Below are 59,776 nucleotides of genomic sequence, written 5' to 3' on the forward strand. Positions count from 1 at the left end.
CCTGAGACCCGCCCCGCCCACCGCCCCCACCTCTCTGCCCCTCCCCTGAGACCCGCCCCGCCCACCGCCCCCACCTCTCTGCCCCTCCCCTGAGACCCGCCCCGCCCACCGCCCCCACCTCTCTGCCCCTCCCCTGAGACCCGCCCCGCCCACCGCCCCCCACCTCTCTGCCCCTCCCCTGAGACCCGCCCCGCCCACGCCCCCCACCTCTCTGCCCCTCCCCTGAGACCGTCCACGCCGACGCCCCCCACCTCTCTGCCCCTCCCCTGAGACCCGCCCCGCCCACCGCCCCCACCTCTCTGCCCCTCCCCTGAGACCCGCCCCGCCCACCGCCCCCACCTCTCTGCCCCTCCCCTGAGACCCGCCCCGCCCACCGCCCCCACCTCTCTGCCCCTCCCCTGAGACCCGCCCCGCCCATTGCCCCCACCTCTCTGCCCCTCCCCTGAGACCCGCCCCGCCCACCGCCCCCACCTCTCTGACCCACCCTGCCCACCGCCCCCACCTCTCTGCCCCTCCCCTGAGACCCGCCCTGCCCACCGCCCCCACCTCTCTGCCCCTCCCCTGAGTCCCGCCATGCCACCGCCCCCACCTCTCTGCCCCTCCCCTGAGACCCGCCCTGCCACCACCCCCACCTCTCTGCCCCTCCCCTGAGACCCGCCCTGCCACCACCCCCACCTCTCTGCCCCCTCCCCTGAGACCCACCCCGCCCACCGCCCCACCTCTCTGCCCCTCCCCTGAGACCCGCCCCGCCCACCGCCCCCACCTCTCTGCCCCTCCCCTGAGACCCGCCCCGCCCACCGCCCCCACCTCTCTGCCCCTCCCCTGAGACCAGCCCCGCCCACCGCCCCACCTCTCTGCCCCTCCCCTGAGACCCGCCCTGCCCCCGCCCCCACCTCTCTGCCCCTCCCCTGAGACCCGCCCTGCCCACCGCCCCCACCTCTCTGCCCCTCCCCTGTGTCCCGCCCTGCCCACCGCCCCCACCTCACTGCCCCTCCCCTGAGACCCGCCCTGCCCACCCCCCCCACCTCTCTGCCCCTCCCCTGAGACCGGCCCTGCCCACCGCCCCCACCTCTCTGCTCCTCCCCTGAGACCCGCCCTGCCCACCGCCCCCACCTCTCTGCCCCTCCCCTGAGACCCGCCCTGCCCACCGCCCCCACCTCTCTGCCCCTCCCCTGAGACCCGCCCCGCCCACCGCCCCCACCTCTCTGCCCCTCCCCTGAGACCCGCCCCGCCCACCGCCCCCACCTCTCTGCCCCTCCCCTGAGACCCGCCCTGCCCATTGCCCCCACCTCTCTGCCCCTCCCCTGAGACCCGCCCTGCCCATTGCCCTCACCTCTCTGCCCCTCCCCTGAGACCCGCCCTGCCCATTGCCCTCACCTCTCTGCCCCTCCCCTGAGACCCACCCTGCCCACCACTTGCACCTCTCTGCCTCTCCCGAGACCCACCCTGCCCAGCGCTCACACCTGTCTACCTCCTCCCCTGACCTGCCCTGTCCACCACCCCCACCTCTTTGCCCCTCCCCTGAGACCCACTTGTCCACCCCTTTCCTCTGTCGTCTGTTGTTATTCCTTGAAACATCAAGGATGGAATTAAAAGCTGAGTTTACTCCAGGGTGAGGAAAGAAAGGAGCCACCAACCCCCTGACAAATCTCAGTGCCCCAGAGAAAACCTGCCCCCTGCTATTGCAATCACTGCTGTGCTGGGGATATGGCAGGAAAGGGACTGTCTGAATGATCAAGGCAGGAAATGGACAACAATCTACAGCAACGTCATTGACCACAAACATACTCTCCTCATGCTCCAGCCAGAAGGGAAATGAGCAGGAATTCTTGCAGTTCAGCCATGGACACACTTACACAATGGCACAGCAGTGTGTGTGCTGGGGGAGCTGGTCTGAGGAAACAACTGGAATTGATCACTCAGTGAGAACAGAACTAGAGTGCAGTGAGAGACACATCTTAACTGAGTAATTGTGGCTGAGTGGTTAAGGGGGTGGACTAGAAATCCATTGGGGTCTCCCTGCGCAGGTTTGAATCCTGCCAACTATGGAGAAAATTGTGGTTCTTTAGTTTCAAGGGAGCTGGGTCTTGTCTCACTCTCAAGCTGTGTCTACACTATTGGGTAATGCGGCTTTAAAATGTTTTAATTAAACAGCTGTTGCATGTCCAGAGCACATCCACGCTAGAATCTTGGATGGCCACAGAGAGCAGTGCACTGTGGGTAGCTGTGCAACTGGCTGCAGGGTGTTTTGGGAAGGGTTTGCAGTGCCTCATGGGCCGGTACAGCATCACATGATGCAGGTTTCTCTATCCCACCGTTCCATGGGCATCCTACTAGATTGCCAGCTGCTTTTCAACTGCGGTGTGCGTGGCGGGGTAGAGACTGAGTGTGTGTGTGTGGGGAGAGGGAGTGTGTCGGCACACTGTCTCTATGTTCAGACAGCTGCTGCAAGCAACCAGTCCTGAGGCAGGGGGAGGGGGCAGCCCCCACATCAGCCCCCGCTTCCCTCACTGGCTCAGCTCAGCACAGCAGCCTCTGTCACACGCACACACACACACACTGCTGCTGCTGAGCTCTGTGTCAGGGGTGCTGGAACAGGGGGTTTAGAGGGCCGTGGCCTCACCACTCTTAACTGGCTGTTAGGACAAATGATGGAGTGGGAGGAAGAGTGGAGTCTTGGGGGGGGAGAGGCATTCTGTGGGTGTGGCCTCGGGGGGAGAGGTGGTGTGAGTGTGGGTCCTTGGGGAAGGGTTTTCATGGGAGTGCCACAGTTCAGACAATAGTGACCCCCCCACTGTAAGGAAGCTCCCGCCGCCCCTGCTCTGTGTTCGTAGCGCGGGAGAGAGCAGCGTTCCAGGGCAGTGATTTGCTCCCCGGGGCTCCGCCAGGGGGGCTTGGGAGGCTGCAGGGAGCCCTGGGCCCTTTAAATCACCACCCTGGGGAAGCCGGGCCGGGCTGGCACAGCGTACCCGCTCTTGCCAGTACCTCATACCGGAATGTACCAGCTTACGTTCACTTCTGGAAGGTCCTCACGTGGATCAATAACTGGTTAAAAGCCAGGAAACAAAGGGTAGGAATAAATGGACAGTTTTCAGGATGCAAATAGGTAACTAGTGGTGCCTGTACTGGGACTAGTCAACATCTTCATAAACGATCTGCTAAACAGCGAGGTGACAAAATGTGCGGATGATCCAAAACTACAGAAGATAGTTAAGTCCAAAGCAGCCTGGGAGGATCTAAAAAGAGATTTCACAAAACTGGGTGAAAGGGCAACAAAACGGCGGATGAAATTCAATGCTGATCAATGCAAAGTGATGCACATTGGCAAACATAATCCCAGCTCTACATATAAAACGATGGGATGTAAAATAGCTGTTCCAACTCAAGTGAGAGATCTTGGAGTCACTGTGGATAGTTCTCTGCAAACATCCACTCAATGGGCAGTGGCAGGCAAAAAGCGAACAGAATGTTGGGAATCATGAAGAAAGGGATAGAGAATAAGAGAGAAAATCTTATTGCCACTGTATAAATCCATGGTACGCCCATATCTTGAATACTGCGTGCAGATATGGTCGCTCCATCTTAAAAAAGATGTATTGGAATTGGAAAAGGTTCAGAAACGGGTATGGAGTGTCTGCCATATGAGGAGAGAATAATAAGACTGGGACTTTTCAGCTTGGAGAAAAGCTGACTAAGGGGAAATATGCTAGAGGTCTATAAAATCATGACTGGTGTGGGGAAAGTAAATAAGGAGTGTTACTTATTCCTTCTCATAACACAAGAACTAGGGGTCACCAAATGAAATGAATAGGCAGCCCGTTTAAAACAAACACAAGGAAGTATTTTTTCACACAACGCACAGTCAACCTGCGGAACTCCTTGCCAGAGGAGGTTGTGAAGGCCAAGACTATAACAGGGTTCCAAAAAAGAGCTAAATCGATTCATGGAGGACATGCTCTGAGCCAGGATGGGCAGGGATGGTGTCCCTAGTCTCTGTTTGCCAGGAGCTGGGAATAGGTGACAGGGGATGGGTCACTTGGTGATTCCCTGTTCTGTTCATTCCCTCTGGGGCACCTGGCTTTGGCCGCTATGGGAAGACAGGATACTGGGCTAGATGGACCCAGTCTGACCCAGTCTGGCTGTTCGTACGTCCTTATGTCCTTATGCTCCTTTCATACAGATGCCTGGGATTCTGCCTCACAATGTGTCCCTGAGGTCTCAGCCAAAATGCCCAGACAGGCAAACACTCTGGGCTCCTGAACCCTCTGCCCCCCACCTAGTGCCCTATGGCTCATCCCTGACCCTTGATGCTGCTCCTTGCTATAGACTGTGAAAGGAGCAGAGGCAGCGCAGGAGCCTTCTGGGGACGCAGATCTGAGGCTTTGGGGAGACACATTGTCTGAGACATCAGAGCGCTGCAAACCCTGCAGCCACCCCAATCTGGGGCCTGTTCCATCCCTGAGTCTGGGCTACTGCGATCCCTCCCCCAGAGCAGGGCGCCCACAGATTACAGCCTGGAAATAGGCGTGTGACACTAACTCCTGTTCTCCCTGACAAGGCCTCCCCTGCACCAAGTGCCTCTCCCAGGCAAGACGTGTCTTCGGTGCCCCCCCCCCATATGTTAAAAATTTGAATATCTTATTTTTCATTGCATTTGTAGCTCAGCTCATGATTTTGACGCACAATTTCGATGCATGATTTTCTCTGTCATATAAGATGATAAATTTGCAGGCTAGGTTCTGTAAACCTGTATTTATTCATGCCATATATAAGCAAATAAAACAAATGCATTTTCTTTAAGCATATAGAAACTTTTAAATTTTGACAGTAACTGAAATGTACTAACATCTAGCAATGGAACTGTCACTAGCACAGGGTGGGCCAGTATTAAATAGAGTTACAGCGCAGACAGCGTTAGGATGTTAACCCCAGGCCTTTAGTTGAAAGGTCGCTTCTCTCGCCTTTCCCCCATGAACTGAAGCGCAGCATTAAAGAGATCCAAAGATTAGCCAATGGTATTTTAAAGTGCTAAAATAGCAAGCGATGTCAGTCTCTCATTGGCCATCAGCGACTGAAGATGTGGTTTAATGAGCCGGAGCCTCAAGGCGAGGGTGGCTCTGTCCACTGCCTTCCATTGCGCTGCTGGGCACCAAGTCCCTGGTGGCCAATATGTGACGCTGGGAGAAGAGAGTGGGGTGGCAAGTGGCGGCAGGACTTTTGCCACCAGGGTCTAGCTGCCCAACTTGCTCCTGGTACTGCTGGCCCCCCGTCGCCTGCAGGTAACACAGGAACTAAGGCAGGAATAGGGTGAGGAAGCGAGTAAAGCCGAGCAAGGAAAGCAAAAGTGAATCTTGTCTTCATGGGCCGCTCGCAATGACGTCCTTTTTCTGTGCCACTGCTGACAACAACATCCCAGACAGAAAAGCAGGAGGCCAAAAAGAAACCGAGCAGCTGCTGAAGTAGTTCAGTTGGGAGCGTGCTAGACTGCAGCAGAAAAAGACAGCATGGGATTCTGAAACGAGTTGGCCCACCTGACCTTTCATTCTTCTCTTGCTCTTTGTCAGCAAGGGGAAGAAAAAGAAGCTCTCCCTCAAGCTGGAGTCACAAGGGCGACGTAAGGACGACTTCCTGAGCCCTGGCTCCAGTCCTCTGCTCTGCCAGCTGACCCATCGAAGGGCTGCCACCACTTTCTCCAGGTTTGTCCATCGGTCTGTGCCAGGGTGAGCAAGAGCCAAGCAGCTGGAGGTTCTGTAGTATAGTGGTTATCACATTTGCCTACCACGCAAAAGGTCCCTGGTTCAAAACCAGGCAGAAATATGCTGGCTTCCTTTTGCCAGATTCCCCTTGCTGTTCAGGAAGGCCTCCTCCTTCTCCTATTGGCCTGTCCCTGGGATAACTCCAACCCCTGCATGACAGAGGGTGCTGACAGCAGTGGAGAAAGCACCTTGGCGTCAGGCTGGAGAACCTAGAGGAGTGCGGCGTGTTACCTTTTGGAGGCTTGTGGCTTGGCCTCCTCTGCTGTTGGAGGTTGGCCGGTGGAGGCCGGCTCTTCCTGCTGGCCTCCTCTGCGTGACTTGCCAAAGGAGGAAGTGAGGCAGGAATGGGCAAAAGAGGAAAGTCGAGCTGAGGAAGGCAGGGCAGAAGCTAAGCGCCTCAGTGCGGCTAATGCTAAGTGGGGTTAGCAGAGCGTCACCATTCGTTCTGCAAAGCCGGGGGAGGTGCAGTTGGCTGCTGGGAGGCAGAATCCTGTGCCTGCATCTTGGCTTCCCAGGGATGGCTCCTTGCAGCCCAGGAGAAGCGGGGTTCTGGGGGGACAGAAAAGCAGCAATGGCGAGGCTGAGTGGGCTCCTTTCTGGCCGAGATGGTGGGTCTGGGAGTTGCCTGTAAGCCATAAGTGGACTTGGTGGAGTGAAAACCACTGCTCCATTCTGGCTGACCTGGGGGAGCCATTGATGACATGGGAGTGGGGACTGTGAGCAAATGGGATCCAGGAAGCCCCAGCCTGCCCCTCCAGGGGCCGAGTCTTCTTCTTCTCTCCTGCCATGGGGAGCCCGGCCTTAAGCCTGCCCAGCATGCATTGCAGCTCGAGCATTAAGCCTTCCTGTGGTATAACCGAACTACAGCCTAGTGTAATAAGGTGTAAAGTTTAGATTGTGAATTTATCTTTAATTTCCATGGTAACTTACTTTGATCTTTTATGCCTACCACTTATAATCCTTAAAACTCCATCTTTCTGTAGTTAATAAATCTGTTTTATGAAACTGGTGTATTTTGCTTGAAGTTCTTGGGAAATCTCAGCTCCATTACAAGGCTGGTTCATGTACTATTCACAGTGAGGGAGGGGTGGACCCTGCGTAATAAACTCACTATTGTGTCATACAGGAGGCCTGTGATACGAAGGGGGTCAGATTAGATGCTCTAATGGTCTCTTCTGGCCATCAAGTCGACTAATTTCTGAAAAACTGAGTGTAGCATTGGGAGCAGTGTCTGATGTTTCCCTGTCTAGCCGGCTTGCTGCCTAGAACGAACGCTCCTTGAGTGGTGTGATCCACAGGGAGTAGCTCAAACCTGCAAAGTGCCTGGCCAGGGGCAGGACATTAGCCCAGCAAGGGAGGGGTGTGACAGTGATATCACAAAGGCCTTTGGCAGGACCTCAGACTATTGGTCCAAGGTGGTGGGGAGGGGGTGACCTCACAGAGAGATGCTGACATCAGCCAGGCAGGACAGGGGCGAGGGGCCAGGGAAACCTCAGAGACCCCTGTGGCTTTGCTTCAGCAAGTCTCCTTCTCCAGGTCTCTCTCTGAGGACTGAGAGAGTATTCGGGTTCACGGACGTGAGCGCCAGGAGGAACCTCTTTTGAGTCTTCTCCTTCCCTTTTAGTGATTTTACTAGAAAACAGCCGTCCCTGTTTAGAAGGTAAGAGCCTCCTGGAGGTGTGAAACCTGTTCAGTCTGATCCATGGGGGTGACAGTTGAATTCTAGGCATGGAAGACATGAGCTTAAGGAGGCAGAACTTTATTCTGCACCTGGGATTTTGTCCCTTAGAATCACTGGGGACATTAGGGTTTGTTCTTTTTGCTTCCCCTCTTCCTCCCTCCTCTTTTTCTCTTGCTTCCTTTGTCCTTTTATCTGTTCTCCTCCCAACACCAGAAAGGTGTGTGTGTGTGTGTGTGTGCGCGTTGCGGGGGTGTGCTCTGCAGCTCCCACTGGGGGAGGTCCACCCAAAAATATGGGGCTGAAATAGTGCTTGGGCAGTGATCCCCACCAGTGACCTGGGCCATCCTTTGGGCTCTCTGGTGAGAACCCTCAGCCTCCCATCCTCAGTCTCTATCCCTGATTGGCTGAGCAGGGGGTTATTGACAGGGAGGAGACTCAGGTCCTTGTTGGTCTCTTTTAAGACCAAGTAAATAAGTCAGAACCAGTTCTGTGTTTGATGGATTTTGCTGCTTCTCTGCATTAATGGTCTCTGAGCAGTTCACGATTCTCTCTAACCTTGCAGTTCTCCTCAAATACTTGCTGAATAATTACTGTCACTGTTGTTGGTCTGGAGCTCATCAGAGCACTTTATTCTGGTCATTCAATGTCTGAAATTCAAGATCTGATGGTTAGTTTGAAAATCAGGGCTCTTGGGTCCTATTCCCAACTCTGCCACTGGCTGGGTGTGTGACCCAAGACAAGTCAATTCTCCTTTCTCAGCCTTAGCTTCTCCCTCTTTCAAGTAGGGATAATAATGATCCGCTCCTACCTACCTCACAGTGCGTGGAGGCAGGGTCGGCTCTAGGTTTTTTGCCGCCCCAAGGAAAAAAAAATTTTGGCTGCCCCCACCTCAGCCCTGGGGTCCCCCGCCATATGCTCCTGCTGCCTGAGCCCTGGGCTTCCCCCTACCCGCAGCCCCTTGCCACCCCAGCCCTGGGCTCTCCCCCACCCACCCACCCCATGCCAACAACATAGGTTTGTTCTCCCCAGTCCACCCAGGCTGAGCTGCTCCCGTTTATACTCCATCTCCAGTCGGAGCATGCCCAGAGAGGGTGAGGGGGTGTGGCCTCTTCAGCCCACATGGCGCAGTTAACCCTAGCAGTGCCAGTGCAGGGTGGATGCACCTCATCACAGACAGCATTTCCCAAGTGTTGGGATTAGCTAGGAGATTTCTTCAGGAGTAACCTCCTGTAGGGACGGGGTCACAAATACCTTGGGAACCAAATACCTGGGCGTTTTCCTAGTTCGGAATGACTTGCTGTGGAATTCTATCCCTGGATCATCTGAGACAATATTGACTTAAACAACTGAACTACCCTGTGACCATGTGCACTTACTTCCGTCAGTTGCACCCATTTGGGGTCTGCTGCTGTTCACCTTTTCAGAGTGGAGATTTAAACATACGACTGTTTCTTTGATAATATGTTCAACAGCTTGGAGTATTCTCTCCTGTTGACTGAACTTTTTGAATTTTCTCCATGTCATCATGCAGAGATAGGGGGAAAAACAAACCTGAAGTTAAAAAATGGTAATTTGTCTGAAATTTCCCAAAACATCTGAGCTACATTCTGTCAAACAAAACTAACATGCAGTTATATGACCAAGGAGCCTGCATGAAAGATAGAAAACCCATATCACAGAGAGGTAGAAGACACTTTCATTTTAATTTAAAGTGAAATTCCAGACTAGGCTACATCTGATGTCTCAGAATCAGGATAAGAAATTCTCCCATGATCCACTGAAACCTGCTTCTCCCAGCGCTTTCTCATGCATCTGACGAAGTGGGTATTCACCCACGAAAGCTCATGCTCCAAAAGTCTGATAGTCTATCAGGTGCCACAGGATTTTTTGCTGCTTTTACAGATCCAGACTAACATGGCTACCCCTCTGATACCTCTCTCATTAGTGTTATTTACAGGAGTTTTAGCACCTTCATAGCGGGAGAAAAAACAGCCGACCTTCCCAGAAGCAGCTTTGCCATTGAGGGAAAAGGGGATTTGAACGGTGCTTGGGATCCATTTGAAATCCCCTTCCAAGTCTGACACTTTCATCGCCTGCCAGACTGACTCTGATTTAGGATCAAAGACGTGTACAAGCACCATTCCCAAGCATGGACAGCCAAGAACATGACCCCACCAGACACGTTGGGAAGCGAAGGAATACAAAGGGGTGAACTGTGCATGGCTCAGGCACAAGGTAACAGTTCTGGGGTGATGGGGAAGGATGGAATGTCTGAGTCGCCCCATCTCCTTCCAGTGTCACAGAGCCTAAAATGACCCTTATTTCCCTGACACTGCTCCAGCTCTTCATCATATTTAAATATATTTTAAATGAGAAAAAAGTCAACAAAATAACTGCTGTTCTGCACAATCCAGGGTAATGTGAGAACAACTGGGAATGAGACAATCTGTCCTCAAAGAGGAACTTGACGTCTCTAACAATAACTTTGCACTGGGAGGAGAAGTATAAATGTGAATCTCCAGGTTTGTTTAGACAAGGAAATGTGACGGTGATTAGGTCATATCAGGAGGAAATGGGCTATGGATAGTCAGTGGGGTTATCTAGCACATGTCTTTACTGCAAGAATAGCTGTCTTATTACATCAGGAAAGTGAACTCAAGCTAGCTAACTCCATGACAACCACAGTGATGAGACCCAGGTAGATTTTATCTCAATGTAGCTGGTTGAAGACACCCCCCATCACCCCCACCTGGGGTGATGACATTCCTGGTAGAAAGGACACCCACTCCCATGACTCGCAGGACAATGGAGTTGATACAAAGGACCACAGGATCCACCCCAAAGACGGGCGAGCTTCAAAAGTGGGCAACTCATGTGTGGGAGCTGAGGGACTACAGTGTGCAAAAGATGCAAACAGCCTTAACACTCACTGCCTGGGAACTGTCAAAAGAATTAAAGAAAAGATCTCCTGACAGCTCTAGAGAAGGTTTTTATGAAGTTTGTCTCCTTTATGGATTCTCTGATGTTTAGAAAGGCCTGAACTATGAGTGAAGCTTTTCCCACACTCGCAGCATTCATAGGGTTTCTCTCCGGTGTGGACTCTGTAATGTGTAACAAGGGTTGAGCTCCGAGAGAAGCTTTTCCCGCACTCACTGCATTCATAGGGTTTCTCTCCCGTGTGGACTCTCTGGTGAGAGATAAGAGAGAAGAGGTGAGTGAAACTTTTCCCGCACTCACTGCATTCATAGGGTCTCTCTCCTGTGTGGATCCTCTGGTGCATAGTAAGGTTTGAGCTCCGAGAGAAGCTTTTTCCACACTCGCAACATTCGTAGGGTCTCTCTCCTGTGTGGACTCTCTGGTGAGAGATAAGGGAGGAGAAGTGACTGAAACTTTTCCCGCACTCACGGCATTCATAAGGTCTCTCTCCTGTGTGGATCCTCTGATGCCTAGTAAGGTTTGAGCTTCGGGTGAAGTTTTTCCCGCACTCACAGCATTCGTAAGGTCGCTCTCCCGTGTGCGTTGTCTGATGAGAGATAAGGGCTGATCTCTGAGTGAAGCTTTTCCTGCACTTGCAGCATTCGTAGGGTCGCTCTTCTGTGTGGATTCTCTGATGAGAGTTAAGGGTATATCGCTGAGTGAAGCTTTTCCCGCACTCACAGCATTCATAGGGTTTGTCTCCTCTGTGTTTTCGCTGATGCCTACTAAGGGCTGAGGTACGATTGAAGCTTTTCCCACACTCACAGCATTTGTAGGGTGTCTCTTTCGTGTGGATTATCTCATGTCGAATAAGGGCTGAGCGGTAATGGAAGTTTTTCCCACACTCACTACACGTAGTCTCTCGCTTTTCCGTGAGGATTTTCTCCTGGGACGTAGTTTCCTTGAGGTCCCTGTGAGTTCCCTGACAATCAATGGGTTCATCCACTCTCTCCTCTGAGTGGTTTCCCTGCTCTCTCTCTGGTCTGTGGTAACTTTCACCAGCTTTTCCCTGCTCATGGGGGCTGGACACACTCCCTTTGGCTCTTCGCAGTAATTCCCCATGCGCTTTGGCGAGCTCAGCATCTTCCTGGTGAGGATTCTGCTCCTCGCTCTCCCTCACCACCCAATCACCTGCTAGAAGAGAGGAGAAATCTCAGAATTGGGGATGGAAAGGCAGAGAACAAACCCAAGTAAGTGCTGGAGAGACAGAAAATAAAAATCAGGGACTGAATTCCCCCAAACTCTTCCCCACAGGGGACAGTGGAGGGGATCAATTCTGCTCCCCACCCAGGACCGGCCTTTGGGGGGGGGCCGTACGGGTGCCCCACCCAAGGGGGTGCCGGGCGCAGGGTTTGGATTCCCACCTGACCTGCTGCCGAGAGGCTCGCTGGGCTGATGAAAGCGGCACAGGGAGGCAGATAAGAAGCTGCGTGGGGGAGTAGGAGAGACCCGAGCTGCAGGGGGCAGCTGGACGACCAGCCGTCAGAGTCAGGTGATTGCTCCGGAGCAGAAGGGCCCCTCTTCCGCCCTGCTCCACGTGTGCAGCTGCTGCTGTTCCTGTCCCCCCAACCCCCCACCCTCCGTTCACCTCCGGAGTTGCCCCGTCCACCCCCGACTGGGAGCATCCTCCTGACTGCTCTGCAGGGGGGAGGTGCTGATTGATGGCGGGGTGATCCCCTCCCCCACACCCGGATACCTGATTTCCACTGAGCTGGGGTGATGGGACGGGGGAATCTGCGTGTGCTGCTGCCTCTCTGGGGCCGGAGCTGCCGGCAGCTGCTTGTGTCTGAACAAGCCTAGTTCAGGCTCCTGACCCTGAGAACTTTGTTAAAGAGACAGCGCGCTCACTCACTCAGGCACATACTACCGTCACACACACACACACACACACACACACACACACCAGGGCTCCCTGCATCCAGGTCACTTCCCCACCTGGGCGGTGCTGAGACATCAGGAGCAGCTGCTCTCCTGCCCTCCCCTTACACAGCCTGCAGGGAAAGTGACCTGGGTGCAGGAAGCCCTGACATCACTCCTTGCTCCCCTCTCCCAGCCCCCCAGGGCTGCGTGGGGCGGGGGAGCAGCAGTCCAGTGGGGGAGCGAGCAGCAATGCCAGCTGCTTTGTGCATCCAGGTCAGGTTCCCCACGTGGGTGCAGGAGGGGGATGCCGGGGTTAGAGGCAAAGGGGGCACAGTGCAGGGGCTGAGGGCACAGGAGAGTGGTGCAGGGTGTAGCAGTGAAGGGCTGCATAGAACCATAAAATATCAGGGTTGGAAGGGACCTCAGGATGTATCTAGTCCACCCTCCTGCTCAAAGTAGGACCAATTCCCAACTAAATCAACCCAGCCAGGGCTTTGTAAAGCCGGGCCTTAAAAACCTCTAAGGAAGGAGACTCCACCTCCCTAGGGAACCCATTCCAGTGCTTCACCATCCTCCTAGTGAAATAGTTTTTCCTAGTATCCAACCTAGTCCTCCCCCACTGCAACTTGAGGTCATTACTCCTTGTTCTGTCATCTGCTACCACTGAGAACAGTCTAGATCCATCCTCTTTGGAACCCTCCTTCAGCAGTTGAAAGCAGCGATCAAATCCCACCCTCAGTCTTCTCTTCTGCAGACTAAACAATCCCAGTTCCCTCAGCCTCTCCTCATAAGTCATGTGCTCCAGCCCACTAATCATTTTTCGTTGCCCTCTGCTGGACTCTTTCCAATTTTTCCACATCCTTCTTGTAGTGTGGGGCCCAAAACTGGACACAGTACTCCAGATGAGGCCTCACCAATGTCGAATAGAGGGGAACGATCATGTCCCTCGATCTGCTGGCAATGCCCCTATTTATACAGCCCAAAATGCCATTAGCCTTCTTGGCAACAAGGGCACACTGTTGACTCATAGCCAGCTTCTCATCCACTGTAACCCCTAGGTCCTTTTCTGCAGAACTGCTTCCTAGCCACTTGGTCCCTAGTCTGTAACAGTGAATGGGATTCTTCTGCCCTAAGTGCTGGACTCTGCACTTGTCCTTGTTGAACCTCATCAGGTTTCTTTTGGCACAATCCTCTAATTTGTCTAGGTCCCTCTGTATCCTATCCCTACCCTCCAGTGTATCAACCACTCCTCCCAGTTTAGTGTCATCTGCAAACTTGCTGAGAGTGCAGTCCACACCATCCTCCAGATCATTAATGATTGCGGCATTATACTGTCCATGGGGCTGTTTGTCCTGCAGGACTTTGATCTCTCCGGGTGGTCCATGGTGATTCATAACAGAGCCATTGGGGAGCAGGAGTCATCCCAATGGAAATCTCTCCACTTCTTTCTCAGTGTTACCTTCTTAGCCCTGGCTTTGGAGATGACATTAGCCTTATCCTGTCTTGATTTTAGGTAGGATTTTGATCACCTTCTGGGGCTTGGCAGCTTAGAACTTTTGAGGGCTTTTCTCTGCCTTTTTGGTCCCTGCTGCAGTCAGTACATTCTAGACATGGGCATGGTGACCTCCCTGGGGATCTTGACAGCTTTAGCCAGTTTCCTGGTGGCTATTTTCCTGCTCACAGCCACTGTCTTCTTCTCATGCCTTGTCCTGGGGGCCCAGCTGCTGGTTGAATGGGAAGGAGCCAAAGTGCTGGTGACTTTAGCCCGCACCAAGTGGCCTTTGCTCGTCAGACTCCTGAACCCCAACTGGATGTGGTTCTTGTTCTTCTGCACAGCACAGCCCTGGAGAGGAGGGATCTGCAAATGTACATTCATATGATCCCTTTGTTTAATTGATGAAAACATAAACTAGACACTTAGAGGCTTGGAACTGCTTTCAGCTGATGGACAGGTTTGCTAGGTTTTTATGCATTTGGACAGTGAAATGTTGAGTGTTTACATTCATTTCAAGCATCCCTGTATTGTGTAGCTCCTGAACATAATGGAGAATGGAAATGAAAATGTTTTCCCTTTTTTAAAAAAAATAAAAGAATAAGGAGAGGCTTATTAGAGGGCACTTAGATTTGAAGCAAGGACCACTTGATCTGCAGTCAAACACTCTACCACTGAGCTATACCCCCATGAGAGCAGATGCTTTCCCCATTGTAGCTGAAGCACATCAGTGATTCCAATAGCAGGGACAGGTTCTCTCTGGGGCACAGAGATTTTTCAGGGAGTTGGTGGCTCCTTTCTTTCCTCACCCTGGAGTAAACTCAGCTTTTTATTCCATGGTACATGTTTTATGGACTAACAGCAGCAGCTTGAAGAAAGAGGAGAGTGAATATCTCACTCTCAGGGCTGAAGGTGGCCACATCCCCTCTGCCTGACAGTTGCCATTGCAGGAGAGAAGGTTTCAATGGAGTTGAATGCCCTGACTCAGACTAGAGACACAGAAAGGTTTTGCTGTTCGTTGAACAGCAAAGGAAATTGTGTCTGTATGTGAAACTGAGGAGGGACATGAAACGCCCACAGGGGGGCGCAATGCCCTAAGCTAAGGCAGGAGGGTGAAGGAATGGGGCTGAGGAATGACTGAAGTGGACTCACCTGGGATTGAAATGACATTTGTTTGTGTCGGGCAGTGAGAAATGTGACATTAATTCAGATGCAGGGTTGAAGCTTCTTTAGCTCCTTGTAGAACTTGAACTTGATTTCCCAGAAGGGAGAAAGGGAAAGTCTGGGGCGGCCTTTAGTCCCTGGTTGGAGCAGTGTATGAAAAAGGCTCCAGAGACGCAGCTGGCAATTACAGGCCACTAAGGCTAACGTCAGTACCAGGCACATTGGGTGGAATTGTAGAGCCCAATGATTAGACCCATCGGTGAACGGAATTTGCTGGGTGTAGCGGGTGGTCCCCTGCTCCTGCCCTGCGGGGCTTGAAGCAGCCCAGGAGAGGGCTGGGGCTGGGGCAAGAAGCCTGGGCTGATTGGGGGAAGCAGGCTCCACTGTGGCCATGCCCCAGTCAGGCCCAGCTGGCCCCTAGAAGAGGCTGTGAGCCAGGAGCCCAGTCAGTCTCCCTCTGCTTGTAGTGAGAGAAGGGCCTGGCTGCAGGGACCCAAGCAAGACACCTAGAGTGGGAGCAGGGCTGGGGAAGGGCCAGAGGAGCTGGGAGCTCTGGCCTGGAAAGCCCCAGGCTGCAGGCCTGACTATAGGCTGAATAGGTGCAGGGCTGCAATGGGGCAGCCCAGGGGGAAGCCGAGGCGGCAGGTCCAAACCCTTTGCCTGTGATTAGTGGCTCATACTGCAGTCTGCCCCAGTGAACGGGGGCTGGATGGAGACTGGGCAGTAGCCAAGACTGAGGTGAAGTGGGGATAGTGGGTGGGGGTTCCCCTGGGAAGGGGAGACCCAGAACTGGGGGGATACTGCCGGGGGTACTGCCAGGGTAAAAGGGGCACCAGGGTCCTGGGAGGGACAGGGGGCCAGCTGCGGTAAGGCAGATCACCGGCCTGCAGAGGGTGCTCTGATGGCTGGAGAGCTAATTCCCAAGACAACCAGCAGGAGGTGCCACCGGGTGAGTCTGCCCCCGCTTACATTGGGGAAGAATGAACATGGTTTTTGTAAAGGAAAATCATGCCTCACGAATCTACTATAATTCTTTGAGGGAGTCAACAAGCATGTGGATAAAGGTGATCCCGTGGATATAGTATACTTAGATTTTCAGAAAACCTTTGACAAGGTCTCTCCCCGAAGGCTTTGAAGCAAAATGGGATAAGATGGAAGGTCCTCTCTGGGATAGGTAACTGGTTCAAAGGCAAGAAAGAAAGGGTCTGATTTTCAGAATGGAGAGAGGTAAATAGTGGTGTCCCCTGGGGTCTGTACTGGGACCAGCACTGTTCAACATACTCCTGAGTGATCTGGAAAAAGGGGTAAACAGTGAGGTGGAAACATTTGCAGATGATACAAACCAACTCAATTTAGTTACGTCCAAAACAGTGCAAAGTGTGACAAAAGGATCTCAGCAAACTGAGTGACCGGGCAGCGAAAAGGCAGATGAAATTCAATGTGGATAAATGCAAAGTAATGCACATGGGAAAACATGATCACAATTGAACATCTAAACTGATGGGGTCTAAATTAGCTCTTACAACTTAAGAAAGAGATCTTGGAGTCACTGTGGATAGTTCTCTGAAACCATCTACTCAATGTTCATTGGCAGTCAAAAAAGCCAACAAAATGTTGGGAAGTCATTAGGTAAGGAATGACTAGCAAGACAGAAATATAATATTGCCTGTCTATAAATCTGTGGTCTGCCCACATCTTGAATACTGGAGCTGGTCCCCCATCTCAAAAAGATATATCGGAATTGGGAAAGGTACAGAAAAGGGCAACCAAAATGATTGGGGTGTGGAACAGCTGCCATGTGACGTGAGATTAATAAGACTGAGGGGAGTTTTCAGCTTGGAAAAGAGATGACTAAGGGGGGGCTAGGATAGAGGTCTATAAAATGATGACGGGTTTGGAGAAAGTAAATAAGGAAGTATCAGAGGGGTAGCCGTGTTAGTCTGGATCTGTAAGGAAGTGCTATTTACTCCTCATAACACAAGAACTAGGGGTCACCCGATGAAAGGAATAGGCAGCAGGTTTAAAACAAACCAAAGGAAGTATTTCTTCACCCAACACCCAGTCAACCTGGGGAAACTTTGCCAGAGGATGCTGTGAGGGCCAAGACTATAACAGGGTCCACCAAAGAACTAGGTAAGTTGATGGAGGACGGGTCCATCATTGGCTATTAGCCAGGATGGGCAGGGATAGAAAACCATGCTCTTGAAGTGTCCCCAGCCTCTGTTTGCTGGCAGCTGGGAATGGGCGACAGGGGATGGATCGCTTGATGATTCCCTGTTCTGTCGATTCCCTCGCGGGCACCTGGCATTGGCCATGGTGGGAGGATAGGATTCTGGGCTGGCTGGACCATTGGTCTGATCCAGTATGGCCGTTCTTGTGACCAATAGAGGGCAGTCCTCACCAGCAATATTTATATTTGGTGCACTGAAAGGGCCAACTTTCCAAAGCTGACCCAAAGGTTTAGTAAAAGTGTTTTGGAGAAAAACACTAAACAGAACAATGTGAATGAAAACTGGGAGCTATTGTTTAAGGAGCTTGTTAGATGGGGCATAAGCCACATTGCCTAATTAGCTGAGCTTGCAATGGCCTTCCACTCAACTCCCTGACATTTCTCCGTCTGCAAATGTGGTACCCATTTTAAAACCTAGATCCAATCAATTACAACATGTCAGGGAAGATTCTAGGCATCAATGATCTGATCATTGGGTTGATGGTGGTAAACAAGAGATTCCCATAAGGCTCCCTCTTCCCAAGAGCCACCCTCATCCTCTCTCTCCCCTTTCTGCTCCTGCATCCTCTGCAAACTTTCAAAGACAGATGCCTCGTGATGGCCTTTGCTCATGGGGATCTTGCCTCTTGGTCAGGGGTTTGGCTCTTTTCGGGGAAAGGATGCAGCAGATGGCATGGTGGGGAGCCCAGGGCCTCCGACCCAGGCCACTCTGAGGGCAACACTTCTTACCACCCGCTATTGTCCTAAGTTCACAGTTTATCACAGGAAGCTCTGAAGGGTGTCAACTCACTGCTTGGTACCTCTTCTCAGCTGGGCGTGGCATGGCAGCTCTCTCTTTAGTGTGGCAGCTGCCTCTGTTATGCTGATAGATCCAGGTTGATGACGCGGTGGTGGGCGGGATCGAACCGGGGACCTCTGGAGCTTAGTGTGTGGGCCTCTACAGCATGAACTAAAAGCCACCCGGCTGTTAGCGAGGGCTGTATAGAAGACATGTTTTATTGCTCCCTCTAAGTGATCTCGGTGCCACTAGCTGGGACACCCCACCACACCCTGGAGGTGTGTGGGTTACGTACTTCCCCTAGCTGAGGAAGCGCATCCTGAGCTTCGGAGAGTTCCCAGCTGTAATCCCGGACGACCCCTGTAACAATGCGACCACTGGCAGGACACTGCTGAGAGTATCAATTCAGGATAAATTGCTTGGAGCAGGGCAGTCACAGCCCGAGGCTGGGTGCCCTTCACTATTAAAGCACGTCACAGCAGCCATGCAGAGAGGACTTTGGTTTTACCCCACTGGCTAATTGGACATCATAGAATCAATTCCCTCAGCTATTCCAGTTCCCTTCTATCACCACCAGACCCGCTCCTTAGGGGGATGAATGGTTATGAAAACCAATACCCCAGTAAAAGAAAACAGGTTCTCTCAAAGGACCCCAAAAGACCAAGCCCCAAATGCAGGTGAATAGATGAGTCAGATCTTACCCACAAATCACGCTCTTGCAAATCCTTCAGCATGTAAAATCTAAAGGTTTATTCATAAAAAGTAAGAAATATAGATGAGAGTTAAAATTGTTAAAGGAATCAGTTACATCCAGTAATGGCAAAGTTCTTGGTTCAGGCTTGTAGCAGTGATGGAATAAACTGCAGGTTCAAATCAAGTCTCTGGAGTCTGTCCACAGCTGGGATGGGTCATTCAGTCCTTTGTCTAGAGCTTCAGTTTGTAGCAAAGTCCTCCAGTGGTAGAAGCAGGACTGGAGACGAGGCATCAGCCTTCTATCGTCTCTTGCCATGTGGTCTTTGCTTTCTTTGTCGCAAGGACACTCTATCCAGCACGTGGCACAGAAAAACCTTCGAGTTCTGTCCATAGGCAGGTCCCTGCAGACCTTGCTGAGTCACAAGGCGTATCTGCCTTCTCTAAATGGGTCGATTGTAGATGGTCCTTAGTGGGCCATCAAGGAGGCGAGGCAGAACTGACACCAACTTGTCTGGGGTGTTTCCCGGAAGCAGAGCACAAGTTTGAAATATGGGCAGCATAGAGCCAATATTCATAACGTCAACTACAAAAAATGATAGACATCTAGAGATGGCATAATTATAATCAGTCAATCAGAACCTCCACATAGACCCCTTACACAACAACCTTTCTATAATATTGGCTGCAAATAGAGAACAGTGGTCACAACGGTGATCTGTACAGTTACAGATTATGTCAGTAACATCACAGGAGGTGACACAGCATCAGTGAGACTGGGGGTTTGGCTACACTTGCAGGTGTACAGCCCTGGGAGTTAAAGCTGTCTTCGTACAGCTGTGTAGGGAAAGCGCTGCAGTGTGGCCACATTTGCAGCATTTGCAGTGGTGTTGGGAGTGGTGCATTATGGGCAGCTATCCCACAGAGCACCTCTTCCCATTCTGGTGCCGTGGGTTGTGGGAAGGGTGCGGAGGGTGTGGATCATTCTGGTTCCTCTCCCAATGCCCTGTGATGCATCGCTTCACATCCCAGCAATCCCTGTTTTTCCGTCCATGTTTGGCACCATCTTGCATCTTTCAACGTTTTCTGTGCAGCGCAATTCTTTGTTCCGTTTCGGTCTGCGGAAAGTGGAGCCCGAACTGCTGAGGAGTATGCTGACGAGTCTCGCCAGCACATCACGTTTGGCAGTTGAGCTATTCCTTAAGATCCAAAGTGACAGTGAGGAGTCCAACAATGATAGCGAGTCGCATAACGCGTACGACACGAAATTGCTTGTGACATTCACAGACATGCTCAGCACCGTGGAACGCTGCTTTTGGGCTCGGGAAACAAGCACTGAGTGGTGGGATCACATCGTCATGGAAGTCTGGGATGACGAGCAGTGGCTGCAGAACTTTCGGATGAGAAAAGCCACTTTCATGGGACTGTGTGCTGAGCTTGCCCCCACCCTGCGTCACAAGGACATGAGATTGAGATCTGCCCTGCCAGTGGAGAAGTGGGTGGCTACTGCAATCTGGAAGCTGGCAACTCCAGACAGCTACCAATCGGTCGCAAACCAGTCTGAAGTGGGAAAGTCGACCGTTGGAATCGTGTTGATGCAAGTTTGCAGGGCCATTAATCGCATCCTACTAAGAAGAACTGTGACTCTAGGGAAATGTGCAAGACATTGTGGATGGCTTTGCACAAATGGGTTTCCCTAACTGTGGAGAGGCGATAGATGGGACCCATATTCCTATTCTGGCACCACCCCACCTAGCATCCGGGTACGTTAATCAGAAGGGGTATTTCTCTATGGTTCTCCAGGTGTTTGTGGATCACCGTGGGCATTTCTTTGACATTAACGCAGGCTGGCCCGTAAAGGTGCATGATGCACGCATCTTTCGGAACACTGGCCTGTTCAGTAAGCTGCAGGCCGGGACTTTTTTCCCGGACCGGAGGATCACAGTAGGGGACGTCAAAATGCCCATTGTGATCCTTGGAGACCCCGCTTACCCGTTAATGCTGTGGCTCATGAAACCGTACACAGGGAGCCTTGACAGTAGCAAGGAAGAGTTCAACTACAAGCTGAGCCAGTGCCGAATGACTGTGGAGTGTGCTTTTGGCCATTTAAAGGGGCGCTGGCGATCTCTGTATGGGAATCTGAACTTGGGGGAAAGCAGCATCCCTGCGGTTATATCCGTGTGCTGTACCCTTCATAATATTTGTGAAGGGAAGGGTGAAAGATTCAGTCAGGCATGGACCTCCAAGGTTCAAGTCCTGGAGACTGAATTTGCACAGCCAGAGAGCAGGGCTACTAGAGAGGCCCAGCACAGGGCTGCAAGGATTAGGGATGCCTTGAGGGACGAATTTGAGGCTGAAAACCAACAGTAATGTTTGGTGCCTTGCACGGGAGTGAAGTGCAGTGGTTACAATGTTAGTGGGAATCTGTGTTTGCTAAGCTGATTTGCAGTGCCTGTGCCTTTCCTGGGCTAAGGTATCTTTGACTTTATGCAATAATAAAGACTGTTTTCAAAGCCAAGAATTCATTTATTGAAAAGAAAATTACTTTATTGAAAGACACACAACTTTTTGGGAATCTGAAATGGCAGGGGGGTGGGAGGTGGGTGGGAACTGTGCAGTCACAGATTTGAATATGTCCTGTCTGGAGTGCTGTGCAATGACTGCTGCACTTCAAGATGGCTATACTGCATGGTGATGGGGGTTGAGTGCAGAGGGTAAGGGTCGTAGTTCTCAGGGCTGGTTGGTGAACGTACATTGGTGGTGATCCACAGGGAGTAGCTCAAACCTGCAAAGTGCCTGGTCAGGGGCAGGACATTAGCCCAGCAAGGGAGGGGTGTGGCAGTGACATCACAAAGGCCTTTTGCAGGACCTCAGCCTATTGGTCAAAGGTGGTGGGGAGGTTGTGACCTCACAGAGAGATGCTGACATCAGCCAGGCAGGACAGGGGCGAGGGGCCAGGGAAACCTCAGAGACCCCTGTGGCTTTGCTCCAGCAAGTCTCCTTCTCCAGGTCTCTCTCTGAGGACTGAGAGAGTATTCGGGTTCATGGACGTGAGCGCCAGGAGGAACCTCTTTCGAGTTTTCTCCTTCCCTTTTAGTGATTTTTACTAGAAAACAGCCGTCCCTGTTTAGAAGGTAAGAGCCTCCTGGAGGTTTGAAACCTGTTCAGTCTGATCCATCTGTTGCAGGGGAGTGCTCTGCAGTTCCCACTGTGGGAGGTCCACCCAAAAATGTGGGGCTAAAATAGTGCTCGGGCAGTGATCCCCACCAGTGACCTGGGCCATCCTTTGGGCTCTCTGGTGAGAACCCTCAGCCTCCCGTCCTCGGTCTCTACCCTGATTGGCTGAGCAGGGGGTTATTGACAGGGAGGAGACTCAGATCCTTGTTGGTCTCTTTTAAGACCAAGTAAATAAGTCAGAACCAGTTCTATGTTTGATGAATTTTGCTGTTCTCTGCATTAATTGTCTCTGAGCAGTTCATGATTCTCTCTGACATTGCAGTTCTCCTCAAATACTTGCTGAATAATTACTGTCACTGTTGTTGTTCTGGAGCTCATCACAGAGCACTTTATTCAGGTCATTCAGTGTCTGAAATTCAAGATCTGATGGTTAGTTTGTAAAAGCAGCAAAGAGTCCTGTGGCACTTTATAGACTAGCAGATGTTCTGGAGCATGAGCTTTCGTGGATGAATACCCACTTCGTCGGATGCATGTAGTGGAAATTTCCAGGGGCAGGTATATTGAAAATCCGAGCTCTAGGGTCCTATTCCCAACTCTGCCCCTGACTGGCTGTGTGACCTAAGACAAGTCAATTCTCCTTTCTCAGCCTTAGCTTCTCCCTCTTTCAAGTAGGGATAATAATGATCCGCTCCTGCCTACCTCACGGTGGGTGGAGGCAGGGTAGGCTCTAGGTTTTTTGCCGCCCCCAGGAAAAAAAAAATTGGCTGCCCCCACCCCAGCCCTGGGCTCCCCCCCATAACCCTTGCTGCCCGAGCTCTGGGCTCTGTCCCCCCCACCCGCACCCCCTGCCGCCCCAGCCCTGGGCTCTGCCCCCCCCCACCTGCACCCTCCTGCTGCCCCAGCTCTGGGCTCCCCCTTCCCCACCAGTGCTCCCCCACCCACACAACCACTGCTGCCCCAGCCCTGGGCTCCCCCCACCACCTGCACCCTCCTTCTGCCCCTGCCCTGGGCCACTGGTAACTTGCTCCCAGGGCGGGTCATTCAGCAGGAATTTTGGATGTGCACAGAACACAGACAGGACTGGTTCCCGCATGGTTACAGAACTGCAGTAAAGTGGAACCATTTTCAGCTTGTGTGACTGGAGGAGATCTGGATCCATATTATAAGACTGTCCTCCATAAATGAGGAAAAGTTGAGGTGCCTTTATTGTTCTTTGTTTCTATGGGGAATTTGCCAGTGCAATATCACTGTCTTCCTTTCAAACAAACAAAACTAGGAAAAAAATGGCAATCACTGTTGAAAATAGCAATTCCAGTCCTAAAAACCACTGGGAAGCATTTCTTGCTCAATTTTATCTAGTAGGATGCCCCTGGAACAACGGGAGAGAGAAACCTGCATCACTGACAGTGGAGCCATGGAGACACCACACAGCAGCCTTGCCTAGCAGGGGCAGGGGGGCGAGAAGCGACATCATCCGAGCTCCCTGCATCCAGGTCACTTTCCTCAGCCGGGCTGCGTCAGGGGAGGGCAGAGAGCAGCAGCTTCTGATGCTCCCCTCACAGCCCAGCCCAGGTGGGGAAAGTGACCAGGACGCATGGAGCACATAGTGCTGCTCCTCGCTCCCCCCACCCTCTGTGGGGCCACGGAGGAGCATTGGGGCAGGGGAGAGCAGTGAGCACCTTTGCACGGCCACACGGTGCCCTTTGACCCCCTGGAGCCCTGGGCGGCTGCCGGGGGACACCCACCCCTAAGGCCGGCCGGGCTCCCCAGCACGAACAGCAGAGACACAGGGAGACTGGCCACCCACTGAGCAGAGGTAGCCTGGGCGGCTCGTAATGGAGGCTCGAGGTGCTCAGCCCAAACCTTGTGTTGCCAAGGGGACAGTGGGTCCCATGACTAGGGGCCCTGGCCAAATTAGGCCCCCCTGGGAAAGTCTCCCCCATGTCGGCCCCAGGGCTGGAGGAGCTCCCACTCCCTGCTACGGCCTGGGGGCTGCAGCAGGGGCACAGAGCTTCTCTGGTCTGGGGGCCGCAGCGGGGCAGGGGTAAAGGAGTGACCGGGTGGGGCCGGTGGGGGAAGGGGTGGAACAGAGGTGACAGTGGGTGGGGCCGTGGGTGGAAGGGGGCGGAGCCACACACAGAAGTGGGGTGGGGTCATGGTTCCGGTGCTGGGGCCCCCGCACTTGTTCTCCCTTTCCCTGGGCTTTGGCATCACTCGCCCCTGCTTAGTGAGTAGGGGTCAGTGGTCCCCAAAATGTGGGGTGTGACTCCTAGGGGGACACAGAGGAAGATTGATGGGGGCACCTCAGGCCTGAGCCAGCCCCCATGGAGGGCAGGGAGGGGGCCCCACTCAGCCCCACTCTGTCCCAGCTCTTCCCCAACCCCGCCCTCAGCCTGGGCCCCTGGCTCCCAGCCCGGCCTCGACCCCCTGACCCCCGTCCGCACCCCTCTCCCCAGCAAGCAACGGCCCCACTCCCAGCCCCGGTTCTCGACCGCGGCTTCCGAGGGGCCACAGCCATGGGTACGAGGGCGCAGTGTGAAATGTTTGGGGCCCACTGGGTTAGGGTGACGTCCTCAATCACTTCTCTGCAGTCCAATGAAAGCGATTCCTCCCCCACCCACCCCTCCGTCAGGACGGCCTAGGTACGTTCTGCTGCCCTTCACTTGTACAGGAAGGAGAATAACATTTCATTCCACTCAATGCTTTAGTGATTTGTTACCCACCACCATCCCAAACTGGTCATTTTGGGGAAGCGGCCCCATCATGCTGCATAGCTGGGCAGAGTAGGGGTGTCTGTGCAAACACGGCCTGTTCCTGAAGTCTTCCCCCAGCTCCTCACTAGATGTGAGGGGGGAGCTCATTCAGCCCCTGCTTACGCTTAGAATTTAAAAACGCGTGTCCCTATCTCTGCCGGCCTTAGATTTCTCTTCCTGTCCACTTCTTGATAGCTCAGATGAGGTGGCTGAGTGGTTAAGGTGATGGACTGCTAATCCGTTGTGCTCTGAACGCATGGGTTCAAATCCCATCCTCATCGGAGGTATTTAGTCTTCACACTTCTTTATAGACAACCATCTCCCCTTTCGGTACAATGACAGATTAAACAATGTTGCTTCTGTTACCCGAAATTGGGCCAGGTAGTAAGCTTAGGGAGGACTAATGACCCACCAGAGTTTGGCAGAAAGCAGCATGTTTATTATACTGACAGCTAAGCTCAAAAGAAGCGGGGGGGAGGGGAGGGTGTCATTCTCACACTCCCAGGACAGGCCTGGCACTGGAGATGTCAGGATCCTTTAAGGTAAGTGTCCCCCAGTGCCGCGATGGACGGTGCAATGAAGGTAAGTCTTCCCGGGGCGCGATGGAATGTAACGCAGCGAACCACTGGCCAGGCGGTCGGGGCGAAGGGCATTCACTGGAGGTACAAGCTTGTGAGTGACTCCTGAGCACAGGGCCCCTTCCCCTTTTAAGGACCTGCTCCTCATGGCCTGCGACTGGAGATGACTTGGCTGCATCTGGCGGGTCACACTCCACCTCAGCCAGTGTCCATGCACCATGCTCTGGGTGTGTGATCGCTGCCTAATGAGAGTCCCAGACACCTTGTCTGCCTGGGAGCTCTTCTGCTCTTCCAGCTGTTCAACCAGCCCCTTCATCCCACCAGCATTGCAGGAGTGGGGGAGGGGGAAAGCCACTTCACAGGCATTCAGAGAGGGAGAGGAGACAAGCGGGGGGGGGGGAAGGGGGGGCGTAACAGACCTTTTGGGCACACAGGTGATACGCAGCACACAGATCACTGCTGCTCCTACAACAGGGTAAGTTCTCAAGCAGCATGTTTCTTACTTTGCCCATTGGTCAGTTTTGATGATTATCGATGGAAATATTTTGCCATTGGGTTCTGTGTTTACACAGAAATTGACATTTACCAACAAATATGTAATTCTTCCAGTCCTGCCTAGTCTGCAGTGGGTGGGTTTAGAGGGACACATTCACTCTCCCCACCCCCCAGGCCAGGCCTGTGCTCTCAACTTCCTACACTGCTGGGATCCTTCCCTGGTCTCCCTTCAGACCTCTGCCCCCCACCCCCACTTCTGGGATCCCCTCCCCACACTGTCTAACTCCCCTGCTGCCAGGATCCCTTCCTGTTCCTTTCATTTCCTGTCTCCACTCTGGGCAAAAGCTCTGCACCGTTCCCACAGCAGAAGTTGAACCCAGGCCCCCTGGGTGAAAACCAGGAATCCTGACCACTAGCCCATATGGGACTATTGGTGCAGCTGACGAAGTGGGGATTCACCCATGAAAGTTCCTGTTCCAATACGTCTGTTAGTCTATAAGGTGCCACAGGACTCTTTGCTGCTGTTATTACTACAACTCTCTAAGCCAACCCCTCATGAGCGCAGCAGGGACTAGCGTGACCGGATGTCCCGATTTTTGGGTCTTTTTCTTATATAGGCTCCTATTACCCCCACTCCCTGTCCCGATTTTTCACATTTGCTGTCTGGTCATCCTAGCAGGGGCTGCACACAGGGCTGCATTAACCCTTCAGGTGCTGAGGTTTCCCTCTCTCCATCCCCAGTGCCTGTGATCAGGAAACAGACATCAGGGCTCCCAGGTGCTGCACAGACCATGACTGAAATCGGGACCCCATATTGCGCTAGGTGCTGTACAATCCCTGGCCATCACTGGGACACCCCGGGGGTTCCCCTCAATTTCCCTGAGCCTCTGCTGCCCAACTGCTTCTGACTCCATCTGGATCACCCAGGAGCCTTTCCTTTCCACCTTTCCAAACAGTCCTTCTTTCCCTGCCCCCTAATTCTGCTTTCACACCCTAGGCCCATCTCCTCTCTTTGTTCCCCCCCAGGTGAGCAGAGATGGAGGCAACTTCAGCCACTGGAGCCTGCCCCAGTGAGCGCTGCAGCCCTCCCGGGGGGTGTTTGCAGACACAGGAAGGGAGCAGCTGGGAGCAGGGGGTGCTGGGAAGAAGGAGGCAGGAGAACAAATCTGGGGCGGGGGCAGCTCCTGGGGGCGGGGCTCTGGCATAGCCCGGGGGCGGGGCAGCTCCTGGGGGCGGGGCCCTGGCACAGCCCGGGGGCGGGGCAGCTCCTGGGGGCGGGGCTCTGGCACAGCCCGGGGGCGGGGCAGCTCCTGGGGGCGGGGCCCTGGCACAGTCCGGGGGCGGGGCAGCTCCTGGGGGCGGGGCTCTGGCACATTGTGACGCAGGAGCCCGGGCCCAGCAGCTGCTCCCTGGTGGCCACGTGCTGCCAGCAGCGCTGGAGCCGCCCGGGTCGGAGCGGAGCCGCTGTTCTCAGCTGCCGCAGGAGCTGCCCCCGGCCCCGCTGGGCTCCAGGTGGGGACAGAGCCTGGGGCCCGGGGCTCCTCTGGGTGCGGCTGGCGGGGCGGGAGGAGAGGCCGGAGCTGCAGGCGGGGGGTTGATCGGTCTCTGGGCACCAGGGGAGCCCCGGGGCAGAGTGTGTGTGTGAGTGTCCCGGGCCCAGGCGTGCGCATGGGGGGAGCCCCGGCACCCCAATGCCCTGAGCCCCGGCTGGGGAGGCTGCTCCCCCCCTCCCGTGGGGGCTCGGGGGGGGAGGAGGCTGCGGCGGCTGCAGGCGGGTGCTCAGCCCCCCCCGGAATGACCCGCTGCCGGCAGCTTGTGGCGCCTCCTCCGCGGAGCTTTTCCCCGGGGGCGGCCTGGGCGCAGCTGCGATCAGCTGTTTGCTGGGCAGGCTCCGCTCCGCTGCTCCCCCCCGCTCCTGGGGGACTGAGTGAGCCCCCCCCCAAACAGCCCCAGGGGTTTGTGGGGGGTGGGTGGGGCCAGCAGCTCCAGCCCGAGGAAGCTGGAGCAGCTGGCGGGGGGGGGGGTTGCAGGGAAGGGGCTGGGGCAGCTGGGAGCGGGGGGGGGGTTGCGGGGCACGGGGAGGGGCTGGGGCAGCTGGGAGCGGGGGGGGTTGCGGGGCACCGGCGGTGCTGGGGCAGCTGGGAGCGGGGGGGGTTGCGGGGCACGGGGAGGGGCTGGGGCAGCTGGGAGTGGGGGGGGTTGCGGGGCATGGGGAGGAGCTGGGGCAGCTGGGAGCGGGGGGGGTTGCGGGGCACGGGGAGGGGCTGGGGCAGCTGGGAGTGGGGGGGGTTGCGGGGCATGGGGAGGGGCTGGGGCAGCTGGGAGCGGGGGGGGGTTGCGGGGCACGGGGAGGGGCTGGGGCAGCTGGGAGCGGGGGAGGCCCCGGGAGGGAGAACAAAGAACCGGGACCATCAGCCCCCGGCAGCTCCGGAGAGACCAGACGCTGCTGCTTCCATTGGGAGCTGGGAGATGAGCAGCTGCTGCTTCTCCAGCGGGGTCTGTGCCGGGGGGAGCCCGGCATTAACCCGTACGTGCCCGGCCGGGGGGGCTTCTCCCGCTAGAAACCGCCCTGGAGCCGGTGACCGAGCCCGGGGGGCGGGGCAGGTCCCGGCTCTGCGCGGTGCCCCCCCCCATCGCTGCCCCCGGGCGCCCAGAGCTGCTGCAGCGCTGAGGCCGGGCGGATCCTTCCCGCAGCGAGTCTGAGCCGCCCCCCCCCCCCGGCTCTGCTGTGCCCAGTAACGGGGGGGGTGAAGCGGGTCCCCCCGCCTGGTGCCCCCTTCCCCGCACGGGCGGAGCGGGGCAGCCGCGGGGAGAGAGCCCCCGGGAGCGGGGCGGTGACCCCGGCTCCCAGCCCGGGGCAGGGCGCTAGGGAAGGGGAGGAAGGGACGGGAGAGGGGGGGAGGGGAAATTAGAGGGGGGGGCAGGTTCCCAGATCTCTGACCCCCCCCCCGCACACTCACTGCAGCGTCCCTGCCCAGGGTCACTTCCCTGTGACCGAGGTGAGGGGCAGAGAGAGGAAGAACCAGCCCCGGACTCTCCCTGTTCCCCCTGCGGCAGGAGTGCGCTGCCCTGGGGGCAGGGGCAGGGGGACCCCCCCCCAAGGGGCTCCTTTGGGTCTGGCCTGGTCCAGGGTTTGGTTCACACCCTGTGGCTGGGAGGGCTTCAAAATGTCTTGGTTGGTTACTGCTGCTGGGGGGAGCACAAGGGGGAAAGGAGGGGCCGGGGGCCAGGTCTGTGCTGCACTGTGGGGACTGAGCATGTTCCCAGCCTGGCAGAATCTACAATCTCTGTCTGCAGGGAAAGGGCCTGGGGGAATCGTGATGTGAAATGAACTGAAGCCTGTTCTGAAACCTCCACAACTGCCCTTCTCGCCCTGCCAGGCTGCAGAATGACGCCCACCTCTCGCTCCAGCTCGTCCCAGCCTCCCATGGGACAGGAGAAATGGCTGCAGTGGAGCCAGCTCAGGTAGGGGTAATTGGGGGGTTGCTGGTGGGTTCCTTCTGGAGGGGGAGGGGCAGGAAATACTGAAGAGGTGGCCACTTCTGGGGAGTTAGGTCTGGGTGAGGATAGGGAGTGGGGACAGTGTGTGACAAACCTGCTGGGACTTGTCCTAGGACCAATCCTATTCAATTTATTCATAAATGATCTGGAGAAAGGGGTAAACAGTGAGGTTGCAAAGTTTGCAGATGATACTAAACTGCTCAAGATAGTTAAGACCAAAGCAGATTGTGAAGAACTTCCAAAAGAGCTCACAAAACTAAGTGATTGGGCAACAAAATGGCAAATGAAATTTAATGTGGATAAATGTAAAGTAATGCACATGGGAAAAAATAACCCCAACTATACATACAATATGATGGGGGCAAATTTAGCTACAACGAGTCAGGAAAAATATCTTGGAGTCATTGTGGATAGTTCTCTGAAGATGTCCACGCAGTGTGCAGAGGCGGTCAAAAAAGCAAACAGGATGTTAGGAATCATTAAAAAGGGGATAGAGAATAAGACTGAGAATATATTATTGTCCTTATATAAATCCATGGTACGCCCACATCTCGAATACTGTGTACAGATGTGGTCTCCTCACCTCAAAAAAGATATTCTAGCACTAGAAAAGGTTCAGAAAAGGGCAACTAAAATGATTAAGGGTTTGGAGAGGGTCCCATACGAGGAAAGATTAAAGAGGCTAGGACTCTTCAGCTTGGAAAAGAGGAGACTAAGGGGGGATATGATAGAGGTCTATAAAATCATGAGTGATGTGGAGAAAGTGGATAAGGAAAAGTTATTTACTTATTCCCATAATACAAGAACTAGGGGTCACCAAATGAAATTAATAGGCAGCAGGTTTAAAACAAATAAAAGGAAGTAGTTCTTCACGCAGTGCACAGTCAACTTGTGGAACTCCTTCCCTGAGGAGGTTGTGAAGGCTAGGACTATAACAATGTTTAAAAGGGGACTGGATAAATTCATGGTGGCTAAGTCCATAAATGGCTATTAGCCAGGATGGGTAAGAACGGTGTCCCTAGCCTCCGTTCGCAGGGCCGGCTCTAGACCCCAGCGCACCAAGCGCGCGCGCGTGTGGGGTGGCATTTTGCCGGCAGGGCGGCAGGCGGCTCCAGCGGACCTTCCGCAGTCATGCCTGCGAGAGGTCCACCGGAGCCGCGGGACAGCGGACCTGCCGCAGGCATGACTGCGGAGGGTCCGTTGGTCCCGCGGCTCGGTTGGACCTGCAGCAGGCATGACTGCGGAAGCTTCACCGGAGCCGTGGGACCAACGGCCCCTCCGCAGGCACGGCTGCAAGAGGACACCAGGAGCCGCGGGATCCCTGCGGCGTGCTGCCCTGCTTGAGGCGGCCAAATTCTTAGAGCCGCCCCTGTCTGTTCATCAGAGGATGGAGATGGATGGCAGGAGAGAGATCACTTGATCATTGCCTGTTAGGTTCACTCCCTCTGGGGCACCTGGCATTGGCCACTGTCAGTAGACAGATACTGGGCTAGATGGACCTTTGGTCTGACCCAGTACGGCTGTTCTTATGTTAACATGGGCCTAGATCCTCAGAAGAAACACTTGGGTGTTGGGGGAGAAAATTCCCTAATTTGTGAAACAGGAAACAGACAAAGCAACTCCCTGGGTGGGGCTGGGAAAACTGACCAGACTTCCAGTGCTGAACTCTCAGCCTGCTAGCCAGGGGCTGGTGTGACATGGAAAGGGGGCACCCGGCAGGGAGGTGTAGGGAAGATGTCCCGGCCCCTCACGCTCAGGCACAAGGTAACAGTTCTGGGGTGATGGGGAAGGATGGAATGTCTGAGTCGCCCCATCTCCTTCCAGTGTCACAGAGCCTAAAATGACCCTTATTTCCCTGACATTGCTCCAGCTCTTCATCATATTTAAATATATTTTAAATGAGAAAAAAAGTCAACAAAATAACTGCTGTTCTGCACAATCCAGGGTAATGTGAGAACAACTGGGAAGGAGACAATCTCTCCTCAAAGAGGAACTTGATGTGTCTAACAGTAACTTTGCACTGGGAGGAGGAGTATAAATGTGAATCTCCAGGTTTGTTTAGAAAAGGAAATGTGATGATGGTTAGCTCAGACAGGAGGAAATGTGCAAGATAACTCCACCGACTATCCATGGCCCATGTCTTTACTGCAAGAATAGCTGTCTTTTTACATCAGGAAAGTGAACTCAAGCTAGCTAACTCCATGACAACCACAGTGATGAGACCCAGGTAGATTTTATCTCAACGTAGCTGGTTGAAGACACCCCCCATCTCCCCCACCTGGGGTGATGACATTCCTGGTAGAAAGGACACCCACTCCAATGACTCGAAGGACAATGGAGTTGATACAAAGGACCACAGGATCCACCCCAAAGACAGGTGAGCTTCAAAAGTGGGCAACTCATGTGTGGGAGCTGAGGAACTACAGTGTGCAAAAGATGCAAACAGCCTTAACACTCACTACCTGGGAACTGTCAAAAGAATTAAAGAAAAAATCTCCTGACAGCTCTAGAGAAGGCTTTTATGAAGTTTATCTCCTTTACGGATTCTCTGATGTTTAGAAAGGCCTGAACTATGAGTGAAGCTTTTCCCACACTCACAGCATTCATAGGGTCTTTCTCCTCTGTGTATTCGCTGATGCCTACTAAGGGCTGAGGTATGATTGAAGCTTTTCCCACACTCACAGCATTCGTAGGGTCTCTCTTTCGTGTGGATTATCTCATGTCGAATAAGGGCTGAGTGGTAATGGAAGTTTTTCCCACCCTCACTACACGTAGTCTCTCGCTTTTCCGTGAGGATTTTCTCCTGGGACGTAGTTTCCTTGAGGTCCCTGTGAGGTCCCTGACAATTAATGGGTTCATCCACTCTCTCCTCTGAGTGGTTTCCCTGCTCTCTCTCTGGTCTGGGGTAATTTTCACCAGCTTTTCCCTGCTCACGGGGGCTGGACACACTCCCTTTGGCTCTTCGCAGTAATTCCCCATGCGCTTCGGCGAGCTCAGCATCTTCCTGGTGAGGATTCTGCTCCTCGCTCTCCCTCACCACCCCATCACCTGCTAGAAGAGAGGAGAAATCTCAGAATTGGGGATGGAAAGGCAGAGAACAAACCCAAGTAAGTGCTGGAGAGACAGAAAATAAAAATCAGGGACTCAACTCCCCCAAACTCTTCCCCACAGGGGACAGTGGAGGGGATCAATTCTGCTCCCCACCCAGGACCGGACTTTAGGGGGGGCCGTACGGGTGCCCCACCCAAGGGGGTGCCGGGCGCAGGGTTTGGATTCCCACCTGACCTTCTGCCGAGAGGCTCGCTGGGCTGATGAAAGTGGCACAGGGAGGCAGATAAGCAGCAGCGTGGGGGAGTGGGAGAGACCTGAGCTGCAGGGGGCAGCTGGACGATCAGCCGTCAGAGCCGGGTGACTGCTCCGGAGCAGAGGGGCCCCTCTCCGCCCTGCTCCACGTGTGCAGCTGCTGCTGTTCCTGTCCCCCCACCCCCCGTTCACCCCAGGAGTCGCCCCGTCCACCCCCGACTGGGAGCATCCTCCGGACTGCTCTGCAGAGGGGAGGTGCTGATTGATGGGGGGGGTGTCCCCCTCCCCCCAACCCAGGTACCCGATTTCCACTGAGCTGGGGTGATGGGACGGGGGAATCTGCGTGAGCTGCTGCCTCTCTGGGGCCGGAGCTGCCGGCAGCTGCTTGTGTCTGAACAAGCCTAGTTCAGGCTCCTGACCCTGAGAACTTGGTTAAAGAGACAGCGCGCTCACTCACTCAGGCACATACTACCTTCACACACACACACACACACACACACACCCACCCACCCCCCAGGGCTCCCTGCATCCAGGTCACTTCCCCACCTGGGCGGTGCTGAGACATCAGGAGCAGCTGCTCTCCTGCCCTCCCCTTACACAGCCTGCAGGGAAAGTGACCTGGGTGCAGGAAGCCCTGACGTCGCTCCTTGCTCCCCTCTCCCAGCCCCCCAGGGCTGTGTGGGGCGGGGCAGCAGCAGTCCAGTGGGGGGGCGAGCGAGCAGCAATGCCAGCTGCTTTGTGCATCCAGGTCAGGTTCCCCACTTGGGTGCAGGGGGGGATGCCGGGGTTAGAGGCAAAGGGGGCGCAGTGCAGGGGTTGAGGGCACAGGAGAGTGGTGCAGGGGGTAGCAGGGAAGGGCTGCATAGAACCATAAAATATCAGGGTTGGAAGGGACCTCAGGATGTATCTAGTCCACCCTCCTGCTCAAAGCAGGACCAATCCCCAACTAAATCATCCCAGCCAGGGCTTCGTCAAGCCTGACCTTAAAAACCTCTAAGGAAGGAGACTCCACCTCCCTAGGGAACCCATTCCAGTGCTTCACCATCCTCCTAGTGAAATAGTTTTTCCTAGTATCCAACCTAGTCCTCTCCTTGTTCTGACATCTGCTACCACTGAGAACAGTCTAGATCCATCCTCTTTGGAACCCTCCTTCAGGCAGTTGAAAGCAGCGATCAAATCCCCCCTCATTCTTCTCTTCTGCAGACTAAACAATCCCAGTTCCCTCAGCCTCTCCTCATAAGTCATGTGCTCCAGCCCCCTAATCATTTTTCGATGCCCTCCGCTAGATTCTCTCCAATTTTTCCACATTTTTCTTGTAGTGTGGGGCCCAAAACTGGACACAGTACTCCAGATGAGGCCTCACCAATGTCGAATAGAGGGGAACGATCACGTCTCTCGATCTGCTGGCAATGCCCCTAGTTATACAGCCCAAAATGCCGTTAGCCTTCTTGGCAACAAGGGCACACTGCTGACTGGCAACAAGAGCCAGCTTCTCGTCCACTGTAACCCCTAGGTCCTTTTCTGCAGAACTGCTTCCTAGCCACTCGGTCCCTAGTCTGTAACAGTGAATGGGATTCTTCCGTCCTAAGTGCTGGACTCTGCACTTGTCCTTGTTGAACCTCATCAGGTTTCTTTTGGCCCAATCCTCTAATTTGTCTAGGTCCCTCTGTATCCTATCCCTACCCTCCAGCGTATCTACCACTCTTCCCAGCTTAGTGTCATCTGCAAACTTGCTGAGAGTGCAGTCCACGCCATCCTGCAGATCATTAATGATTGCGGCACAGGAGTGGAGTGCAAGGGCTGGGGTGAAGGGGGCACAGTGCAGGGGTTAGGGGCTCAGGAGGGGGCAGGTGTTGGGGTGCACGAGGGGGGCAGAGTTTAGGAATGAAGGGGTGTAGGGATTAGGGGCAGAAGGGGGAGCAGGCATTTGGGGCAAAGGGACACAGTGCAGAGGTTGTGGGGAAGGGAACGTGGGTTGCCTAAGGAGCCCATGGGAGCCAGGGGCACCAAAATGCAAGTTTGCCCCGGGTGCCATTTCCCTAAGGCCGGCCCTGCCCACATCCCATCCAAACACTCAGTAGGAAGGGAGGGAGCTCCAGCCAAGGTTTTCAATTATCATCTGTAGGAAGCCAGGAGTGAGATCTGCTGGGGACTGTCCTGAGCTCACAGAGTCTGTGTGGGGAATCCCAGCGGGTTCTCTCAGGCACTTACAGTTTCTGGGTTGGTTTAATGTTTCCTCACCTGTGCAGGGACTTCCCAGGATCTCGCTTTCCACTGAACCAGGGAGATCCAGGACCCTCGGCTCTTCCCCTCCTTCCAGCTGGAAGATCACAGAGGGTTGGGAAACTGGAAACCCTGCTCAATGGAAAGAAAACAAAGGAGATCAGGGGAATTCATAGGCCATTTATCATCATAAAAAACATTCTATTAGTTTAACCCCAGTCCATTTTAAACAATAAAATCGCAGGGCCAGCTCCCCAGGTGCTCAAAGGTGCAGAACACTCTGCTTAGGAGGGATTTAACTATCCCCATCTTTGCTGGGAACACACACAGCCAGACACTCATTATCAAAGAGGCTCCTAAAAAACAGAGACTGGAACTGCATTTCCCAGAAAGTGAAGACTCCAGACAGAGGGCAAGTCTCCCTGGCACTGCTTCTTGCTGACAGACAGGTCCAGAGCCAAAGAGAGAGTCCAGGGGAAGCTGGGAACAGGAAGCATGGGCTGGGGGTTTCAGTGGAGTAAGGACTAGGAAGGGCAGGGATATCACTGAAGGCAGGATCTCAGCAGCATTAGATGTCAGGAAAGCACATCCTGCGGCATTAGGGAACCTAGCGAGTCAGGTATAAAGGGAGGGAGCATAAAAAACACTGTGTGTGGAGAAAGCTGGCAAATTAGATGGTGTAGTTCAAGAACCACAGCCCAATTCTTCTGCCAAAGGAGAATGTGAAAAATAAGAATCAGGCCACGTGACTTCAGGAGGGACAAATTCGAAGATCCAAAGAACATGCAGAGAAGAGAGACGGTGGCTCTTGCAGGTGGGGATGGAAAAGGAAGAGTCTCCGTGGTTCATGGAGCCAATTAGTTTGTTTTATCATTCATTGATCATTGTTATGGTGATCTCATATGTTATTTCAGATGTAGTCACAGTGTACAAAATAGATTTAAGTTGTAGGTATAGACAGAAGTAAGACAGGTATAGCCCTGCATGGATACAAAATTTATATCCGCATCCGATCTGCGATCCGCAAAAATGGCCCATGGATATCTGCAGATTTTCAGGGTTTTAGGAACAAAATTTGTACCTGCAGCCGATCCACAAAAGAGGTCCGAATTCTCCACCATGAGACATGATCAAAGCAAAGGGCTAAGGCAATGAATCCTAAAATCTTCTAATATAGGCTGGAAGGGACCTCAAGAAGTCATCTACTCCATTCCCATCGCCCTGCGGCAGGATCAGGTGTAAATATGCCAGAAGTTTGTCTGACCTGTTCTTAAAACCCTCCTGGGACAAGAATTCCACAACCTCTCTTGTAATCCATTCCAGCACTTCCCTATCCTTATCGCTGGAAAGGTTTTTGTATTACCCACCCTCAACTTCCCTTGCAGCAGATCAAGCCAATTACTTCTCCTCCTACCTTCAGTGGACGTGATGAACAATTAATCACTGCTCCCTTATAACAACCCTTGACATATTTGAAGACTGTTCTCAGTTCCCCACTCACTCTTTTCTCAAAATTAAACATGCCCAGTTCTTTCAACCTTCCCTCATAAGTCATGTTCGAGGACCAGGAGGGCGCTTTTTCCTTCTGAATGGAGACGCACAAGGTGAGGTCAGAGAAAAGGATGTTGGAGTAACTGAGACAGGAGAGGATGACTAAGAGCTCTAGCTGCGCGGATGGATAGGAAAGGCCAATTGTTCAGGATGTTACGCAAAAAGAAAATGCCAGGTGTAGGCACAGCCTGGATAGGAAGCCCCAGAGAGAGCTCCGTGACAAAGGTATTGCACAGTTATGGGCCTGAGTGACAGGCAGCACAATGGTGCTGTCTGCGGCGGTAGAGAAAGAAGGTGGGGGGAGGGCTTGGGGGAAATATTAAGAGCTTTGCTTCAGCTGTTGATCTGTAGCTGATGGCTGGACATCAGTGAGGAGATGAGAGAGAGGGGCTGAGATTTCAGTTGCGACAGAAGGAGACAGGCCAGGAGCAGAGAGGCAGAACTGTGAGTTAGGAGCACAGAGATGGTAGTTGAGTGTGTGTGTGCAGATGAGATTCCCCAGAAATAAGGTGCAAAGGAAGAAAAGAAGAAGACCAAGGACAGAGCCCCGTGGAATCCAAACAGAAGGCTGGAACGGGGGTCAGTCGGCTCATTCTAAAGACACTCTAATGCAGCGACTGGAGGAGGAGGATGTGACTCATCATGGACCTCTTGATGCCACCTGTCAGAGGGCACAGGGTGCCTAATGTTTTACTGGGATCCCACAGACCAGGTACACGCATATTCGTTCACCCAAAGGTGGCGTGTCAGGTGTGTGTCGAGGAACTAGTTAGGTAGGTCTTAGGTAGGTCTTAAAAGCTTCGCCAGTCCAGCTCTATTGTTTAAGGCTGTGAAAAAGTGCACACACGCATGCGCACACACGCACACCATCCAACATGGCTCTGCTGGCCAAAGCTCAATTACAGACACAGCTATAGCGGCAAAAGCATCCATTTTTTAAAACAGGAAACTAAATGCTCCATAAGCTACGTTAATGCAGCGTTAAGGTTGCCCAGTGCTGTCTCCTGCCTTGCACCATATGGACGGTGAGTAAACTTAAACCTCTGCAAACCAGGAAATGAAAAGTTAATGTAAACTTTCCCCCAACCCTTAACCCTGTAGCTGGCCAGAACCAGTGAGAATGGTTCTGTGTGGGCCGTGCAAAGGTTAACCAACTGCCACAGGGACTCAGGTATTCAGCTCACTGCAGCAGTAACGGGATGAATTCTATGGTCTGTGGTATAAAGGACGTCAGAGTAGATGACCTAATAGTCACATCTGGCCTTAAAATCTATGAACCTATAATCGATCCAAGGAAAGACTGAGACTAAGACATTGTCTGTGCTGTGCTCACAGGTGGGAATCCCAGCATTTATCCGCATGCCTCCAGCTGTGTGCACTGGGCCAGCTGTAGCTGTGACTGGCTGATGGAGGGAAGGGTTGCAGCAGCTGGGCAGAGCTGTGCCTGTGCTATGCAGAGAGGTGCATGTGAAACTTGGGGGGCAATTCTGCCTCATTTCCGTGCTGAGTGTTGCAGGCTTGGTCAGCAAAGGTGCCCAAGGGCATGTTCTTGCCATGGGGGTTGTCAGCACTCTGGGGGCGTATGTTCGAGTGACCTGTGGGGCTTAGTGAGGGGTAAGTGAAGGCAGCGACTCACAAGGGAAACTCAGGTTGAGGGCGAGGGGGTAGTTACACTGTGCAGTCTCAGATGGCCTGTGTGCAGGAGGTTCAGTACTGGAGAGCAGGCCGGGGGGAGGAAGCTTCTGTTTGCTATGATGGAGTTGAACCCGAATATTATCTGAGCAAAGAGAAGAACATGTTAGACATTCTGCTGTACTGCTCTGTTCCCAGAGCGCTCTGTAACAGGGGAGGGGAGAGGGCTAGTGTGGGTGTCTCTGGCATGTTGGGGTGATGCTGAAACAGGGCAGAGCAGAGGTGGCATTGGGGGAGTGGCATGAACCTTAACTCTGCATTTCTCCTTCTAAAAACCGAGGGGACGGGAATCCTTACCCAGCGAGGTCACCGTCTCACAGTTCTCCTGCATGACCTCCCAGTAGAGGGCTCTCTGAGTGGGGTCCAGCAGAGCCCCCTCTCCCCTGGTGAAATGCACAGCCACCTCCTCGAAGGCCACCCCCCCCCACGCACAGACCCCCCCCCCCCCGGGGAGCAGCAGCGGCTCAGCCCGGGCCCGGCTCACGCGGAGGCGGCAGCAGCAGCTTTGTTCTCCTGCCCGCAGCGGGGCTCGCACGGAACATGCGCAGTAACAGCGGCTGGAACCCTCCCTTCCCTGGGCTGCGGAGAGAGCGGAAGCGGCCCCGGGGCAGGCTGGGAGATGTAGTTCCAGACTCTCCCGGAAGCGGAAGTGACGTCGGCAGAGGAGCCGGAGCCGGGCTGCAAAGGAGCGTTGGGCGCTGCGGCTCTGCCTGGCTCGCGCGGGGCCGTTGGAGCCTCTCCCGGGCCGGAGAAGGGTTGGTGCCGTTGGAGCTCTGGGCATGCGCAGATCGCGGCGGGAGAGACCTTCATTAACCCTGGGGTCCCTGCGCGGGGCTGGGGGGGGGGCGGGAAATGTCTGTGCAGCCCGGACATGGCCGGGGGGGGGGCAGGTGACCCCCGAGGAGCGGGGAGAGAAAGGGGGGGGGCTGAGATCCCCTCGGATTTACCGCTGCCCCCTCCCGTGGGGACCCCCCTCCTCCCCCGTCCTGCCCCTTTTCTCCCTAGAGAGCCACGAGCAGCGCCCAGGGTGACCCCCCCTCCCCCAGCCCCTGAGAAGTTCCCTGTTCCCCCCCCCCCCCCGATTGTGCCCCATTTTCTCTCCCCTTCGCCAGTGGCCAGTTCAGGTCTCAGGTTTGGGGGGTTTCCCCCATTTCCACCTGCCGGGATTTGTCCTTGTGCGGGTGGGAAATGGTTCCCCCCAGTGACTCCTGAGCTGGGCAGAGGGTGAATGGGCAGAGGCTGGGGGGGGCCCTGAGACAGGGACACCTCTGGGCTGGGCTGGGGGGGCCACTCTCTGCTGGCAACGGGGCCTGGGAAGGGCCAGGAAGGGGAGGGAGGAGCAAGTGTCCCCCATGGAGACGGCCCAGCCCCAGGTTTCCCCTCCCAGCTACTTCCCCTCCCCCACCCTGCCCAACCCAGCAGCCCCCCCACCACTTGCTAGTCACATTCCCAGACTCCACTGCCAGCCCCTCCCCACTGATAGTGACTTTGTGACTCCAGCCCCACTCCTGTCCCCTGTGAAAAGACATCACCCAGGGATCCCTGCTGGCGACGTGAGTGTGGGGCAAGAAGAATCCGTCCCGTTCTGTTGTTGATTCAATGTCCTTGTATAATCCCCTCCAATTTCCCATCTTTTCTCTTGAGCCTTTAAATGGTGACACAAAATCTCCCAGATGTTGGTGCTTCTCTTTTATATTGGCAAATATTTAGTTTGTGCCCCATTTTCTCCTCAGTTCTGAAATACTGATATCGAATGCTGAAAAATCTTCACACTTTTCTCTCCAGGTGTGTGACTGAGTTCAGGGCTCTTATCGTACTGAGCGTGGCGCTGTTCTGCCAGGTGCTGCAGAGACCCCAACTGACATCTGGGCCCTGTTCTGCCAGGCGCTGCAGAGACCCCAGGTGAGATCAGACCCCACTGTTGTGCCAGGTAAAACTGAGACCTGGACCGAGATCACGGCCCCCCCTTGTGCCAGGCAGCGAACGACTGTGACCCAAACCACTGCCTCCATTGTGCTGGGCACTTCAGAGACCTCGACTGAGATCTGTGTCCCTGTTGGGTCTGACATCCCCCAGTGTGCTGGGCACTGCACAAACCCTGACCGAGTTTGGGGTCCTGGTGGTGCCAGGAACTGCACAGACCCCTACAGAGAGCAGGGACCTTGTTGTGCCGGGGGCTACAGTGACCCTGACTGAGCTCCGAGCCCCTGTTGTGCCAGGCCCTGCATCAACACCAAGTGAAATCAGGCTCCCATTGTGCCAGGTGCTGCAGAGACAGCAAACAAACTCAGGGACCTTGTTGTTGGTGGAGCTGCAGAGACCCCAAGTGAGATCTGGGCCCTGTTCTGCCAGGTGCTGCAGAGACCGCCAACAGAGGTCAGACACCACTGTTGTGACAGGTGCTGTGGAGCCCCCAACTGAGATCTGCGCCCCTGTTGTGCTGGACACTGCAGAGACCCCACAGACATCAGGTCGCCCATTGTGCCAGGTAAAACTGAGACCTGGACCAAGATCACAGCCCCCCTTGTGCCGGGCAGCGCACGACTGTGGTACAGATTTCTGCCTCCATTGTGCTGGGCACTTCAGAGACCTCGACTGAGATCTGTGTCCCCGTTGGGCCTGGCCCTGCACTGATCCCGACCCAGATCACATCCCACCACTGTACTGGGCACTGCACAGACCCTGACAGATCCTGCCCCCACATTTTGCCAGATGCTGCAGGGACCCCAAACAAAATCAGGGATCCTGTAATGCTGGGAGTTGCAGAGTTCCCGACTGAGGTCAGGCCCCTATTGTGCAGGGCTCTGCACAGACACTGAGATCAGGGTCCCCATTGTGACAGGTGCTGCACAGACACCAAGGGTATCTCTACCCTGCCATTAAAAACCCCCAGCTGGCCCATGCCAGGTGACTCGGGCTCACGGGGCTCAGGCGAAGGGGCTGTTTAATTGCAGTGTAGATGTCTGGGCTCGGGCTGGGGCCAGGCTGTAGGACCCTGCGAGGTGGGAGGGTGCCAGACCTTGGACTGCAGCCCCAGCCGGAACATGGACACCACAATTAAACAGCCCCACAGCCTGAGCCGTGTGAGCCCAAGTCAGCGGGCACGGGCCAGCTGCCGGTGTCTAACAAGTTTGCATGGAGAATTTGGGGCAAAACTGGGATCTGAACCCAGATTGTTTGAATTCTTGCCTCTCCCGTTAACCCCAAGCCCAGCGTGTGTGTGTGCAGCGTTGTTTTGGTCAGTGTTTGCCTTGCATTGGCTTCCAAGGGAGGCTGTGGAATTTCCTTCATTGGAGGTCTTTAAGACCAGGTTAGAGATACACCCTCTGTATCCCTAGACATTCCCAGACTGGTGTATCTCTGGGATGGAGGGGAGCCCGGCGGGGGGGAAGCTTTCTCCAGCTGTATGTTGTGTTTTTATATATATATATTGCATCGCATCCCAGAAATGTAGGGCTAGATAGGACCTCAAAATGTCATCAAGTCCAGCTCTCTCTGCCAAGGCAGGACCAAGTATCTGTAGATTATCTGTGACAGAGCTTTCTCCTACTTGTTCTTAAAAACTTCCAGGGACAGAGACTCCCCAGCCCCCCTTGTAAGACTATTCCAGAGCTGACCTGCCTTAGCTCTGGGGACACCCACACAGATTGTAGTGGTGAGCAGCTCTGGAGAGAGGAGACCCCAGCGAGTGGGCAGCTGGGTAAAAAGACTGAAGTTGGGAGGAGAAACATTGACGTGTCCAAGGTCACCCAGGCTGTCTGTGATGGAGCTAGAACTAGAGCCCAGTTCTAGTGCCACCGTACTGCTGTTTCTGAAGGTCTCTGCCACCCTGGTGTTTTAGGCACTGGTGCAAACCCTTAGTACAGACAGAATTTACACTAGTGCACTCTGACTGGTACTGGTGCACCATGTCCCAGATTGAAGGTTTGAGGTGATGGGGGCGGGGGGAAGTGACCTCACAGAGGCCTGGGGCTGGCTGAACAGTGCTGCTGGTAAGGGAGGGGCAGCAGTGAGTGCTGGAGGTATGAGCCAGGAGCACAGCCCCACAGGGCTGGACACTGACTTCTCCTGACCCAGGGGACACCCCCCCAGCGAGGTGGTTTGTCCATGGATGCACAGGCTGTCTTGGCAGGGCAGCCCAGCTGCAGTCCCTGCACACCTCTTCCTGCAGCCTAATACAGTGTGCTCGGGGGACCTTCCCAAGCTGCGGGTGACGGGGCTCTGGAGCTAACAGGGTCTGTTCCTGGCTCTGTCACGGACCTGTTTAGTGACCGTGGGGAAGTCACAGCCCCTCTCTCTGTAACGCTGTCCCCAGTGACTCGAGAGCATGAGCACCAGCCTCAGGCAGACTGGTAAGAAGCAGGGAACAAACCCCAAATTGGGTGTGAGGTCTGTATGGAGATTTCACCAACCAAGAATCTAGTGTAAACGCTTCAGGCTCTGTAACAGCATTAACATGGAATCACAGACAGTCCCCTTGGGTGATCCCATATATCTCACCACGCAGGTGAGCTCGTCTTCGTGACAGATGGTCCCTTACTCCAGGGGTTCTCAACCTTTTTCTTTCTGAGCCCCCCCCCGGCTATAAAACCTCCACTGCCCATGTGGGCCACAATCCCTGGTTTTCTGCATATAAAAGCCAGGGCTGGCGTTAGGGGGCAGCAAGCAGGGCAACTGCCTGCGGCCCCACGCCACAGGGGCCCCCACAAAGCTACATTGCTCAGGCTTTGGCTTCAGCCCTGGTGGTGGGGCTCAGGGCCCTGGACTTCAGCCCCATGCGCTGGGCTTCAGCTTTCTGCCCTGGGCCTCAGCGAGTCTAATGCCGGCCTTGCTTGGCAACCCCCTGAAAGCTGCTCACGGCCCCCTAGGGGGCCCCAGACTCATGGTTGAGAACCCCTGCCTTACCCCACGAATCACAGCAATGTTTAAGTTACTGCCAGTCCCAAAGGACCAGTCACTTCCTTAGGTCAACTGAATCTTAGATCTTCCAACAAAGACAACACTTGTAGCCAGTCCTGTCATAACCTGTATTAAGACTTATTTAAAAGAAAACAAGAGTTGTTTACAAAGTTAAAGCAGGTAATCCTATAGATGCAGACGAGTTGCAGTCTTAGATTTCAAAGGTAATAGAAGCTTCTATAATAAGCAAGCTCTACATATTGTTTAGGACTAACCCCGGCTACGCAGCTGGGGATCTCTTGCTTATGCCTAGAAACTTTGCCCCCCAGAGTCCAAGCAGCATACAAATCATCAGTTCCTTCTGTTTGGGGTTTTTCATCCCTTTCCTACCATGTGCTCTGTCCTGGAAACTCAGCTAATGGGAAAACAAGAGCACAACAACAGTTTTGTGTCTCCATTAATGTCCCATAATAGTCTCTCTGGTGTGGATGGACCTTTCCTGCCAGGCAGGGTGTAATGCATTCTGTTGCCAATCAGCACTTTACGTAGGTAAAGTCTCTCTCCTGTGTGGTGATTTACAGAGCCACAGAGGCTCACAATGCAACTAGTCAGATGTTAACCCAGGCAGCAACTCACAAGCATTCAATGAAGTCTAAACACTAAACACATTCTCATGTTTACAGTCTGTATGAGGAGTATCTACTCATTGGGACTCGCTGGGGAGCCACAGAAAGGAACAAGATGTGCTGAGGCAAGAAGGCCCAGTCTCAGCGCCCCCGGGGTCACGCTTCCCAAAGGCTAAAACTAGGCCCAGCCCATAAAGGGTTCTCAATCTTTTTCTTTCTGAACCCCCAATGACAGAGATTCCGCAACCTCTCTAGGCAATTTATTCTAGTGCATAACCACTCTGACAGTTAGGGATTTTTTCCTAATGTCCTACCTAAACCTTCCTTGCTGCAATTTGAGCCCATTCCTTTTTGTCCTGTCCTCAGAGGTTAAGAAGAACAATGTTTCTCCTTCCTCCTTGAAACAAACTTTTATGTGCTTGAAAGCTGATCATATCTTCTTCAGACTAAACAAACGCAGTTTTTTCAGTCTTCCCTCATAGGTCATGTTCTCTAGACCTTTAATCATTTTTGTTGCTCTTCTCTGGATTTTCTCCAATTTGTCCACATCTTTCCTGAAATGTGGCACCTAGAACTGGACACAATACTCCAGTTGAGGCCTAATCAGTGCGGAGTAGAGCGGAAGAATTACTTCTTGTGTCTTGCTTACAATACTCCTGCTAATACATCTCAGAATTATCCTTGCTTTTTTTGCAACAGTGTAGCATTGTTGACTCATATTTAGCTTGTGATCCACTGTGACTCCCAGATCCGTTTCTGCAGTGCTCCTTCCTGGGCAGTCATTTCCTGTCTTGTATGTGTGCAACTGATTGTTCCTTCCTAAGTGGAGTACTTTGGATTTGTCCTTATTGAATTTCATCCTGTTTACTTCACACCATTTCTCCAGTTTGTCCAGATCTTTTTGAATTTCAGTTCTATCCTCCAAAGCACTTGCAACCCCTCCCAGCTTGGTATTGTCCACAAACTTGATAAGTATAACAGAGAGACTCTACTGCTGGGAGGGTGTCACTCTGTCTCAAAGGGTCACAGCCTGGTGGCAGGGGGCTAGGCCTGTACTGGGATAAGGTCACAGTGTGGCAGAACCTAGAATGTCCATTAGCAGGGAACAATGCTGGGGGGAATCGACATGTGGAAAGGACAGAAACCTTGTCTGAATTCTCTCACATTGCCCTTCTTGCCCTGGCAGGTTACAGAATAACATCCACTTTCGCTCCAGATCATCCCCTCCTCCCAGGGGGAAGGAAATGGCTGCAATGGAGCTGGCTCAGGTAAGGGATTATCAGACAGCTGGTGGTGGGTTCTGCTTGGAGGGAGAGGAGCAGTAAATGTACAGGAGGGTGGGAGGCAGGAACTATCTAGGGTGTGGAATGGGAGGGGACAGGATGTGACAAACCTGCTGAGACTTGTGTACTCTAGGGTGTGATGGGTTGTCACCCCGGGGTGCAGTCTGGGGGGCTTCTGGGAACCGCTGTGCCCTCTAACCCTCAAGCTGGGCTGGCCCTCTCACACTGCTTTGCTGGAGATTCAGCCAGCCTCTCCAGGGCCTGTTATCACCCAACACGACAGCAGGTGGCACCATACAGCCAACTAAGCTATCTGAGTGCTTTACCTGAGCCACTCAAGGACAGATAGACGACAACAGCCAATTTCCCAGCGATAAGTGATAGCAAACAGATCAAAGCAGATTACTTAAATAACCAAAAACTCAAACTAAGCCTAACATACTATCTGGATAGAATTTGAATTAGCAATTTTTCACCCCGACTGATGATAGAAGCAGTCCACCAAGTTTCCATACACAAGCAAGAAATCCCTTTACCCTGGGACCAACACTTTCCCCCAGTTCAGTCTTTGTTCCTGAGGTGTTTCCAGGAGTTTTCTTGTGTGCAGAATGAGGCCAAGAGATGATGTCACACCCCACCTTATGTAGCTTTTCCATATGGCGGGACCCCTTTGTTCCAAACTCAGTTCCCAGTCCAGTTTGTGGAAAAATAGAGGAACCAAAATGGAGTTTAGTGGCATATGGTCTGGTCGCATGGCCTGCTGAGTCATAGTAGCCGTGACTCATAGGCTGGCTGAAACATTCACAGGAAGGCTAAGCTCTTCCACGGTCCATTGTCTTTGTTGATGAGCCATGAACACTGTCTGGCTTCTTTGTTGTACCTGAAAGGCTCGTTGTGGATGTTACCCAGAGTAAGCACATTTGAAATACAGATACAGAGTCAATATCCATAACTTCAGATACAAATATGATACATGCACACAAATAGGACAATCATATTCAGCAAATCCTAAGTTTTCCAAAGACACTGAACATATGATGCGTCTTGCACAAAATGCATCATAATTATGTCCTAATCATTTGATAATCATACCACTATGCTGAATGTGGGGTGTAGTGTCAGGGCCTAATTTCAAGGCACAGAAGTTGGGAATGGAACTTCCCCTCTTTGTGAAACAGGAAATAACCCTCTAGCCAGGACTGGGAAAACTTCCCAGACTTCCTGTGCGGAAACCTGAACCTACTGACACTTCAATAGTTACCACCAACCCCAATCTTTGTGGCAACTGCAAACGTTATCGGTGATGATTTTATATTTTCTTCCAGGTCATTGATAAGAATGTTAAATAGCACAGGGCCAAGATCCAATCCTTGTGGGAACCCCCTAGAAAGAAATCCACTCGACCGTGGTTCCCCATTTACAATCATAGTTTTTAATCTATTTAATGTATGCCGTGTTTATTTTGTATCTTTCTAGTTTTCTAGTCAAAATGTTGTGCTGAACCAAATCATATGCCTTACAGAAGTCTAGGTATATTACATCAATACTATTAGTTGCAACTAAACTTTTGATCGCATGCAATAAGGATATCCCGTTTGTTTGATTGGATCTGTTGTCTCTCAACCTTTGTTAATTGGTACTAATTATATTACCCTCCTTTCATTCTTTATTAATTAAATCCATATTCGCTGCTCCATTATCTTGCCCAGTATCAGACTAACACTCTTGTAATTAGCTGGGTCGTCTCTTTTACTCTTTTTAATATTGGCACAGCATTAGCTTTAGTCCAGTCTTCTGGAATTTCCGCAGTGTTCCAAGTCCTAATTAAAATCACCATTAACAGTCCTCCACACTCCTCCACCAGGGCTTTCAAAACTCTTGGGATACAAGTTATCTGGACCTGCTTATTTAAACATGTCTAACTGTAATAGCTGCTGCTCAACATCCTTGTGAGTTATTGTTGGGATGGAAAGACTGTCAGCGTCAACATCTTATATGAGTTATATCATCTGTTTCTCTCCAAATCCAGGAGAGAAATATTTATTGAACACTTTTACCTCTTCTGCATTATTTTGATAATTCTGCCATTTCCATCTAGTAATTTACCACTACCATTGTTAAGGATTAATTTTGTACTTAATATACTTTTTAAAAACTTCCTTCTTATTTTTATAAATTGGTCATTGATTTCCGATAGCTTCCCTTACCAATTTTCTACAATACTGACTTTCTAACTTCTGTTCTTTACTATTGGCTTCCCCTTTCTTCCATATATTTTATTTGGAGAGTGTTGGGATTCCTACCAGGGAACCACCAGCAGGGTCCAGAGACAGCCCCATCTCCTATATTAAGCTCTGGCTAGTAGTTATGTGATAAACGTGAAGACCCTGCCTCCGTCTGTCAGCTGGGGGAGACAGAGGTTCTCTCTTTCTACCCTCTGATGCCTCCTGGCTGCTCTAGGCAAGGTGGGGTGGGACTCTGTTAACATGTGTCTCCCGGAGCTTCCATTTACCTGGTGCTGCTGTTCCGTGAGTAGTGGGGTTGTGAGTGGGGCAGCAGGTACTGAGTGTTGGACTCTTGCTCTTTCAGGGGCCGGTGACCTTCGAGGAGGTGACTGTGTATTTCACCAGAGAAGAGGGGGCTCTGCTGGACCCTGCTCAGAGAGCCCTCTACAGGGATGTCATGCAGGAGAACTATGAGACTGTGACCTCGCTGGGTAAGGAGTCCTGTCCCCTGGTTTATTAGAAGCTGTGAGGTCTCTGAAGAACCTGAGTAATAATAACTTTATACCTTTATTTGTTGTACAAGTTTTGACAAGTTTCCTTGCCCCCACTTTTTTGCCTTATCTCCCACCCACTAGTATCATTTTTGTCATGTGCCTTTTTGGTGCCGTCAGTCATTTTAAAATTGCATTGAATGTATCCTTATTGGATACATTAATAACTGTAGCTTTCATGCCTTTTCCTCATTTTAAGAGGAAAATACGCCACCTGTAGAATTCTAAATTGAGTAAATAGGTGTCTGACTCATGCCTGGCTTGTGTGACAGTCAGATGAGCTCCTCTTTTGATAGGAGAGCGTATAATGTTTCCATTTGGGACCCCACCGGAGAAGGGAGAACAGAGCCTTGGGAGGGGCAGAAAAGGGGGGGGGGAGTAGATAATTCTGGGGTGCCAGGACATGGGGAGGGTGTGTGCAGGGTTAGAGCTAAGAAGCAGCAGGGGGGGACAAGGTAGTGAGAGACGAGGAGGGAACACACGAAGCTCCCAAGGTGCCGGCAGGTGCTGGCTGAGAGTAATGGGAAGAAGTGGAGAGGAGTGTGGAGGAAGGGCACCGAGGAAGTGGCTCAGTCTCAGGTGCTGAAGCTAAGTGGCCTGTCCTTGTGGAAGAGTGGGAGCCTTTGGGGGTCCAGTGCACTCAAGGGGCACCTCCCAAGGACTGTTTAAAAGCCAGGGCATTGCAGAGATCCTATGGATCCCTGACAGTGCCAGAGGTTCAGCCTTATGGGGAAAAGATATAAAACAAGAAAAGGATCTAAATGCGTGTTTACCATCACCCCCTCATCAGTCCTCAGGGGAATCCCTGATCCGTTCCAAAGTGTATTAAAACCTTCCTTAAAGGCTCACCTCTTGGTTATCAGGTCATGTCCATTTGTTACAGGGTTTTCCCTTCACCCTCCCACTTCCCTGGTTCTTGTCAAGCAGACAGCAAGCAGCAAAATACCAGAAGTCCGAAGCACAGATAATGCGATGTTTATTGGGGTTATTTCCAAGCAAGCATATTCCACTGCCCTAATGAACTTACACCTAGAAAAATTAATTATGCAGCAGATAGAAACAATTAGAGAACCAGAGTGATTAACAAGGTAAAAGTGGTGGCCATAAAGATAAAACAATACAGAAATGAGGGTTTCACAACCACAACCATTGATAAGGGATTTCTTGCCAGACCAGCTGCTGTCAAACTAAGTTTTCTTTAACCTTCTTAAGATCTGTTTCTTTATCTGGTGGTGATGGGCACTATCAGGACAGGATCATCTTCCTAACAGCCCGGTAGCACCTTATTTCAGTGTGACCGGTTTGGGATGTGAGGATGTGACCCTTCGCTTCCCAGCTTATGGCTGCCCCGGCTGCTTAGCCAAAGGCCTTAGCCTAAGAACAAGGGCTCAGATGGTCACAGTAAGAGAAGGCCCTTACAAATACAGACAGTGATTTTGATTCTTTGTTTTCATACTCCTGTAAGTAGTTAAGTGATAAGCCTAGCCTAGTGAGAGAAGGCCCAGACACAGGCAGACTGAGATTTTTATTCTTAGCTAGTTACCAGGGTATAAAGACAAAGTGATAAAAATACCCGTAAGTTCTTAAAGTCTAGGCTTTACAGGCAGGCCTGGATATCTCTATTCTAACAGTGGGTTCTAGCCCTTCCCCCATTCTGTGTCTGTCCTGTCTATTTAGATCAGGGGTCGGCAACCTTTCAGAAGTGCTGTGCTGAGTCTTCATTTATTCACTCTAATTTAAGGTTCCGTGTGCCAGTAACACATTTTAACGTTTTTAGAAGGTCTCTTTCTATAAGTCTATAATATAGAACTAAACTATTGTTGTATGTAAAGTAAATAAGGTTTTTAAAATGTTTAAGAAGCTTAATTTAAAATTAAATTAAAATGCAGAACCCCCCCCCCGGACCAGGGGCCAGGACCCAGGCAGTGTGAGTGCCACTGAAAATCAGCTCGCTGCCACAGGTTGCCTACCCCTGACTTAGATTGTAAATTCTTCAGGGCATGGGCCATCTACTATTCTCTGTTTGCACTTTGCCTAGCACAATGGGGACCCATTGTTAGTTGGTCCTTAGGCACTAAGGTAATTAATATGATTTGTTATAATAGTAACTCTCCTGCCACTTTGAGCCAAGGAAGATGGCCTTGGGATGCGTAGCCTTATATGGGGTATGTGAGTAATGTTGATTTGATTTATCAACTTAATTTAATTTGTATTGTAAATATTTTAATTAATTAATACTAATACTTAATCATTTATATTAATTAATATGGGTTTAGGCTCGCCAATTTGTTTGATCAGAAGATAGAAGTTCGTGTTTAGAATCGGGTTCCACAGAATTGATAAAGGGACCTTCGGGGGTATGACAGGAAGCTCACACGGAGACAGATATAGTCATAACCAGGGGTGAGCTGCAGCGGGTTCGCACGGGTTCGCGGGAACCCGTTGTTAAATTTAGCAGCCATTTTAGAACCGCTTGTTAAGGGCTGCTAAATTTAACAAAAGTTCCCGCCCACTCCTCTCCTGCTCCGCCCCCTTCTCCTCCCCCTCCCCTGCTTCCCGCGAATCAGATGTTCGCGGGAAGCCTGAACAAGCAGCATGGAGGCAGCCAGCAGGTAAGCTGGGGTGCAGAGGGGGAGGGGAGGTGCGGCTGGCTCAGCAGCTCCCGGTCCCAGACCGCGGCTCCCTCCAGCCCAGCGCCGGCCCGGGGAGTCGGGCCCCACGGCTGCCGCCGAGCAGCCGGGCCCCCGTGCCGGCCCGGGGAGTCGGGCCGAGCGGCTGGGCCCCGGTGCCGGCCCGGCCCGGGGAGTCGGGCCGAGTGGCCCGGCGAGTCGGCGGGCCGAGTGGCCCGGCGAGTCGGGCCCCGGTGCCGGGCCGAGTGGCCCGGCGAGTCGGGCCCCGGTGCCGGGCCGAGTGGCCCGGCGAGTCGGGCCGAGTGGCCCGGCGAGTCGGGCCGAGTGGCCCGGCGAGTCGGGCCCCGGTGCCGGGCCGAGTGGCCCGGCGAGTCGGGCCGAGTGGCCCGGCGAGTCGGGCCCCGGTGCCGGGCCGAGTGGCCCGGCGAGTCGGGCCGAGTGGCCCGGCGAGTCGGGCCCCGGTGCCGGGCCGAGTGGCCCGGCGAGTCGGGCCGAGTGGCCCGGCGAGTCGGGCCCCGGGGCCGGGCCGAGGGGCCCGGCGAGTCGGGCCGAGTGGCGCGGCGAGTCGGGCCCCGGTGCCGGGCCGAGTGGCCCGGCGAGTCGGGCCGAGGGGCCCCGCGAGTCGGGCCCCGGTGCGTCGGGCCTAGGGGCCCGGCGAGTCGGGCCCCGGTGAGTCGGGCCGAGTGGCCCGGCGAGTCGGGCCGAGTGGCCCGGCGAGTCGGGCCCCGGTGCCGGCCCGGCCCGGCGAGTCGGGCCCCGGTGCCGGCCCGGCCCGGCGAGTCGGGCCCCGGTGCCGGCCCGGCCCGGCGAGTCGGGCCCCGGTGCCGGCCCGGCCCGGCGAGTCGGGCCCCGGTGCCGGCCCGGCCCGGCGAGTCGGGCCCCGGTGCCGGCCCGGCCCGGCGAGTCGGGCCCCGTGGCTGGGCCCCGGTGCCGGCCCGGCCTGGGGATTCGGGCCCCGCGGCGCCGGTCGTGGTCCTGGCAGAGTGGACCCGGTCCCCAGGCAGTGTGGTAAGGGGGCAGGGAGGGGGTGGGTTGTGGGGGGGGTGGATAGGGGTCAGGGCAGTCAGAGGGCAGGGAACAGGGGGATTGAATGGGGGCAAGGGTCCTGGGGAGCAGTCAGGAAAGAGCAGGGTTGGATGAGGTGGTGGGGGCACTCAGGGACAGAGAGAAGGGGTAGTTGTATGGGGTAGGGGTTCTGGGGGGCCATTGAGAATGAGAGGAGGGGTTGGGTGGGGCGGCAAGGGGCAGTCAGGGGACAGGGAAGGGGGGGATGGGTCAGGGGTCTCGGAGTGTGTGTGTTAAGGAACATGAGGGGTTGGATGGGGCACGACCCCCCCCCCCACGGAGGGGGGGAAAGGAGGGAACCCGTTGTTAAAATTTTGGAGGGAGGAGGGAACCCGTTGTTAAAAATTTGGCAGCTCATCACTGGTCATAACGACTTTTTATTAAACTCAATGAAATAGTAAGTAAATTGTAAAACAGGTAGAATTACAGAGTTACAATTGTATTACTGGTTTCAGAGTAGCACCCGTGTTAGTCTGTATCCGCAAAAAGAACAGGAGTACTTGTGGCACCTCTTGCAAGGGAAACTAATGTAAAGAGCTGTCAAAGCTACTTTGGAATTTACTTTTTAGCTCAACTAAATAATCTAATACACAAACTAAAATAAAGTTTAGAGAGACCGAGCTTAACTGAGTCCCTCTTGAACTTAAAGTTTGAAAAGAAAATAAGTGCGGTCTATTACTGGTTAATAGCCGTCGTAGATGGATAGCATGAATACGTAGTTGAAGATGGTGAAGTGTAGAGAAGAAGGAGGAGGTCGAGGTGGGGGTGGGGATACCATAATGAGGTAGGTTACCTCTTGTTATAGAAATAAATGCCGGAAATTCTTCCTCTTATGCCCAAATTTCACTCTTCTCCCATAGAAATGTTAGGGTACGCTTACTCCATAGGCTAGTGCGTATGGATGGAAGGTATCTGCGCACTTGTGGGGTACTTGTTAAGTCTGTGAGTACAACTTTGAAAAATCCCCTTTGCTATTCTTCATTGTCTGTTGGTCTAGGTAAAGGGTCTTAGACCTAAGCGTAGGCACTTTATTTGAGCATAGGAAAAACAGTTCCTTTTCTGGGTAAAAGGGCACAGGATATAGCTATGCTAACTTTGCTTTAGCTTAAAATGCAGGTTTTTGGCCTGTAGGTTTCTTGCATTACAGCCAAACTTATTTTTAATAAGAATTAATAAACCTATCACAGTACTGTACTTATTAGAAAAGAGATATTGATGCAGGCAAGCAGATGAATCCAGAGGGCTATAGATGTTACTGCCTAAAAATGAGATGGGGTTAAAACTATGGAATATTCTTTGTGACAAGTATTCCACAAATTCCACTGACCTCCCTTGTTTTCTTTGCCTGCAGTAGGGATTCCAATTTCCAAACCTGATGTGATCTCGCAGCTGGAACGAGGGGAAGAACCGTGGGTCCCAGACCTCCAGGGCTCTGAGAAAGAAGTGCTCCCAAGAGCTGCCTTCAGAGGTGAGGAATTGGTTAAACAACTCAACAACTGCTTAGGAATGCAGGAAACATTTGGGATGCCCTACAAAGACCCTGTGAGCTCTCCAAGTTCAGGATTGTTCCCTGCAGATGTGGAATCATTATGGCAGATGTCACTCATGGCTTCCCTCCTATTCTGACTGACAACTAGCAGCAGGTCCCTCCCTGATCTCACTTTCCCCTGAGAGTTATGGTGCAATGAGGACCCAGAACTCTGATCCCTTCCTCTCTTCTCTGTGGAAGGGTTTGGGGAAAATCAGCACCTGATAGGTTTGATCTCTCCCACATATATTTTGGTTTGTTCATCCCTTTTTCCATTCCTCTCTCTGACGTTTCCTTTTTTTAGGGAGTGACCTATGTCTGGATTCTCTCTGTCTCCCATCCAGCGATGGGCTGGTGAGTGAGAACGAGGAGGAGAAACCCCAGCAGGAAGACACTGTGCAAGTAGATCCACATTGGCTGTTATCAGGAAGATCCAAAGGGAATGTTTCCAGGAGTTGTGCACTCCCAGAAAACACAAAAGCCTGTGAGACTCAGCAGAGGCCAGAGGAAAACTACAGTAGCCACTCAGCCCTTATTCCACGCAACAGAATCAACTTGGAAGAGAGACGCTACATGTGCCATGAGTGCGGGAAAAGCTTCAAGTGGTGCTCTCACCTTATCGCACATCGGAGAATCCACACTGGGGAGAAGCCCTACATGTGCTCTGAGTGCGGGAAAAGCTTCAATCGGCGCTCAAACCTTATTACACATCAGAGAATCCACACCGGGGAGAAGCCCTACACGTGCGCTGAGTGCGGGAAAAGCTGCAATCGGCGCTCTACCCTTATCGCACATCAGAGAATCCACACTGGGGAGACGCCCTACTCGTGCTCTGAGTGTGGGAAAAGCTGCAATCGGCACTCTACCCTTATCGCACATCAGAGAATCCACACTGGGGAGATGCCCTACTCGTGCTCTGAGTGTGGGAAAAGCTTCAATCAGCACACAAGCCTTATTAGACATCACAAAATCCACATGAGAGAGAACTGTTCTAAATCCCTGACTAGGGCTGGCCAAAGTTTGTTTTTTTAAATTACATTTGCTGATTCCCACATAGTGATTTTTGCACCATCTTCACCAAGGTCTCTCAGCTCCACCAGATCAGTTGCCTGCTTCTGCCTGTTGCACCTCACCCTTCTTTGGGGTCAGTCCTGTGATCTTTTCTATCACCTCCTTTCCTTTGAGTCGAAGGAGTGTGTGTCCCTCCTGCCAGGAATGTTCATCAGCTCCAGGTGGGGGAGAGGTTTGATCCCAACAAGCTACACTGAGGCAAAAAGTACCTGTGCCTGACATCCACTAGGGCTGTACATGGCCTTGGCTGCTCAAGTTAGTGATCTTAATGTAAACATTTGTAGTGCAGTTGCCGCCCAGGTTCAGTGGTTGGCATTAGCTTTCCCCTTGACCTGACCTAAACTCCATCACTTTTCCTAGTCTAAACAAACCCTGAGCATCACGGTTATACTGTTCCCCCATTTCACAGCAATTGTTAGTCATCGAGTTCTCCCTTGGGGAACCAATTGTTTCATTCCCAGTTGCTCTGATGTTGCTTCAGGTTGTGCTGGGGATCAGATATTTTTATGATCATTGTCCACACTTAAAATATATTGAACTATAACAAAGAGGAGAAACAGGGCAGGGATAGGGAACAATGTCATTTCACCCATTGTAACAACAGATGTAGTTAGGGTAAGTCAGAGGGATTCCCTTATTCCCCATCACCATCCTCCTTCAATCCGTGCTAGAGTCTAAGAATCCTTTTCCTTTCCCCCATTGTGGGATGGGTGACTTCCCAAAGTGCTCCCTGTGCTATAGCACATGGCTAAGCTCAGAGAATAAACCCCAAATATCCCCTGAGCTTTGCTTTTCTCTAGCACTGTTCCTACCACTGTTTCTGTAACATATTTTGTTTTTTATGGGACAGGGTTGTTATTCCTTTGCCTAACCTCAAGCTGGAAGGCCAGGGGGTCTGTTTTCTTTGGCCCCTCCCCACAGACAAATCTGACAAGGTTGAACCTGCCAGGAGCAAACAAAAAGCCCCACCGGTCACACACACAAAGCAGATAGACACACACAAGACAGAGAAGAAACTGAATTATTTGAGCTATCAACATTTCCACTTTCCCACAGCCATGTTAGTTCTGAAGGTTGTTTTAATTTGTTTATTTTCTTGGCACCAGAAATGGGGAAAGAGAACACTGGAGTCAGTGGAATTACAGCAGGGAGGGATGTCTCATGATTTGTCACTAACCAAAGGCTTTGTGAACAGAGCGATAATGTTACTGAATGGTCTGGCTAACCCTGCAGTTAGAAACAATCAGCTCTATGGGTGGTAAATTGACAGGCTCTGCTGCTGATCATGAAATAGAAGCACATTACCTTTAAACAGCTGCTACTTCAGTGCTTCTGGAAGTACAGAAAACAAAGATCTGTGTTAAAGAAAAGTTGCCATTTCTCAGAGCCCCAATTTCTATTGTGTGTGTACAGGAAGGTTTGAATGTGTAGCAGGTAGTTTGGTCAAGCTTAGCTATTTTATGTGTGTAACAGGCTCCTGCCCACCTCCAGCAGAGGTTTCAATCACATACGATGGCAACTTAACAAATGTCACACAAATTAGTCCATCCCTCCCCATATTCAGTCTCTGACGGGAATGTTAGAATGAGGCAGAGAACTGGGAAAGTATCGCAGTAGGAATACATTAAAAAGTGGGATTAATCAGAGCTGGGCTGCAGACAGAGCCTGTTCTACAGCTGGTGAAGTGACAGGGACACACTCCCGCTAGTGCTGGCTCTGAAATAACAGCAGAAACAGATCGAAGAGAATGAGCTCATGGGCAGCTGCCCTGTCAGTGCATCACTCACCTGGCAGGTGTTACACAAAACACAGCACTTCCCCCCACTGCCACCACTTCATTATACTGGCCATGGGGCTGTTTGTCCTGTAGGACTTTGATCTCTCCGGGTTGTCCATGGTGATTCATAACAGAGCCATTAGTACTCTGCTGCAGTCAGTACATTCTAGACATGGGCATGGTGACCTTCCTGAGGATCTTGACAGCTTTAGCCAGCTTCTTGGGGGCTATTTTCCTGCTCACAGCCACTGTCGTCTTCTCATGCCTTGTCCTGGGGGCCCAGCTGCTGGTTGAATGGGAAGGAGCCAAAGTGCTGGTGACTTTAGCCCGCACTAAGTGGCCTTTGCTCGTCAGACTCCTGAACCCCAACTGGATGTAGTTCTTGTTCTTCTGCACAGCACAGCTCTGGAGAAGAGGGATCTGCAAATGTACATTCATGTGATCCCTTTGTTTAATTGATGAAAACATAAACTAGAGACTTAGAGGCTTGGAACTGATTTCAGCTGATGGACAGGTTTGCTAGGTTTTTGTGCATTTGGACAGTGAAATGTTGAGTGTTACATTCATTTCAAGCATCCCTGTATAATGGAGCTCCTGAACATAATGGAGAATGGAAATGGAAATGTTTTCCCTTTTTTCAAAAATAAAAATAAAAAAATAAGAGGCTTATTAGAGGGCACTTGGATTTGAAGCAGGAACCAGTTGATCTGCAGTGAAACACTCTACCACTGAGCTATACCCCTGAGAGCAGATACTTTCCCCATTGTAGCTGAAGCACATCAGTGATTCCAATAGCAGGGGCAGGTTCTCTCTGGGGCACAGAGATTTTTCGGGGAGTTGGTGGCTCCTTTCTTTCCTCACCCTGGAGTAAATGCAGCTTTTTATTCCATGGTACATGTTTTATGGACTAACAACAGCAGCTTGAAGAAAGAGGAGAGGGAATATCTCACTCTCAGGGCTGAAGGTGGCCACGTCCCCTCTGTCTGGCCGTTGCCATTGCAGGAGAGAAGGTTTCAATGGAGTTGAATGCCCTGGCTCAGACTAGAGACACAGAAAGGTTTTGCTGTTCGTTGAACAGCAAAGGAAATTGTGTCTGTATGTGAAACTGAGGAGGGACATGAAACGCCCACAGGGTGGCACAATGCCCTAAGCTAAGGCAGGAGGGTGAAGGAATGGGGCTGAGGAATGACTGAAGTGGACTCACCTGGGATTGAAATGACATTTGTTTGTGTCGGGCAGTGAGAAATGTGACATTAATTCAGATGCAGGGTTGAGGCTTCTTTAGCTGCTTGTAGAACTTGAACTTGATTTCCCAGAAGGGAGAAAGGGAAAGTCTGGGGCGGCCTTTAGTCCCTGGCTGGAGCATTGTGTGAAAAAGGCTCCAGAGACGCAGCTGGCAATTACAGGCCACTGAGGCTAACGTCAGTACCAGACACATTGGGTGGAATTGTAGAGCCCAATGATTAGACACATCGGTGAACGGAATTTGCTGGGTGTAGCGGGGTGGTCCCCTGCTCCTGCCCTGCGAGGCTTGAAGCGCCCAGGAGAGGGCTGGCGCTGGGGCAAGGAGCCTGGGCTGATTGGGGGAAGCAGGCTCAGCTGGGGCCATGCCCCAGTCAGGCCCAGCTGGCCCCATAAGAGGCTGTGAGCCAGGAGCCCAGTCAGTCTCCCTCTGCTTGTAGTGAGAGAAGGGCCTGCCTGCAGGGACCCAAGCAAGACACCTAGAATGGGAGCAGGGCTGGGGAAGGGCCAGAGGAGCTGGGAGCTCTGGCCTGGAAAGCCCCAGGCTGCAGGCCTGACTATAGGCTGAATAGGTGCAGGGCTGCAAGGGGGCAGCCCAGGGGGAAGCAGAGGCGGCAGGTCCAAACCCCTTTGCCTGTGGTGAGTGGCTCATACTGCAGTCTGCCCCAGTGCATGGGGGCTGGATGGAGACTAGGCAGTAGCCAAGACTGACGTGAAGTGGGGATAGTGGGTGGGGATTCCTCTGGGAGAGGGAGACCCAGAACTGGGGGGGTACTGCCAGGGTAAAAGGGGCACCAGGGTCCTGGGAGGGACAGGGGGCCAGCTGCAGTAAGGCGCTCTGACAGCTGGAGAGCTAATTCCCAAGATGACCAGCAGGAGGTGCCGCTGGGTGAGTCTGCCCCTGCTTACATTGGGGAAGAATGAACATGGTTTTTGTAAAGGAAAATCATGCCTCACGAAACTACTATAATTCTTTGAGGGAGTCAACAAGCATGTGGATAAAGGTGATCCCATGGATATAGTATACTTAGATTTTCAGAAAACCTTTGACAAGGTCTCTTCCCCAAAGGCTCTGAAGCAAAATGGGATAAGATGGAAGGTCCTCTCTGGGATAGGTAACTGGTTCAAAGGCAAGAAAGAAAGAGTCTGACTAAGTGGTCAGTTTTCAGAACGGAGAGAGGTAAATAGTGGTGTCCCCCTGGGGTCTGTACTGGGGCCAGCACTTTTCAACATACTCCTGAGTGATCTGGAAAAAGGGGTAAACAGTGAGGTGGCAACATTTGCAGATGATACAAACCAACTCCAATTAGTTATGTCCAAAAGAGAGTGCAAAGTGTGACAAAGGGATCTCACCAAACGGAGTGACTGGGCAGCAAAAAGGCAGATGAAATTCAATGTGGATCAATGCAAAGTAATGCACACGGGAAAACATGATCCCAATTCTACATCTAAACTGATGGGGTCTAAATTAGCTCTTACAACTTAAGAAAGAGATCTTGGAGTCACTGTGGATACTTCTCTGAAAACATCTACTCAATGTGCATCGGCAGTCAAAAAAGCGAACAAAATGTTGGGAAGTCATAAGGAAAGGGATGGCTAACAAGACAGAACTATAATATTGCCTGTGTATAAATCTGTGGTATGCCCACATCTTGAATACTGGAGCTAGCCCCCATCTCAAAAAGATATATCGGAATTGGGAAAGGTACAGAAAAGGGCAACCAAAATGATTGGAGTGTGGAGCAGCTTCCATGTGAGGTGAGTGATAAGACTGAGGGGAGTTTTCAGCTTGGAAAAGAGATGACTAAGGGGGGGCTAGGATAGAGGTCTATAAAATGATGACGGGTTTGGAGAAAGTAAATAAGGAAGTATCAGAGGGGTAGCCGTGTTAGTCTGGATCTGTAGGGAAGTGCTATTTACTCCTCATAACACAAGAACTAGGGGTCACCCGATGAAAGGAATAGGCAGCAGGTTTAAAACAAACCGAAGGAAGTATTTCTTCACCCAACACACAGTCAACCTGGGGAAACTTTGCCAGAGGATGCTGTGAGGGCCAAGACTATAACAGGGTCCACCAAAGAACTAGATAAGTTGATGGAGGACGGGTCCATCATTGGCTATTAGGATGGGCAGGGATACACTTCAAGAGCATGGTTTTGTCCCTAGCCTCTGTTTGCCGGAAGATGGGAATGGGCGACGGGATGGATCGCTTGATGATTCCTTGTTCTGTCGATTCCCTCGCGGGCACCTGGCATTGGCCACTGTGGGAGGACAGGATTCTGGGCTGACTGGACCATTGGTCTGATCCAGTATGGCCGTTCTTATGAGCAATAGAGGGCAGTCCCCACCAGTAATATTTATATTTGGTGCGCTGAAAGGGCCAACTTTCCAAAGCTGACCCAAAGGTTTAGTAAAAGTGTTTTGGAGAAAAACACTAAACAGAACAATGCGAATGAAAACTGGGAGCTATTGTTTAAGGAGCTTGTTAGATGGGCCATAAGCCACGTTGCCTAATTAGCTGAGCTTGCAATGACCTTCCACTCAACTCCCTGACATTTCTCCGTCTGCAAATGTGGTACCCATTTTAAAACCTAGATCCAATCAATTACAACATGTCAGGGAAGATTCTAGGCATCAATGATCTGATCATTGGGTTGATGGAAATAAACAAGACATTCCCATAAGGCTCCCTCCCTCCCTCTTCCCAAGAGCCACCCTCATCCTCTCTCCCCTTTCTGCTCCCGCATCCTCTGCAAACTTTCAAAGACAGGTGCCTTGTGATGGCCTTTGCTCATGGGGATGTTGCCTCTTGGTCAGGGTTTTGGCCCTTTTGGGGGGAAGGATGCAGCAGATGGCATGGGGCGGGGGAGGCCAGGACCTCCCATGGGCTCTGACCCAGGCCACTGTGAGGGCAACACTTCTTACCATCCCGCTATTGTCCTAAGTTCACAGTTTATCACAGGAAGCTCTGAAGGGTGT

General features: G+C 52.7%; 2 long non-coding RNA genes and 2 other non-coding genes across 4 annotated transcripts; 3 read left to right on the forward strand and 1 right to left on the reverse strand.

Moving 5' to 3' along the window:
• Positions 1–5,744: 5,744 nt before the first annotated feature.
• Positions 5,745–5,817, forward strand: TRNAG-ACC. Its single transcript has one exon. It is a non-coding gene; the product is annotated as a tRNA-Gly (tRNA).
• An 18,939-nt stretch (positions 5,818–24,756) lies between these two features.
• Positions 24,757–24,838, forward strand: TRNAS-GCU. Its single transcript has one exon. It is a non-coding gene; the product is annotated as a tRNA-Ser (tRNA).
• A 9,893-nt stretch (positions 24,839–34,731) lies between these two features.
• LOC123358510 lies at positions 34,732–38,236 on the reverse strand. Its single transcript, XR_006575743.1, has 3 exons — positions 38,198–38,236; positions 37,845–37,985; positions 34,732–34,789 (listed from the first exon to the last, which is right to left on the reverse strand). It is a non-coding gene; the product is annotated as an uncharacterized LOC123358510 (long non-coding RNA).
• A 1,509-nt stretch (positions 38,237–39,745) lies between these two features.
• Positions 39,746–44,628, forward strand: LOC123358501. Its single transcript, XR_006575736.1, has 3 exons — positions 39,746–39,802; positions 40,300–40,388; positions 44,612–44,628. It is a non-coding gene; the product is annotated as an uncharacterized LOC123358501 (long non-coding RNA).
• The last annotated feature ends 15,148 nt before the right edge of the window (positions 44,629–59,776 follow it).

The sequence above is a fragment of the Mauremys mutica genome, unplaced genomic scaffold (assembly GCF_020497125.1).
Source record: "Mauremys mutica isolate MM-2020 ecotype Southern unplaced genomic scaffold, ASM2049712v1 Super-Scaffold_100084, whole genome shotgun sequence".
Taxonomy (NCBI): Eukaryota; Metazoa; Chordata; order Testudines; family Geoemydidae; genus Mauremys; species Mauremys mutica.